Source organism: Triticum aestivum, chromosome 4D, assembly GCF_018294505.1.
Source record: "Triticum aestivum cultivar Chinese Spring chromosome 4D, IWGSC CS RefSeq v2.1, whole genome shotgun sequence".
In the NCBI taxonomy this organism is placed as follows: domain Eukaryota; kingdom Viridiplantae; phylum Streptophyta; class Magnoliopsida; order Poales; family Poaceae; genus Triticum; species Triticum aestivum.
In genome coordinates, this window is record NC_057805.1 from 468,743,630 (window position 1) to 468,814,109 (window position 70,480).

General features: G+C 45.6%; 6 protein-coding genes across 7 annotated transcripts; 4 read left to right on the plus strand and 2 right to left on the minus strand.

Annotated features, from left to right (window-relative positions):
* Positions 1-6,229: 6,229 nt before the first annotated feature.
* LOC123098698 (UDP-glucuronate:xylan alpha-glucuronosyltransferase 2) lies at positions 6,230-12,495 on the plus strand. 2 transcript variants are annotated; one of them, XM_044520758.1, is made up of 3 exons: positions 6,230-6,757; positions 6,911-7,538; positions 11,336-12,495. In XM_044520758.1, the coding sequence occupies exons 1-3, from the start codon at positions 6,536-6,538 to the stop codon at positions 12,271-12,273; spliced, it is 1,788 nt and encodes a 595-aa protein (XP_044376693.1). In that variant the 5' UTR covers positions 6,230-6,535; the 3' UTR covers positions 12,274-12,495. The 2 variants fall into 2 exon arrangements, with proteins under 2 accessions (XP_044376693.1, XP_044376694.1); XM_044520759.1 differs by having other exon boundaries at positions 6,526-6,762.
* Positions 12,496-13,777: 1,282 nt separating this feature from the next.
* On the plus strand, positions 13,778-16,501 carry LOC123098699 (probable leucine-rich repeat receptor-like protein kinase At2g28990). Its single transcript, XM_044520760.1, has 9 exons — positions 13,778-14,028; positions 14,107-14,647; positions 14,763-15,226; positions 15,375-15,510; positions 15,689-15,760; positions 15,841-15,909; positions 15,987-16,058; positions 16,137-16,208; positions 16,300-16,501. Exons 1-9 carry the CDS (start codon positions 13,917-13,919, stop codon positions 16,322-16,324), a joined length of 1,563 nt encoding a protein of 520 aa, XP_044376695.1. The 5' UTR covers positions 13,778-13,916; the 3' UTR covers positions 16,325-16,501.
* A 167-nt stretch (positions 16,502-16,668) lies between these two features.
* LOC123098700 (B3 domain-containing protein Os03g0184500) lies at positions 16,669-19,299 on the minus strand. The gene is made up of 6 exons (XM_044520762.1): positions 19,040-19,299; positions 18,790-18,903; positions 17,657-17,685; positions 17,389-17,572; positions 17,085-17,291; positions 16,669-16,984 (listed from the first exon to the last, which is right to left on the minus strand). Exons 1-6 carry the CDS (start codon positions 19,175-19,177, stop codon positions 16,931-16,933), a joined length of 726 nt encoding a protein of 241 aa, XP_044376697.1. The 5' UTR covers positions 19,178-19,299; the 3' UTR covers positions 16,669-16,930.
* Positions 19,300-19,482: 183 nt separating this feature from the next.
* On the plus strand, positions 19,483-21,911 carry LOC123098702 (putative dihydroflavonol 4-reductase). The gene is made up of 5 exons (XM_044520764.1): positions 19,483-19,827; positions 20,188-20,316; positions 20,901-21,065; positions 21,173-21,478; positions 21,583-21,911. The coding sequence occupies exons 1-5, from the start codon at positions 19,570-19,572 to the stop codon at positions 21,721-21,723; spliced, it is 999 nt and encodes a 332-aa protein (XP_044376699.1). The 5' UTR covers positions 19,483-19,569; the 3' UTR covers positions 21,724-21,911.
* Positions 21,912-22,011: 100 nt separating this feature from the next.
* On the minus strand, positions 22,012-24,492 carry LOC123098701 (origin of replication complex subunit 2). The gene is made up of 6 exons (XM_044520763.1): positions 24,219-24,492; positions 24,008-24,114; positions 23,764-23,896; positions 22,967-23,261; positions 22,652-22,879; positions 22,012-22,535 (listed from the first exon to the last, which is right to left on the minus strand). Exons 1-6 carry the CDS (start codon positions 24,402-24,404, stop codon positions 22,339-22,341), a joined length of 1,146 nt encoding a protein of 381 aa, XP_044376698.1. The 5' UTR covers positions 24,405-24,492; the 3' UTR covers positions 22,012-22,338.
* Positions 24,493-42,764: 18,272 nt separating this feature from the next.
* Positions 42,765-44,212, plus strand: LOC123100357 (uncharacterized). Its single transcript, XM_044522293.1, has 2 exons — positions 42,765-43,214; positions 43,324-44,212. Exons 1-2 carry the CDS (start codon positions 43,072-43,074, stop codon positions 43,703-43,705), a joined length of 525 nt encoding a protein of 174 aa, XP_044378228.1. The 5' UTR covers positions 42,765-43,071; the 3' UTR covers positions 43,706-44,212.
* Positions 44,213-70,480: the final 26,268 nt, after the last annotated feature.

Sequence of the window (70,480 nt, forward strand, 5' to 3'; positions counted from 1 at the left end):
GTAAGCATCTACTAGACTAGCTCGTTAATCAAAGATGGTTAAGTTTCCTAACCATAGACATGTGTTGTCATTTGATGAACGAGATCACATCATTAGGAGAATGATGTGATGGACAAGACCCATCCGTTAGCTTAGCATAATGATCATTAAGTTTTATTGCTATTGCTTTCTTCATGACTTATACATATTCCTTTGACTATGAGATTATGCAACTCCCGAATACCGGAGGAATACCTTGTGTGCTATCAAACGTCACAACGTAACTAGGTGATTATAAAGATGCTCTACAGGTATCTCCGAAGGTGTTTGTTGGGTTGGCATAGATCGAGATTAGGATTTGTCACTCCGAGTATCGGAGAGGTATCTCTGAGCCCTCTCGGTAATGCACATCATAATAAGCCTTGCAAGCAATGTGACTAATGAGTTAGTTGCGGGATGATGCATTACGGAACAAGTAAAGAGACTTGCCGGTAACGAGATTGAACTAGGTATGGAGATACCGACGATCGAATCTCGGGCAAGTAACGTACCGATGACAAAGGGAATAGCGTATGTTGTCATTGCGGTTCCACCGATAAAGATCTTCGTAGAATATGTGGGAGCCAATATGAGCATCCAAGTTCCGCTATTGGTTATTGACCGGAGAGTTGTCTCGGTCATGTCTACATAGTTCTCGAACCCGTAGGGTCCGCACGCTTAACGTTCGATGACGATTTGTATTATATGAGTTATGTGATTTGGTGACCGAATGTTGTTCGGAGTCCCGGATGAGATCAGGACATGACGAGGAGTCTCGAAATGGTCGAGAGGTAAAGATTGATATATTGGATGATAGTATTCGGACACCGGAAGTGTTCCGGAGTGTATCGAGTACATATCGGAGTACCGAGGGGGGGTTACCGGAACCCCCTGGGAGAAGATATGGGCCATATGAGGGAAGCACACCAGCCCACAAAGGGGTGGCGCGCCCCCCACAGGGAAGGAGGCCGAATTGGACTGGGGGAGGGGGCGGCGCCCCCCTTTCCTTCTCCCCCTCTCTCTCTTTCCCCCTTTCCCCCTCCGGTAAAAGGAAAGGGGGGTGAATCCAACTAGGAGGCCAAGTAGGATTCCTCCTACTTGGGCGCGCCTAGGGCCGGCCTCCTCCCCCTCCCTCCTTTATATATGTAGGGAGGGGCGCCTAGAACACACAACAAACATTGTTAACCATGCATGTGCGGCGCCCCCTCCACAGTTTACACCTCCGGTCATATTCACGTAGTGCTTAGGCGAAGCCCTGCGCAGATCACTTTACCATCACCATCACCACACCGTCGTGCTAATGGAACTCTCCCTCGATACTTTGCTGGATCAAGAGTTCGAGGGACGTCATCGCACTGAACGTGTGCAGAACTCGGAGGTGCCGTACGTTCGGTGCTTGATCGGTCGGAACGAGAAGAAGTTCGACTACATCAACCGTGTTGTCTAACGCTTCCACTTTCGGTCTATGAGGTTACGTGGACACACTCTCCCCCTCTCGTTGCTATGCATCTCCTAGATAGATCTTGAGTGAGCGTAGGAAATTTTTTGAAATTGCATGCTACGTTCCCCAACAGTGGCATCCGAGCCAGGTCTATGCGTAGATGATATGCACGAGTAGAACACAAAGAGTTGTGGGCGGTGATCGTCATACTGCTTACCACCAACGTCTTATTTTGATTCGGCGGTATTGTTGGATGAAGCGGCCCAGACCAACCTTACATGACCACGTTCATGAGACCGGTTCCACCGACAGACATGCAACTAGTTTTGGATAAAGGTGGCTGGCGGGTGTCTGTTTCTCCAACTTTAGTTGAATAGAATTTGACTGCGGCCGGTCCTTGTTGAAGGTTAAAACAGCAAACTTGATAAATCACCGTTGTGGTTTTGATGCGTATGTAAGAACAGTTCTTACTAGAAGCCCGTAGCAGCCACGTAAAACTTGCAACAACAAAGTAGAGGACGTCTAACTTGTTTTTACAGGGCATGTTGTGATGTGATATGGTCAAGACATGATGTGATACACATTATTGTATGAGATGATCATGTTTTGTAAAAGTTATCGGCAACTGGCAGGAGCCTTATGGTTGTCGCTTTATTGTATGAAATGCAATCGGCATGTAATTGCTTTACTTTATCACTATGCGTTAGCGATAGTTGTAGAAGCAATAGTTGGCGAGACGACAACGACGCTACGATGGAGATCAAGGTGTCAAGCCGGTGACGATGGAAATCATGACAGTGCTTTGGAGATGGAGATCATAGGCACATGATGATGATGGACATATCATGTCTCATATTTTGATTGCATGTCACATATCATGCCACCCATCCCTCCAACCAACCTCTCCTCCGGACACCCCATGTGTCGTCACCACCAGGGCGGCCGGTTACGAGCCACGCGAGGCCATCAACGAAGGCTCGTCCACCGGTAAGAGGAACCCCAAGGACTGCCATCCCACCGCTAAGAGAGCTCACCGAGGAGACCATCTGCGCCACCGCCGCCGTCCAGCTGCCGAAACACCGAAGGGCGGCCAGCTCGCCCCCCCGACCATCGCCGCTGCGCCTCCACCGCCACCAACCATGGCCATGGTAGGGGCGGACGCCCGCAGCTCACGCCGCCCACAACCCCTGCCGCCTAGGGCCCAGATCCGGCCGCGCCGCCGCCGTCATCCCTGGCGACCAAGGCACACCAGTCCACCTAGCTGCCTACCGCGGAGGAGCAGAAGTGCCGAAGCGCCGCCACCACCTGCCGTGACGCTTGGCCCTGCGCCACACTCCGGCCCGCGCCAGCCCCGCTCGAGCGGGAAGACCCAGAGTCCCTGCTGCCGTCGGCGAGGGCTAGTCTTCGCCCGACCACGCCCTTGGACGACGGTGAGGGAGGAGGAGGAGGAAAGGGGGGCGGCCGGCGGAGTCTAGGGTTGCCTTCCGGCGCCACGCGTGGGCGACTCGGAAGGAGGTCCGCATCTTCGAGATGAAGGGGGGCATATGGAGCTTTGGCGTTCGCCTACGCTGTCCTCATTCTTGCATCACAGCCTGGTTGCCAAATGGGCAGCAACTAGGCTTTCTGTTGGGCATCTGCTGCTCCTTTCTGCGCAGTTGACAATGATGCGGCGCCAAGTTCTTCGACACAAGCGGTTCGTCCCCAGTGACGATAAACTTTCCTAGTTGGATACTTCTATTCATGACCAGATTGCAATATAACTTTGTATTCTTGGGTCCTTTATGTAAAATGTAAGGTCCTGGTTGTGGTTTTTGTTTTTAATTGTGTTCTACTATAAGTTGTATTTGTGTCATGTACTCATGTTACGTCTAATGCAACTTCATGTGTGATGTTTCGGTCCTTTGGGGCCCTTTTTTCTGTTAAAAAGACATAACCCAAAACCACGATGCAATGGTGTGAGGGACGTAATACGATTTCGATAGTGGATGGTCCATTTGCTCTATTTTTGGATTTTATGGACCAAAATAGTGATTCAGCAATAGCTCAGAGAAAAAGGCTTATTTTCAAATTTTAAAAAGTTAAATCAATATATTTTTCACAAAGGCCAACCTCGGGGCTTCTCCATGCACGGATGCACATGGACAAGATTTTACTAGATGCAAGACCACTAACACCAAAGCATCAACAAGTATAATATCTCTACTCTTATAAAAAAAATCAAGTTGATGATGATGATATGCCTGCCATCTTGCAATATAGACCATTCGATCTATATCTTACGGATAGAAAGTAAACTATGGCAATTTTAAAAAAAGATACCCACAGCTCTCTTCAGATTTGCATATAAGGCCTTCCCTCGTTCATCTTTATCTCCCACAACCTCATTGTTGAGCAATTAAAAAAGGAAGCCTCTAGAACAATCTGGCATGGTGGCTGCTGCCGGCGTCGTCCATCCCCATGCCTCCGCTCAGTCCGACCACCAATCACCACCACGCCCCACTCCTCCTCACCTTATCTCTCCTCTTTCTCAAGATATCATTAGTTTTTACACATGAGATTACTCCCGCATGGGTCAATCACAACAGGTGTTTTGTAAAAAAATGCATCTTAATGTTCTGTGCAATACACGGGCATCTTACTGCTATATGAAATAAACAACAATGGCATGACACACAAGATAGAAAAAGAACACCTAAGATTAAGTTATCATTTTATTTGACACGCGGACTCACGCCAACGTCATAAATCTAGGACAACGCTAACGCCCACACGTGTGGTGGGAGCCAAACCCGCCCACGCGCCCTATAGCACACAGACTACGCCATGTCACCGCATGCGTGCATGTGGAAATCTTTTTGGATTTTCTATTTTTAAAATGTTTTATCTCTTAAATGAAAAATCCGATTAAAGATCCGTTTTCACCATTAAATCCCTCGCGACGAGATCTTCGAAACTAGATCTCGTATCAGTAAATTTCAACGAATTCTTTTGTTAAAGGTTGCCGTGTCTATTGCACATGAATTGCCATGATGTTTACACTGAAGTTGTCATGATATGTTTCAGCTATTTTCTTCTACATTTAAAAGTAAATTTTGACATATTATAAAGCAGGGAATTAAGAAACTAGACTTGCCATGCACCATAAATTAAAATTGCCATGATAAATGCACTTAAAATTGCCATGGTTCATACAAAAAAATATTTTCATGGTCAAAGTACTGGAATTGCCATCATCGAAAAACTAAAATTGCCATGATCTACAAACTAAAATTGCCACATGGCAACTTTAGTTTAAGCACTATGGCAACTACAGTGTAAACATCATGGCAACTTTTGGGCAAAAAAAAATTCGTCGAACATATCAACATGGGGTCTAGTTTTGAAGATCTCGTCGAGACGGATTTAATGGTGAAAACGGATTTTTAATTCGCTTTTTTAATTAGGAGATAAAACATTTTTAAACCGAAAACCAAAAACATTTCTGCTGATGTCATCTGTTCATACGTGGCAAATTGAATGGTGATGGAAGCGTGTGGGCGATGTGCAAACGCCCACACGTGTGGGCGTTAGTTTTTTCGTAAATCTATCAATTGGATGACAATTTTCATCCTGGATGATGGGTCCCGCTAGTCAAAAGCCAGAATATCGACAGGAAGACAAACATCTTAAAAAAGGTAACGACACACTTGTGCCATTGAGTCTGGCCAGTAAAGGTTGTATGAATTTTCACCCAGATATGAAGTGGTGTTTCAGTCACTGACACAGTCGTACATGAAATCCCCATCTTCATGGGGGTGTGGCGTCGGCTGGCGAGAGCATGTTCACTACGAGCCAGAGACAGGACGACACGGCCGGTTGCGGGATCGCCGATGGTGGAGAAAGTTCGAGAGTTGCTGGGTGCAGGTGGGGGCGATGCCAGAGAAGGGGGTTTAGGGGTGGTTAGGGTGGCAGCGGCTCGGCCAAGGTGATGGCTTGGGCAGGAAGGGGGCTAGGCGACACAGTAGCCCGGTGGCGACGCAACCGGATCCTCTAACATTGAGAAGGAAAGTTAGAGAAACTACAATACCCTAACTTTCCTTCTTTCTATCTATATGATTATGGCTACAATGAATTAATTTACAAATTGATGATCTATTGTGTGCATTTATAGTAATTACATACAAACAAATTGATGATGACATAAAATTAATTTTAAATTATTTATATTTACAGTAAATACCAACAGTAAATAACCTACTAACTACTTACTAACCGTCCCTAACTTTTCTTCTTCATTTTACAATAGACAAACACTGTAGCACTGTGACTTTTCTTGAGAATGTTAGAGGATCCGGTTTCAGTGGCGACGGGCGGATCGATGGCAATGGCGGGAACACGGAAATTGATTGAGCTTGATTTTTTTTTCAGAAAGTGAGCGGAAATTGATCGATGGAAAATATTACTCCTACTTCTCAATAAAAAAAATATCAACTCCTACACAAGTCATGATTACTCACTGCCTGAGCTGTGAGCTCGTTCGCTGAGAAGTGGCGATCGCGCGCGCGCGAACCAAACCAAACTCGATCGCGGAATGGAGCTCGACGCGTGGCCCCTAAATTCGTTGGGCCCGTCCTTTCATGCGTCCCTCTCCTACCTAGCTCACCGTCCCCAACCACCGCCTATTGGCCGCCGCAGCGCACTGCAGCCCCGCAGTCTTCCCGCTCACTCACACCCCCGACTCCCACAGTGAAGAGCACCGTCCCGCCTATATATCCCGCGCATGCACCGGCGTCTCGGCTTAGGCCGCAGCTCCATCGACCGACCGACAGTGGCGTAGCCAGCCCAATAAATCAGGATGGTCCATCAATAGAAATATTTACATACGTTTATTTATTTTCAAAGAAATATTTTTTTACTACACTATATACAAGCTATGGGGAAATTCCAGGGTGGTCCATGGACCACCCTGGCCACCCCCTAGCTACGCCACTGCCGACCGACACACCGACCTCCTCGCCGCCGCGCGCAGAGACGCACCGGCACGGTGCGGCGTACCTGAGAACGCCGTAGCGTGCGCTTTCACGAGGCCGGGTCACCATGAAGACCGGCGCCGGTGAGGCTGTCAAGTCGCCGATGGCCGGGCTGCGGGCCGGGGCCATCGTCAAGCTCAACGCCGCCTTCCTCGCCTTCTTCTTCCTCGTCTACATGGCCCTCCTGCTCCACCCCAAGTACTCCCACATCCTCGACCGCGGCGCCTCCTCTCTGGTCCGCTGCACCTTCCGCGACGCCTGCCCGTCCACGTCCCACCTCTCACGGAAGGTAAGGTACGTGAGCGTGAGTCCCGACCGCTGCCACCGGTGGGGTTCTTGCCTTGCCGTCCGACATTAATACCGGCCAACCTCGCCTCGCCACCGACACTGCGCGTATGTAGGTTCTCGATTAATTAACACGTTCGTATATGCGTGCGTGCAGCCGGGAGGAAGATCAGTGGCGGCGGCGAACAAGGTGGTGGCGACGGAGCGGATCGTGAACGCGGGGCGCGCGCCGACCATGTTCAACGAGCTGCGCGGCCGGCTGCGGATGGGCCTGGTGAACATCGGCCGCGACGAGCTGCTGGCGCTGGGCGTGGAGGGAGACGCCGTGGGCGTGGACTTCGACCGCGTGTCGGACGTGTTCCGGTGGTCAGACCTGTTCCCGGAGTGGATCGACGAGGAGGAGGAGGACGGCGTCCCCTCCTGCCCGGAGATCCCCATGCCGGACTTCTCCCGGTACGACGACGACGGCGTGGACGTGGTGGTGGCGGCGCTGCCGTGCAACCGGACGGCGGTCCGGGGGTGGAACCGCGACGTGTTCAGGCTGCAGGTGCACCTGGTGGCGGCGCACATGGCGGCGCGGAAGGGGCGGCGCGACGGCGCCGGCCGGGTGCGCGTGGTGCTGCGGAGCGAGTGCGAGCCGATGATGGACCTGTTCCGGTGCGACGAGTCCGTGGGGCGGGAGGGGGACTGGTGGATGTACAGCGTCGACGCGCCGCGCATGGAGGAGAAGCTCCGGCTGCCCATCGGCTCCTGCAACCTCGCGCTGCCGCTCTGGGGGCCAACAGGTACGTACATACTACGTAATTCTTGGACTGGATCACGTACTACGTATAGTAGTGTACGTACGTGCGTGAGCATAATTTGCTCTGCCGTGTCGGTCTTGTTGCGGTTGCACCGCACGCACGCACGCGCGCGCACACACACATATGCATGTAATGTAAGTCAAGCGTGCAGTTGCACCCATGCTAACGACCAATAGTGGTAAGATAAGATAGATATGGAGACGATGATGGTTCTTCTAGAAATCGAAAGAAAACAGCTGAGATAGCAGCAAAGGAAACACACACATATGGGCGAAATGCTAAAAGAATGCCAACTGACATCACAAGAGCTAAAAAGCAAAAAAGAGCAAAGAATGCCTATTGTAGGGATGTAAATGGGAAATAAACGGCTCCTGCAAGTCTCGTTTAATTAGTTTTAGCTAGCTCGCAATAGTTCATTTTCTCCGATTTTTTTATTGAACTGTTAGACCATAAATGATCTTAAACGGACCTGGTTTACATCCCTGGCCCTATTGACATCAAAACTAGAAAATGTCATTTTGGGGGAAATTCTCTCTCCTCCATATATGAAAATCGTGCACGTAGATTTGTCCGAAAAGTACTTTTGTAGTACCCCCTCCAATCCATTAAATTGGCGATAATTAATATGGATCGAGGGAGTACCATAATTTTATAGTGCTATTTTGTCGGAGCTTTGCTAATTTCAGCCAACTGGGATTCTTTTAACAAAAAAAAGGAACACGTAAAACTGCAACCTTCCAAAGTGCGCAATTTTAGTGTTAATTACGTCGATGCAATTTTTAATTCAGTGTTAATTACATCAACGCAACTTTTTAACGCTAAAACTGTACGCATTGGAGAATTATTAGATGTTGATCCATTGTCTTACACTCAAGGCAATCTAGGAATTGACTTTTTTTAATTAATTTACTGGTAATTCAAAAAATAGTATCATCCAGTTCTGAAGCAAGTGTTTGGAGAAAACATGAGATAATACCAAGAAAAGTGTTCCCCACACAAAAAATAAAGATTTCAAGAAATTAGATTAGCATCGGATCCCCTGCACGTACGTGTCGGTGTGTTACGCAGCTGTGTTATAAGGACGTAACACTCCACCTAATACAATTGAGGCGACGATACAGCGCATATAATCAAGCCTGCTTCTTTAATTTTCCCGCCTCTCTTTTTCGCCCTTCGTAATGCGGCATATGATCGTAGGGACCATGTTAATCAACGGGGCATATATATATATGTTTGTGTAGGACAAGCCATCTGGGAGAACATCTATCTATCTACAGGAATCTGGTCGGGAAATGCTGCGTGCGATCGATCAATCGAGCTGATAATGCATCGATTCCTATCACCACTCCACTGTCCTTGGTCCTAAAACAACAATGCTGCGTAGCCCCCATTCGCAACAAACTTAAGAATCTGACCCAATCACTGGCTTAATCAACTTACTCATCACTCAGCTGCGTGATGATTACTCCATTCTCATACTAGTAGTACAAAAGTAATTAATCAGGGTGCATACAAGAACGTACTCCGGTACCATCTGTTTTGGCAACCATATATATGGCCGAACATTCATTTGCGGCCGTTAAATTGGTTTCCAAGTACGTACCATATGCATTCCACGTTAGCCCTACACATTCTAGCTAGCCTTATATCCTAGCTAGTACAGTACCATCAAAAAGCTGGAGTGGTACTGCCTAGCTAGCATTAAGCAGCACGATCGAAAGCATATATCCCACCATTGAAATGGAAACTTGTGTTGGTAATCATGGAGCCATCTATCAGTGTCTTGTCACCGCTCACCAGTGCTGCCCAAAAGTGACCCAAGATCTGTCCTCACAGACACAGCAAGCAGATAGATCGATCTAGGTAGGTGTGGTGTGGCTCCGTCCCAAGCTAGCTATTCCCAAGTCCCAACTGATCACTTTCCTGTGTCCTTCCTTCCTGCTGCTAATTAGACAAGATCGTAGGAAAAGGACGCCACTTCATTCATTGCTTGGATCGGGTCACAACTCCTGATCAGTGAACATGGTAAGAAGAAGAAGAAAGACGTGAAATGTTTGAAGTGAAGCTTGGGAAATGACCCGCAGAGAGGCTGGCCGGCTGGGGCCTCTCCACCTAACGCTTCTGGTTGCGAGTCGATCTCTCGATCGATCGATCGCCTCCCCGGCCGGCCGGCCATGTCGACCTCGATCGCTCGAGGGGAGCACTGTGGCGGCGGGTGTGTGCGTGCGTCGATCGATCGATCGACACGACGCCGTCGACACGTCAGATGAAACTTAGATTCGGTTGGTGTGACAGACAGACACAGGGTAGCTTGTCGGATTAGCTGGCTGGCTAGCTTAGCTTGTGCATGCATCAAGGCCAAGGCCAGGTGATACTTGGATTGCATGCTACTACACTCTAGCTACGCCTACGCGGTGGAGTGGATGGATCGACGGATGGCCAATCCACACCAAACGTACGCAACGTCGAAGAACCAACGCAAAAGTACCGCCTGTGTGGTTATATAATTCGATTCGATCCACTTTTTGTTGTTGTTGTTGGTGGTGGTGGTTTTGACCGCTCCGATATCCAGCGCTAGCTTGCAGTTTGTTTCAAGCTAGCTAGGCTCTGGTTGGGTTGATGGATGGCGTTCAAAACTTGCACGTGTGCATGTTCGGACAAGGACAGGGGCGTGCATTGCGTGGTTAAAACTTTTAAGACAAGATAAATGCGTATCACCTATGTTCCGGACTACAAAACGTTTTGGATATTTCAGTGTGGACTACATGGACTGAAATGAGTAAGCGAACAAACTAAAACCCGTTTATATACATTTGGTGAGCATCTTACAATTCGGAACGGAGGGAGTACATCTTTGGTCCCTCATCTATTACAATAAAGTTGAGATTTTCTCTGTTACCTCTAGAACTATTCTTTTTAGGGGTAGAACTAAATATGAATGTCTCTCAATGTCATCCACTTCCTTCGATCCATATTAATTGACGTTGATTTAGTAAAAAGTTGCACTAACCTTTTGTACTAAACCAACGTACAACCGTGTAGTACAATAATGTCAATTAATATGGATCAGAGGGAGTATTTTTCTTTTTCTATTTGCAACGTTGAAAACGATTTTAGCAATGATGTGATGATGACTTCGCACCCCGAGCAACCCGGTTGGTGTAAAATTGACAGCAAGGATAAGAAAATATAGCAAGTAGGAAAGAGGGAAATGATTTATAAACGACTAATTTACAAGGAAATGGGAAAACACATTTTTTGGGGAATATACGAAAATAAATTAAATTAAATTAATTATCAAACATATTTTAAGCTGAAAATTAGGTGTCGAATATACTACTCCATTTTACATTGTATAAAGGCTGTGTCAATTAACTCAGGTCAGAGGGAGTAGTGTTATTTGTCTGTACTAATAAATGATATACAGACAAATAGTTTGTATTTTATCTGTAAGAGCAGTGATATACAGACGACAACTTCCGTTCCGATTCCTGCACGATGGATCAAAGCATCCATTAGATCGCATCATTTTACAAACCAGCACCATTCAAAGAAGGCATCGTCCAAAAATTATATGTGCATTGTTGTGTGTAAAGTACTTCCTTCGTAAACTAATATAAAAGCGTTTAGAGTTTAGAATACTACGAGGGTGTAGTTTTTATCTGTAAAGCGGGCTATGCCTGTTTCGTGGTTTTACAGTTAGGTTACATTTTTATTTATTTTACTGTTCCTGTCACGTTTCGGAAATCAACTAACCATGCATTGCAACCCGTACACAGGCATCCACGAGGTGTTCAACGCGTCGGACCTAACAGCGGTGGACGCTGGCAGCCAGCGGCGCGAGGCGTACGCGACGGTGCTGCACTCGTCGGACCGGTACCTGTGCGGCGCCATCGTGCTGGCGCAGAGCATCCGGCGGTCGGGCTCCACCCGCGACATGGTCCTCCTCCACGACCACACCGTCTCCAAGCCGGCCCTCCGCGCGCTGGTCGCCGCCGGCTGGATCCCGCGCAGGATCCGGCGCATCCGCAACCCGCGCGCGGAGCGGGGCTCCTACAACGAGTACAACTACAGCAAGTTCCGGCTGTGGCAGCTGACGGAGTACTTCCGCGTCGTCTTCATCGACGCCGACATCCTTGTCCTCCGCTCCCTCGACGCGCTCTTCCGCTTCCCGCAGATCTCCGCCGTGGGCAACGACGGCTCCCTGTTCAACTCCGGGATCATGGTGCTCGAGCCGTCCGCGTGCACGTTCGAGGCGCTCGTCCGCGGGCGGCGCACCATCCGGTCCTACAACGGCGGCGACCAGGGGTACCTGAACGAGGTGTTCGTGTGGTGGCACCGACTGCCGCGCCGGGTGAACTACCTCAAGAACTTCTGGGCCAACACCACCGGGGAGCGGGCGCTCAAGGAGCGGCTGTTCAGGGCGGAGCCGGCGGAGGTGTGGTCCATCCACTACCTCGGGCTCAAGCCCTGGAGGTGCTACAGGGATTACGACTGCAACTGGAACATCGACGACCAGCGCGTGTACGCCAGCGACGAGGCGCACCGGCGGTGGTGGCAGGTGTATGATCAGATGGGGGAGGTGATGCGGGGGCCGTGCGCGCTGTCGGAGCGGAGGAAGATCGAGATCGCGTGGGACAGGCACGTCGCCCAGGAGATCGGGTACGCCGACGAGCACTGGAAGATCAACATCACCGACCCCAGGAAGTGGGAGTAGTGCCACGCCACGGCGGGTCTCCGTGGACACGAACGTGACTAGTCTAACTGGCCTCGCCGGCCGGCCGGAGCGGCGGCAGCAGCTGATCGAGCTCGCCGCATTTTGAGTTATGATTTCTCTATTATTTTTTGTCCATATAATACGTACGTATACACAAGCATGCATGTGGTCATTGCACAAACTTTGGTGCTTGAATAATGAGTAGTCATTCAGTTGAGGAAATCACTAGTTGCAGCAGGGTACATGTCAAAACTTCCCCAGATGTCACGTATTCTAAAAGTGGATCCAATTGTAGGGGTAGGATCGAGCACCCCTGGCGACGGGCGCTGGCCTTTTCGTCTGAGAGGAAGAAAGAACGACTCGATCCTATTTCCTTGCCCCAACTAAAGTAGCTTGTTCTGTTATATAGCATATGCATTCATTCATATGAACGCACATACACATACCTTATTTCTATAAGTACTATCAAGATACCAAAGACACAATATTTTTAAAATGATAAAGCCATCACAGCTTCTTTTACTAAAAAAACATCATCGAAAAGACTGAAATAACTGGCGGGTAGATGAACGTGCGTGCTCCACCGGCGCGGCGTCGCCCGTTTTCCCCGCGACGCGCCGTGTCCGATCGCACCCAAGAGGCCAAGACATGAGGCCCCCAAGCACGCTGCGTTGACCCCTTCAACCTTATACAGTGTTCTTACTATATTTAAGTGGTGACCCTGCATGCATGCACGAACCATGACCAGCCGTCCGTCGCCCCGACCTTAGACTAGCCACAATGGATAGTAACATAGAATAGTAACAATGTCCATGTTACTACTCTATGTTACTATCTCTATAGTGGAGAGTAACATATGTGTGGTAACATACAACATTTTATTTATTAGGCTATAGACTCATCTTGTCTTGATATGTGTGATGTTATTCATACTGGTAGTAACTAGCTATGTTACCACATGCCTCTCTTTCTTCATTTATTGCTTGCCACATCATCTATTTATCTAGATATATGTGATGTTACTACATATGTTACTCCCACTGTGGGTAGTCTTAGTTGCCTGTCACCTGCTTATGGCATCACCACAACAGCCATCAAAGAAAAATAATAACGAATCACCTTCATATCTGAGCTCGACGCGATCCATCACTGATATGTAACTTTGCGGACTTTCAAGATGACTCGCTAAAAGCAAAACCATTACCGTTGAACGAATCAGGCCAGGGCAACACCCCAGACACGTCATCAAAATTTCAGATCTGACACCCGCACATGACTATGATCAAACCACACCTGCCATTCACGTACCACGAACCCGCCGGCATAGACATGAGAACCCCAAGCACGCTGCGTTGACCCCTTCAACCTTATACAGTACAGTTACTATATTTAAGCTGTGACCCTGCATGCATGCATGCATGCATGAACCATGACCAGCCGTACGTCCTCGTCCCTGCGGTCGACCTCCGTTCGTTGGTGCGGCTGGCTGGCTGGCTGTCTGTCCTCCGGCGACGGCGCGCGCGTCCAGACGTACCCATAAACATTTCCCTCCTCCCTCCCGGAGCCCCCTTTCCTGGCCTCTTCTCCTCGGGAGCCTCCCCTTCGCGGGTGCTCCATCCATCCAATCCTATTATGACATTACGATGCCACTCCCCATTGCCTTCCTCCTCCCCCTCTTCTTCCTCCTCGCCGCCACCGTTCCCTCCTCCCGTGCCGACGCCGCCGACGCCGCCCCCGCCGTCCCGCAACCCAGAGGTACCAACGATCCAACCAGCAGCCTCGGATGAATTATCGGCATTGCATTGGTTGATCGATGCGTCCGCCGCGTGACAGGGTTCTACATAAACTGCGGGGCGGACAAGGAGGTGCAGGTGGGGAGCATCAAGTGGGTCCCGGACGCCGGCTTCATCGCCGTCGGCAACGCCTCCGCCGTCAACAAGCCCGCCATCCTGCCCGTGCTCGCCACGCTGCGCCACTTCCCGGACGCCACCGCGCGCAAGTACTGCTACACCGTCCCCGCCGTCAAGGGCTCGCGCTACCTCGTCCGCACCACCTACTTCTACGGCGGCTTCGACGGCGGCGCCGAGCCCCCCGTGTTCGACCAGATCGTCGACGGCACCCTATGGAGCGCCGTCAACACCGCCGACAGCGCCCGCCGCGGCATGTCCACCTACTTCGAGATGGTGGCGCAGGCGCAGGGCAAGTCCATGAGCGTCTGCCTCGCGCGCCGCCCCGACACCAGGTCCAGCCCCTTCATCTCCGCCCTGGAGCTCGTCGACCTCGAGGACTCCATGTACAACACCACCGACTTCGACAAGTACGTCCTCAGCACCGTCACGCGCAGCGCCATGGGCGCCCAGGGCGAGATCATCAGGTACGCACGCTGCACGTCCGTCGGCACCGGCGCAGCGCATGCATGCATGGCAGTGGCATGGCATCCATCCATGGAGACCCTAACGTGACGTGCTGCTTGGCATTACCAATTCTAGCTATCCAGATGACCAGTACAACCGGTACTGGGCGCCGTTCACGGACGGCAACCCCACGACGGAGAGCCACTCGCCGATCGCGCCGGCGGACTTCTGGAACCTGCCGCCGGCCAGGGCGCTCAAGGGCGCGATCACCACCAGCCGGGGGAAGAAGCTGACCGTGCAGTGGCCGCCCCTGGAGCTGCCCTTCGCCAGCTACTACGTGGCGCTCTACTTCCAGGACCCGCGCACGGCCAGCCCCTACAGCTGGCGCGTCTTCGACGTCTCCCTGAACGGCAAGGACTTCTTCCGGGGGCTCAACGCGACGGCCGCCGGCGTCATGGTCTACTCCAACACGATTCAGCTGGCCGGGAAGACGGAGATCCTGCTCACGCCCAACGGGACCTGCCCCGTCGGCCCGCTCATCAACGCCGCCGAGATCTACCAGATCGTGCCCGTCGGCGGCAGGACCGCCACCAGCGATGGTATGTGCTACTCAATTTCAGACCCTTCATATCATATGCCAATATGTAGGTACGTAGTACTAGTAATTAGTGTATTTTCACCTTACGTTTGTGGAATTAGTACGTGATTGGGTGATAAAAAGGTTCAGGCTTCTTCTACATTGTGCAGTGGGTGCAATGGAAGATCTCGCGAGGAGCTTGAAGAACCCGCCGCCGGACTGGGCCGGCGACCCCTGCCTGCCGCGGCAGAACTCGTGGACCGGGGTCGGTTGCTCCGACGACTCACCCGTGCGCGTCTTGTCACTGTAAGCAAACAGATTATATGAACTCTTGTGCTCTTTATCCAGTTGCTAACAGTGCTCAAACTGAAATAATTTCGATAAAATTTGCCCACTGGAATTGTGATACAGTATTATGAAACTTAGATTCAGTAAACTGTGCTGACCATTTCTGCAATAATATGACCTCTGTTCTGTACTACAGGGATCTAAAAAATCGTGGTCTTTCAGGATCGCTTCCAGACAGCATTGGAAATTTGACTGGGATGAATACCATGTAAGATAAGATATATAGAAATCAAATCTTGTAAGGAAAAACACTCCTTCTAATCTTGGCTCTGATTTCCCTCCCTGCAGTTCTCTCAGTGGCAACAAGCTCTCAGGGCCCATACCTGACTTCAGCAGCATGCAGACCTTAACTGCATTGTAAGCTCAATGCATATATTGAATTATTCATCCTAGGATTATTTTCCTTCATGCTAACATTCCACATTTCCAAAAAGGCATCTTGACGGCAACCAGTTCAGCGGACCGATCAACCCGTCGCTGGGAAACCTCACCAATCTTAAGGAACTGTAAGTGCTCAGTTTCTCCTTCTCGAGGTTCTTTCACCGGCTTTCTTCCCCTGATACGTTTGCTCTGCACAACGGCAGGTTCCTGAACAACAACAATCTCTCCGGACTGATACCACCAAGCCTGAAAACCAAGCCTGGACTTGTCATGAGGTATGCCGATTGACGAGTAACGAATCGCTCCGCTTACATTGTTTACTTTTTGAATCATGATGATATGGTTTGCATGAATAACTTCTGACAGGACTGAGGGGAACAAACTTCAATGAGGCTGGCAAGGAGGAAATATCGTGATGCTAATTTGTTAATCTAACGGTACACTTATGTATACAAGAGATACAATTGAAGAAGGGAGAAGAGTGAAAGGCTTCAGAAAGTGTAGGATGATGATATACTGATGTACCATGTGTATTTATGTGAGCTGAAGATTGATGTGATATTTGGCATCCTTTTGAGCCATTGTGTCCTTCTCCTAGTGTAGGACTTTAGGTACATACAATTTTAGGCCAAAGAATCATTTCCTGGTCTATCTAAGGAAAAATGTGTATTATGTTACACTAGAGACTTCATTTAGGAAGATCAATATGTAGTAGCAGACAGACACACAATTAGCTGATTACTTGCCATCTGATCTCATTATCAGTACTGGTGGACACGGAAACATATTACACAGCTGCGCGGGTAATCCTGATACACAAAAGCCTTACACCACGCTCCAAATCCTACTTGCCATCTTGTAAGCAACTGGTGGACATACCAACAAAATGCATAACCGCACAGGCGATCCAGATAGATAAAGCTTAAACCATACCCAACTCCTAACTAGTACCGTCTACCGATAGGTTAGTTCTTAGCAGTGAAGCTGCAAGGTGTGCTCACTCCATTTCCTCGTTGTCATCATCACCAACAGCAGCTCGGATGATATGCACCTGAAAAGAAGTTCAGTCATTCACATTATTCGAGAATAAAACCATCTTGAGTTCGCAGCTGCATATCATTCAGATATTAGTGTCCAGTAGGTTTTCGAACCTTGAAGGTTGTAGGCTTGATCAGCTGAAAGACCGTCGAGTCTCCATCCCGAATCACATGATCCAGAGCAAAACCAGCCCAGCCACCACTTAGCCCCTTCTTGTAGGCAAGGTACTTGGACTCGAACTCTTCATCTTTCTCATCCACCAAAGTGATAGTGCAGTCATTCTTTGGCAGGTACGTGTCACAGAAATGGCTTGGGAGACCCTTTTGATCATGTCATACAACAAAGTTAGGACGCAGGAGAATACAAGATCGATGAGCCATGAATTCACACGACGTGCAATAGTAGTGCAATACTCACCAACCAGAACCCTCGCACCACATGTGAATGTAGCATCCGCTTCATGAAGGATGGAAATTCAGGGTCAAGTTGTGATTCTAACTCCTCAGCTTTGCTTGCTGCCTCCATCCTAGCTTTCATGGAAATTGGTCCACCTCCACCTCCTGCTAAGTAGATGCTGCCACTTCGTCTTCTAGGAGACCACCTGCAGAAGAAATGGATAGATACGATTTAGTTATTTCACACGATGGAAGAGATTACAGGTCTCGAGCTCCTATGATTCACAAACCTTCCCACTCTCTCACTATCTTCTCCCACCTGTCAATTGAAAACAAACCTTACTTGTCAGAGAAGCAAATATGGAATTCAGCTGATTACAGTAGGGACAATACTACAATGGCTCAGTGCCTGAAGCTCTTTCTCACAGGATACGAGATTTTACAGATAAGAATACAAGCTGCCTCTGAACAGAAGCAGTTGGCACGAAAATTTTAGAATGACATGCACTTGTTTTTATTCTTACTAATTCATAATAAATTGGCATAATCTGGGACAGTTCCACAGTAAAAAAAGTGAAGTAAAATCGTCTCCAGTTCTGAAACAGGCTGCACTTGCAATTCAGTATGAGCAGCACTAGGCAGTAAAAACAGCGAGTAAAAAGCAAAATAGTTGCTATCTCACAGCAAAAGGTGGATAAATCAGTTGCCATCTCACATCAAAAGGCAAATAAGCGATGCAAGGACAAGATAGAAAACGTATTTAAAGATCACAGCACAATGGCTCAATGCCTGAGGCCTTTTGTTTTAGGATAGGAGATTTTGCAGAAAAGAATACAAGATGCCTCTGAACAGAAGCAGAGCAGGTCTAGAGCACCTATGTTAATGCTGCCCATACACTTTATTTAACTCTTACTAGTTCATACATTATTCAAATAATCTGGGACAGTTCAACAGATAAAACTGTGGAGCAAATGGCATCTTCAGTTGAGCAACAGGCTGTACGTACCGTACGAGCAGCACAAGGCAGTAAGAGCAGTGAGAACGGTCAAATTAGTTGCCTTTACTTTTACTAATTCGTAATAAAATTGACATAATGTAGGACAGTTCAACAGATACAAATGTAAAGTAAACATCATCTTCATTTCCGCAACAGGATGTATTTGCAGTTACAGTATGAGCAGCACTAGGCAGTAAGAAGAGCGAGCAGAATGCAAAATCAGTTGCCATCTCGCATCAAAAGATGGACAAAATCAGTTGCCATCTCACAGCAAAAGGCGAATTAGCCACGCAAGGGACGACACAGAGACCGTATGGATGCAAAAATCACAGGAAACAGGTGCCTTTATTTAGTATAAGCATTTCCCCCAAAAGCTTGGTACAGATCAGGCAAGGGAGATTGATGGATGGATGGATGGATGGATACCTCCGCGCAGGCGTCGGCGTACTTGACCTCGGGGATGTGGGCGAGCCGGCGGGACCTCCTCGGCGGCGACGGGACGGGGGTCGCGGCCTCGATGATCCTGCGCCGCTTGTGCTTCTGCTCAGGCATGCGCAAACACAAGAAAGAAAACACACGGTTAATGGCAGCGAGCGACCGATTCGGCGAACGGGGCGGCGGCCGCGCGCGGCAGAGGCAGGAAGAGAGAAGGCGGCGAGGAGGGAGGGGTGGTCACCATGGGGGAGGGGGTCTTGGGGGCGACGGCGGCGGAGAGGTGGCGCAGGTTGAGCGCCTCCATCTTGCGCTTGTTCTCCTCCACCGTCCTCTCCCGCTCCGCCTCGTACGCCGACATCCCCTTCTTCTCGATCGCCATCGCCGCCTCGCCTCGATCCCGGAGCAGGAGCAGCAGCAGCAGGTGGTGGGATTGGGTTTCTTGGAGGCAGGCGAAGGTTGGGGGAGGAAGGCGTGGGTTTAAGCCGGGGATTTCGGGGAGTGGAGGGAGGGGGTTGGGGTTTTTCAATGTGCCTCGGGGGCGTAGCGCGGTGGAAGTCGACCGTTGGAGGCTTCCAGAAGAACGTGCGGGCCGGGCCGGGCCGGGCTGGCGACGGCCAAGACATTTCTCTGGACCGGCCCACTAGCTCGCTCAGTGAGAGAGTCGTCGTGGACTCGTGGGTGGTTCACACGAGTTGACCGATCGGGGGAGGGAGAAAGCAGTGGTTGGATCGGCTTCCGAGTGCCGCGGCGTGTCGGCGGCGACCGGCCGACATGAGGGTGGTGGTGACGGGCGCGACGGGGTACCTGGGCGGGCGCCTGTGCGCGGCGCTGGCGGGGGCGGGGCACGACGTGCGGGCGTTCGTGCGCCGCACCGGCGACGCGTCCGGCCTGCCCGACGCCGTCGAGCTCGCCTACGGCGACGTCGGCGACGCGGACTCCCTCGCCGCGGCCTTCGACGGGCGCGACGCCGTCTTCCACGCCGCCGCCTCCGTCGAGCCATGGCTCCCCGACCCCTCCGTCTTCACGGCCGTACGTGCACGCACTAGTACTTGCTGAATCAAGGCGTTTTGCTTTCCGATTTTTCTTCCAGTGGTTAGAGGTTGCTGTTGAAAATTGGTTGATCAGGTTCGTGGATTGGTAGTGACCTGCGTCCCCAGGTCGACGGTGAATCATGATGCATTTGGTGCTTGGTTGTTTGATGCGGTTGTAGTATGATTGTCATATAAATCTATTTATGCTGCTGCTTAGATAAGAACTATGATCAACTATTCATAGTAAAATTCGGAGTAAGAACTATGAAGGCACCAAGCTGGACGAAATTCGCAACACACCAAGTGAAGTTGTATTATTATTATTAAACATGTGTGTGCTGCATGCGGTCATTATCAGGTCAATGTGAGAGGGCTTGAGAATGTGTTAACAGCGGCCAAGAGAACGCCGACAGTAAAGAAGATCATATACACGTCGTCGTTCTTCGCACTTGGCCCAACAGATGGTTATGTCGCAGATGAGACACAGGTGAAATTGTGCTACTATTGAACTGTATTGGCTTTGTCGTTTTTCATCTTGCTAGTTTCTGTGAAATAAATGATGGTACTCCCTCTGGTTTGGTTTATCGGGCACGGATTTTTAGGTCTTCTAATGTAGTATCTAACCGTATAATTTTTGTGGCATATTATACATGTTTTGTTAATCAAATCAAATACCTAAAAGCCCGTGCCCGACTAATATACTGACCCGGAGGGAGTATGTCCTTATGAATGATTTTTGAGCAACAACTTGGTTGGTAGTTCTGTTCTAGGCTAGCACGTTGGTTTGCACAAGAGCATACAGATATTTACTTGGTCTATGTACTTGATTGCATCAAATTGCAAGGGTAAATAGATATTCTACGATGGTCAAATCTGGAAACCTAACTGTTCTGGTCACTGGTGCTATTTCCAAGAACAATTATGCGTGTACAGTAACACCCAGCTAACTAGCAGACTGCTCCTCTGCTATTAAAATTGGGGTATTGAACGATTTGAGTTATCTATATTTAGGCAGAGCTTTTTGCACAAACTGTGCTAGCTGTAACACAACTAAGTTGTTCTAAATTGCAGATGCACAAAGGGAAAACATTTTGCACGGAGTATGAGAAATCAAAGGTTCTTGCAGATAGAATCGCATTGCAGGCAGCAGCAGAGGGGGTGCCAATAACCATTGTCTATCCAGGAGTCATCTATGGTCCTGGAAAACTTACAACTGGAAACCTTGTTTCCCGCATTGTATGAGAACCTTCTTGCCCATAGTTATTTATCACACATTTGTGCATGATGCATAAAACACAGCGCCTTGACAAAACCAGAAACTGAACCTCTGTGACTTTTTGCAGTTAATTGAAAGGTTTAATGGCCGTCTACCTGGCTACATTGGAGATGGGTATGATAGAGAATCATTTTGCCATGTCGACGATGTTGTTAGTGGGCACATAGCAGCTATGGAGAAGGGCAGAGTGGGAGAAAGATATCTGCTCACCGGCGAAAACTTGTCATTCATGCATATTTTCAGTATGGCTGCTAATATCACAAACACAAAGGCCCCGTACTTCCACGTACCGCTCTGGTTGATTGAAATATATGGATGGATTTCAGTTTTCATTTCCCGCATCACTGGAAAGCTCCCTCTTATCAGTTACCCTGTATGTCCCAGTACTTTCTTAAAAATTATATTCTAAGCATTTAACTTGTTTGCATACAGTCCATTCTTTTGTGTTTAATAGTGTCTCCATACTGTGGATTGCAGACAGTGCGTGTTATTAGACATCAATGGGCGTATTCATGTGAGAAAGCAAAAAGGGAACTAGGCTACAATCCAAGAAACTTGACTGAAGGTCTTGCTGAGATGCTTTTATGGCTCAAGAACGAGAAACTGATCAAATTTTAGTGTTCTACTCTGTTATTACTTCCGTTACATTTCTCACTTCATGTAGACCGTCATGTTTTATGTACTGGATCATTGACATGTATATACTGCAGTATGCCACTGTTCTGTTGTATCAAGTTGAGATGTAATAATGTAATACTGAGTCCATATATTCATATAAAGGAAGAGACTGTATTATTTTTCTGATACTAGTTGATTCTATGCATGCTGCAATTGCATGAGTAGTTGCTTTTGGAATATTGAAAGAAAGACAACTTCAAAAGTTGAGAACAAATGCACCCAAAAATATGAAAAATTGCGTCGGACGGATACTTCGGTGCAATCCATGCTTTGATCAAGATAGCAAACATGGGCTTCAGAATACAGTTCCCTATTGAAATTACGCAATGCCATGTTGAAACTCACAACAAAAATGCTGAGACAAAGAAAGATAATAACATGAGTACAACATTCAGCCATCTCATAAATCTAAATGCTGGATAATCGATGTACAACAGCATGGAATACTCAACTGAGTTATTTTCATGGTAACACTACATGTAGCAGATAAATCCTCTCCTCTCAAAGAGTCTTGCTGAATCAAATAATCAACCGAAAAGGTAAAAATTCAGGATATCAGGCCAATTCTTGCAGCAATTTCCCCAGCGCATCAGGAACAAGGGGGATGTGGAGGCAATCTTGGCCATCAGAGTGCTTTTTGATCTTTATAAGATCATGATCTTTAAACTCTGTCAGGTGGGAGTTCAATGTCACTTGACTGCTCACCAGGAAACGCTCACGGCATTTGGTATACAAGCTGCTGACTGGCATACCTGACAAACATTACAAATGTGATTCAGTATGCAAAAAATGGAAACTCATACAGGGAAAATAAGTTGATAAAACAGGCTGCTCTGTTCTTCTCAAGAAGAACCACCACATAACTTACCTTCCTCTTTTTCATTTGCCAACTGATATTCAGCAAGAACTCTAAAGACACTTTGTGCATTTGGTGTCAGACTCTGAAGAACAACAAGGGCAGTTTTTGTGGTCTGTGCATGACCGCCACTAGCAAGTATCAATGGGTAGAACACGCATTCAACTTTGTAAGGTGCAAATGTTGGGACATGGTACCAACTCCACTTGAACTGTGTGTGCACCATCTTCTTGTCCCACACTACAGTAAGTCAGTAATTGCCAGTTTAGGATACCTTGAATAATGAAGGCATTACAAAAGGAGAAGTTAAAGGTGCCAGGAACTTACATAAAGGTGCATTGACATGATCCACTGATGCAACAATGTGGATTTGTGGACAGCAAGAAACTTGTGCTAGACACTGCTGTGATTCAGCATCACGCAATGCAGGTCCATCTATATTGTGAATAAGAAGGCACACGCCATCGACCCCATCTTCTGATGTCTGGTTGTTCAAAAACGAGATAATATCATCCATTGATTGGGATGCAAAATTTTGTGATGGTTGGGACCTTGTTCCTGAGTGACGTTTTCGCTTAAGTTTTGTCTGCTCCCAAAACATTTCAGCTATTGTTGCCAATACCTGAAAAAGAAGAGATTAAGAGAGGCAGAATTGGTACTTCAAATCGCGTTGATGTTACAAATCTAGCAATCAAATGCGGCTGCATTTCCTTTACTCAAGGCGTCAAATTTGGCAATCTGGGTGTGCAAACCAAGATCACACGGAAACTTCCTTTAGGTGTTCCATACAATACAACTATAAGACCAATTTTTTCATAGCAATTGAAGTGGTAGTTGGTGGATTTTAATATGCAAAAGTTCGCCCCTGTTTCATGTGGTTGTTTCATCTACTTTTAATTCCCAAACCTGTTAGCTAACAGAGGTTAAAGCCAATCGATCGCTGTGAGCGTTGTTTGATAGAAACCAAGCTAATTCAGCCATCTTTGGTTTGTTTGTCCACAAAGACTGAAAGTTCAAGACAGCTACACATGATACATGTGCATCAGTTCTCTAAGCATTTAAAGGAGAGTACAGAGGCAAGCAATTATACAGGCAAGAGGTCAGTATTAGGCAGAAGGACATACTTGCTTCAAGTTGATGGACGGAAGATAACCATTGACCACAATGACAGTGAAATCAGTCAAGGTCGTGGAGGCAAAATCCTCCAGCAACAGCTTCTTAGACCCAAAGCCATACATCAACAGGCCGAAACCGCACCTACAGCAGAACAGCGCAACCATTCATTTCGATCAACATATTCACTAGTCCAAGCAGAAATGAAATTTGTGTGGTGCCGTCGCGCTTATTAGCATCGGAAGAAGGCGATACCTCAGCTCGAAAAGCCAGTTGCGGTACTGGTCCTTGTAGCTCCTGGTGAGGGCCTCTACCTCCTTCTCGTGCTTCGGGGGGATCTCCGCGAGGGATGCCCGCAACACCTGCGCAGATCCCAGATCAATCAGCAAATCGTAGCGAGATAGAAAAGGGCGCGAGAAGCGAAGAGATGGGTCGGAGGGTTCCGAGGAGAGGTGGATTGCTAGACCTGCTCGTCGACGAGGTTGAGGTTGGAGAGCTTGCCGACGGCGGCGGCGGCGCGGGCGCGCTTCTTGGCCGAGGAGGGCTCCTTCTCCTTGGCGAGGAAATAGCTCCTGGAGAAGCCCGCCTCCGCCTCCTCCTCCTCGTCCTCGGAGCCGGAGCTTGCCGCCGCGTGTCCGCCTCTCGGGGCCATAGGAACTCGCTTCCTCTTCCCCCGCCGCCGCCGCAAGGATGGAGGACGGGGAAGGGGCACAGGCGGTTAATGCTCAGCGTCAATTGCCTTTCCCGCGCTTCGTTGCCTACTATCGCGGGAAATGGCCTGGCTTTGTGGGCCGGGCTGGCGAGACGGTTTCATTCGGCCTCACCAGTAACCCGCTGGTTGGACTTGGTTTGTACCGGTTTTAGAAGCTTCAGCGAGGGTTTTTATCGAATTTTTTATATTGGGTTTTCTGTGTTTTTTATTGGTTTTTCGGACTTGTTTTACTTTTAAATATTTTTTACATGTCTAATTTTTTCAATACACATTTTACATTTTTCATATACACCTAGAACAAATCTTTGATACACGTTGAACATTTTAAAAAACATTATATATACATATATATATATATAATTATTTATTTATTTATTTCAAATACACGTTGAACATTTCTTTGAATGGTGCACAATGTTTGCTTGAAATTCTGCGAACATTTTTTTACATTGTAGTATTAATATTTTCTTAAAATGTCATGAACATATTTTTGAAACGAGTGAATATTCTTTTATTGTCATGAATATTTTATTGAATGATACAAGCTTTTAAAAAAATGTGTGAACATTGTTTTACATTGTATTAACATTTCCTTAAAATGTCACTAGACGCCCTTGCCCAGATTTGTCAGGTGGCGCTAGCAGAGTGGAAGCCCTGGACATTAGGCGATTGACGGTTGGGGCTTGGATGCTAAAGACAGGCTGGAGGTCCAGTCGGCCGTCGGGTGGAGGATCTTCCGGGATAGTTACCTTTCAGAAAATTTGAACGAAGGCTCTATATCTACCTATGCTTCATTCTTCTGAAGGTGGGAAAAAAGATCAAACTGATTAGTGATAAAAATTATGGTTTGAAACTTAGGTAATTTGTTAGAATAAGAATTCTAATCTTAATTAAAGGAAGGGTTCGAATAGCATCTACTAATATTACCGAAAACTTTGTAAAAATACTTCTACGAGAAGGTTTGATTGAAAACGTTCGAAAAAAAATAAGTCTTTTTCTTCCAAAGTTTTACGAATACACTTTTTTGACATTGAAGTACGTTTTTTGGAACTGCCATTCAAGAAGGAAATTACTTTTTTTAGTTGTATGGGAGATCATCTTTTCTTTCAGATTCTTGCTATTTCTTTTTGGTATCATGACATAAACTATCCTTTTCTTGTGCTCTTTATACATATTATTATTTGCACTCTTCTTTTCGTGGTGAAACATATTTCAAAGAAAATCAAAAGTATCCCTACAGTAGATATTATCCCGTTCTATTTAACTAACCCTAACTGAAGCTAACCGGAAGCTTTCTTCTCATGTGACTCTTGGATCGAAAAGAGGCTGCTGGACTGGACCATGGCTGAAACTGCCAGGCACGGACTAAAACCTTTAATCAGGGATTCCCAAGTGAAGGAAATATGCCCTAGAGGCAATAATAAAGTTATTATTTATTTTCTTACATCATGATAAATGTTTATTATTCATGCTAGAATTGTATTAACCGGAAACTTAGTACATGTGTGAATACATAGACAAAACAGTGTGTCCCTAGTATGCCTCTACTTGACTAGCTTGTTTATCAAAGATGGTCATCTTTCCTGACTATAGACATGTGTTGTCATTTGATGAACGGGATCACATCATTAAGAGAATGATGTGATGGACAAGACCCATCCATTAGCTTGGCATAAATGAGTGTTTAGTTTTATTGCTACTGCTTTCTTCATGACTTATACATGTTCCTCTGACCATGAGATCATGCAACTCCCGAATACTGGAGGAACACCTTGTGTGCTATCAAACGTCACAACGTAACTGGGTGGTTATAAAGATGCTCTACAAGTGTCTCCGAAGGTGTTTGTTGGGTTGGCATAGATCGAGATTAGGATTTGTCACTCCGTGTTTCGGAGAGGTATCTCTGGGCCCTCTCGGTAATGCACATCACTATAAGCCTTGCAAGCAATGTGACTAATGAGTTAGTTGCGGGATGATGCATTTCGGAACGAGTAAAGAGACTTGCCGGTAACAAGATTGAACTAGGTATGATGATACCGACGATCGAATCTCGGGAAAGTAACATACCGATGACAAAGGGAACAACGTATGCTGTTATGCGGTTTGACCGATAAAGATCTTCATAGAATATGTAGGAGCCAATATGAGCATCCAGGTTCCGCTATTGGTTATTGACCGGAGATGTGTCTCGGTCATGTCTACATAGTTCTCGAACCCGTAGGGTCCGCACGCTTAACGTTCGATGACGATTTGTATTATGAGTTATGTGATTAGATGACCGAAGTTTGTTCGGAGTCCCGAATGAGATCACGGACATAACGAGGAGTCTCGAAATGTTCGAGAGGTAAAGATCGATATATTGGAAGGCTATATTCGGACATCGGAAAGGTTCCGAGTGATTCGGGTATTTTTCGGAGTACCGGAGAGTTACGGGAATTAGCCAGGGGAAGTAGTGGGCCTTAATGGGCCATACGGGAAAGGAGAGAAGGGCCTCAAGGGGTGGCCGCGCGCCCCCCATGGCAAGTCTGAATTGGACTAGGGAGGGAGCGGCGCCCCCCTCTCTTTCCTTCTCCCTCTCCTACTCCTTCCCTCTCTCCCCTCTTGGAAAAGGAAGGGGACTCCAACTAGGATTGGGAATCCTAGTTGGACTCCCCCTATAGGCGCGCCCCACCTAGGCCGGCCTCCTCCTCCTCCCTCCTTTATATACGTGGCCAAGGGAGCACCCCAAAACACAACAGACAATCTCTTAGCCTGTGCGGTGCCCCCCTCCACAGTTACACACCTCGGTCATATCGTCGTAGTGCTTAGGCGAAGCCATGCGCCGGTAACTTCCTCATCACCGTCGCCACGCTGTCGTGCTGACGAAACTCTCCCTCGGCCTCAACTGGATCAAGAGCTTGAGGGACATCATCGTGCGGAACATGTGCAGAACATGGAGGTGCCGTACGTTCGGTACTTGGATCGGTCGGATCATGAAGACGTACGACTACATCAACCATGTTGATAAAACGCTTCCGCTTTCGGTCTACGAGGGTACGTGGACACACTCTCCCCGCTCGTTGCTATGCTTCTCCTAGATAGATCTTGTGTGATCGTAGGAAATTTTTTGAAGTTACTGCGTTCCCCAACAGTGGCATCCGAGCCAGGTCTATGCGTAGATGTTATATGCACGAGTAGAACACAAAGAGTTGTGGGCGATAATAGTCATACTGCTTACCAGCATGTCATACTTTGATTTAGCGGTATTGTTGGATGCAGGGCTTGCTGTGATGTGATATGGTCAAGACATGATGTGATATAATTTGTTGTATGAGATGATCATGTTTTGTAACAGAGTTATCGGCAACTGGCAGGAGCCATATGGTTGTTGCTTTATTGTATGCAATGCAATTGCCATGTAATTGCTTTACTTTATCACTAAGCGGTAGCGATAGTCGTAGAAGCAATAGTTGGCGAGACGACAACGATGCTTCGATGGAGATCAAGGTGTCAAGCCGGTGACGATGGTGATCATGACGGTGCTTTGAAGATGGAGATCAAAGGCACAAGATGATGATGGCCATATCATATCACTTATATTGATTGCATGTGATGTTTATCCTTTATGCATCTTACTTTTCTTAGTACGGCGGTAGCATTATAAGATGATCTCTCACTAAATTTCAAGGTATAAGTGTTCTCCCTGAGTATGCACCGTTGCTACAGTTCGTCGTGCCGAGACACCACGTGATGATCGGGTGTGATAAGCTCTACGTTCACATACAACGGGTGCAAGCCAGTTTTGCACACGCAGAATACTCGGCTTAAACTTGACGAGCCTAGCATATGCAGATATGGCCTCGGAACACTGGAGATCGAAAGGTCGAGCGTGAATCATATAGAAGATATGATCAACATAATGACGTTCACCATTGAAAACTACTCCATCTCACGTGATGATCGGACATGGTTTAGTTGATTTGGATCACGTGATCATTTAGATGACTAGAGGGATGTCTATCTAAGTGGGAGTTCTTAAGTAATTTGATTAATTGAACCTTAATTTATCATGGACTTAGTCATGATAGTATTTGCATATCTATGTTGTAGATCAATAGCTCGCGTAAAGCTCCCCTGTTTTATTTTTTGATATGTTCCTAGAGAAAACTAAGTTGAAAGATGATAGTAGCAATGATGCGGACTAGGGAGGATTATCCTCATTGCTGCACAGAAGAATTATGTCCTTGATGCACCGCTAGGTGACAGACCTATTGCATGAGTATATGCAAATGTTATGAACGTTTGGCAAGCTCGATATGATGGCTACATGATAGTTTAGTGCACCATGCTTTACGGCTTAAAACCGGGACTTCAAAAATGTTTTGAATGTCATGGAGCATATAAGATGTTCCAAGAGTTGAAATTAATATTTCAGACTCATGCCCGTGTCGAGAGGTATGAGACCTCTGACAGTACTTTGCCTACATGATGGAGGAGAATAGCTCAACCAGTGAGCATGTGCTCAGATTGTCTGGGTACTACATGAAGGAAATATGCCCTAGAGGCAATAATAAAGTTATTATTTATTTCCTTATATCATGATAAATGTTTATTATTCATGCTAGAATTGTATTAACCGGAAACTTGATACATGTGTGAATACATAGACAAACAGAGTGTCACTAGTATGCCTCTACTTGACTAGCTCGTTGATCAAAGATGGTTATGTTTCCTAGCCATAGACATGAGTTGTCATTTGATTAACGGGATCACATCATTAGGAGAATGATGTGATTGACTTGACCCATTCCGTTAGCTTAGCACTCGATCGTTTAGTAAGTTGCTATTGCTTTCTTCATGACTTATACATGTTCCTATGACTATGAGATTATGCAATTCCCGTTTACCGGAGGAACACTTTGTGTGCTACTAAACGTCACAACGTTACTGGGTGATTATAAAGGTGCTCTACAGGTGTCTCCAAAGGCACTTGTTGGGTTGGCGTATTTCGAGATTAGGATTTGTCACTCCGATTGTCGGAGAGGTATCTCTGGGCCCACTCGGTAATGCACATCACTATAAGCCTTGCAAGCATTGCAACTAATGAGCTAGTTGCGGGGTGATGTATTACGGAACGAGTAAAGAGACTTGCCGGTAACGAGATTGAACTAGGTATTGAGATACCGACGATCGAATCTCGGACAAGTAACATACCGATGACAAAGGGAACAACATATGTTGTTATGCGTTTTGACCGATAAAGATCTTCGTAGAATATGTGGGAGCCAATATGGGCATCCAGGTCCCGCTATTGGTTATTGACCGGAGACGTGTCTCGGTCATGTCTACATAGTTCTCGAACCCGTAGGGTCCGCACGCTTAAGGTTACGATGACAGTTTTATTATGAGTTTATGAGTTTTGATGTACCGAAGGAGTTCAGAGTCCCGGATGAGATCGGGGACATGACGAGGAGTCTCGAAATGGTCGAGACGTAAAGATCGATATATTGGACGACTATATTCGGACATCGGAAAGGTTCCGAGTGATTCGGGTATTTTTCGGAGTACCGGAGAGTTACGGGAATTCGTATTGGGCCTTAATGGGCCATACGGGAAAGGAGAGAAAAGCCCCAAAGGGTGGCCGCACCCCTCCCCATGGACTAGTCCGAATTGGACTAGGGAGGGGGGGCGCCCCCTTCCTTCTTTCTCCTTCTCCCTTCCCTTTTCCTACTCCAACAAGGAAAGGAGTCCTACTCCCGGTGGGAGTAGGACTCCCCCCTTGGCGCGCCCTCCTCCTTGGCCGGCAGCCTCCCCCTTGCTCCTTTATATACGGGGGCAGGGGGCACCCCAGAGACACAACAATTGATCTATTGATCTCTTAGCCGTGTGCGGTGCCCCCCTCCACCATATTACACCTCGATAATATCGTAGCGGTGCTTAGGCGAAGCCCTGCGTCGGTAGAACATCATCATTGTCACCACGCCGTCGTGCTGATGAAACTTTCCCTCAACACTCGGCTGGATCGGAGTTCGAGGGACGTCATCGAGCTGAACGTGTGCTGAACTCGGAGGTGCCGTACGTTCGGTACTTGATCGGTCGGATCGTGAAGACGTACGACTACATCAACAGCGTTGTGTTAACGCTTCCGCTTTCGGTCTACGAGGGTACGTGGACAACACTCTCCCCTCTCGTTGCTATGCATCACCATGATCTTGCATGTGCGTAGGAATTTTTTTGAAATTACTACGTTCCCCAACACTACAATCACTTGAATCAAGTGGAAGTTAATCTTCCAGATAATATAGTGATTGATAGTGTTCTCTAGTCACTATCACCAAGCTACTAGAACTTCGTGATGAACTATAATATGCAAGGGATGACGAAATCAATTCCCGAGCTCTTCGCAATGCTGAAATCGGCGAAGCTGGAAATCAAGAAAAAGCATCAAGTGTTGATGGCAAGACCACTAGTTTCAAGTAAAAGGGCAAAGGAATAGAAAAGGAACTTCAAGAAGAATGGCAAGCAAGTTGCCACTCCCATGAATAAGCCAAAAGCTAGACCCAAGCCTGAAACTAAGTGCTTCTACTGCAAAGGAAATGGTCACTGGAAGTGGAACTGCCCTAGATACTTGGCGGCTAAGAAGGATGGCATAGTGAACAAAGGTATATTTGATATACATGTTATTGATGTATACTTTGCTAGTGTTTATAGCAACCCCTCAGTATTTGATACTCGTTCAGTTGCTAAGAGTAGTAACTCGAAACGGGAGTTGCAAAAATAAACAAAGACTAGTTAAGGGCGAGGTGATGATGTGAGTTGGAAGTGATTCCAAGGTTGATAAGATCACCATCGCACACTCCCTTTACCTCTGGGATTAGCGTTGAACCTAAAATAAATGTTATTTCATGTTTGCGTTGAGCATGAATATGATTGGATCATGTTCATTGCAATACAGTTATTCATTTATCAAAGAATAATTGTTGTTCTGTTTACATGAATAAAACCTTCTATGGTCATACACTTAATATAAAAGGTTTATTGAATCTCGATCGTAGTGATACACATATTCATACTATTGAAGCCAAAAGATGCAAAGTTAATAATGATAGTGCAACTTATTTGTGGCACTGCCATTTAGGTCATATTGGTGTAAAGCGCATGAAGAAACTCCATGCTGATGGGCTTTTGGAATCACTTGATGCTTGCGAACCATGCCTCATGGGCAAGATGACTAAGACTCCGTTCTCCGGAACTATGGAGCGAGCAACAGACTTGTTGGAAATAATACATACCGATATATGCGGTCCGATGAGTGTTGAGGCTCGCGGCGGGTATCGTTATTTCTGACCTTCACTGATGATTTAAGCAGATATGGCTATATCTAATTAATGAAACATAAGTCTGAAACATTTGAAAAGTTCAAAGAATTTCAGAGTGAAGTGGAAAATCATCGTAACAAGAAAATAAAGTTTCTATGATCTGAGATCGTGGATGAGAATATTTGAGTTATGAGTTTGGTCTTCATTTGAAACAATGTGGAATAGTTTCGCAACTCACGCCACCTGGAACACCACAGCGTAATGGTGTGTTCGAACGTCATAACCGTACTTTATTAGATATGGTGCGATTTATGATGTCTCTTATTGATTTACCGCTATCATTTTTGGGGTTATGCATTAGAAACAGCTGCATTCACGTTAAATAGGGCACCATCTAAATCCGTTGAGACGAGACCTTATGAACTATGGTTTGGCAAGAAACCCAAGTTGTCGTTTCTTAAAGTTTGGGGTTGCGATGCTTATGTGAAAAAGCTTCAACCTGATAAGCTCGAACCCAAATCGGAGAAATGTGTCTTCATAGGATACCCAAAGGAGACTGTTGGGTACACCTTCTATCACAGATCCGAAGGCAAGATATTCGTTGCTAAGAATGGATCCTTTCTAGAGAAGGAGTTTCTCTCGAAAGAAGTGAGTGGGAGGAAAGTAGAACTTGATGAGGTAATTGTACCTTCTTCCAAATTGGAAAGTAGTTCATCACAGAAATCAGTTCCAGTGATGCCTACACCAATTAGTGACGAAGTTAATGATGATGATCATGAAACTTCAGATCAAGTTGTTACCGAACCTCGTAGGTTAACCAGAGCACGTTCCGCACCAAAGTGGTATAGTAATCCTGTTCTGGAATTCATGTTACTAGACCATGACGAACCTACAAACTATGTGGAAGCGATGATGAGCCCAGATTCCACAAAATGGTTTGAGGCCATGAAATCTGAGATGGGATCCATGTATGAGAAACAAAGTATGGACTTTGGTTGACTTGCTCGATGATCAGCAAGCCATTTGAGAATAAATGGATCTTCAAGAGGAAGACGGACGCTGATAGTAGTGTTACTATCTACAAGTTCAAGGTGTTGATTACGATGAGATTTTCTCACTCATATCGATGCTTAAGTCTGTCCGAATCATGTTAGCAATTGCCACATTTTATGAAATCTGGCAAATGGAATCAAAAACTGCATTCCTTAATGGAATTCTTAAAGAAGAGTTGTATATGATGCAACCAGAAGTTTTTTCAATCCTAAAGATGCTAACAAAAATGTGCAAGCGCCAGCGATCCATCTATGGACTGGTGCAAGCATCTCGGAGTTGGAATATACGCGTTGATGAGTTGATCAAAGCATATAGTTTTATACAGACTTGCGTTGAAGCCTGTATTTACAAGAAAGTGAGTGGGAGCACTACAGCCTTTCTGATAAGTATATGTCAGTGACATATTGTTGATCGGAAATGATGTAGAATTTTCTAGAAAGCATAAAGGAGTCTTTGAAAGGAGTTTTTCAAAGAAAGACCTTGGTGAAGCTTCTTACACATTGAGCATCAAGATCTATAGAGATAGATCAAGACGCTTGATAAGATTTTTCAATGAGTACATACCTTGACAAGATTTTGAAGTAGTTCAAAATGGAACATTCAAAGAAGGAGTTCTTACCTGTGTTGCAAGGTGTGAAGTTGAGTAAGACTCAAAACCCGACCACGGCAGAAAATAGAAAGAGAATGAAAGTCATTCTCTATGCCTTAGTCATAGGTTCCATAAAGTATGATATGCTGTGTACCAGACCTATTGTGTACCTCACCATGAGTTTGGCAAGAGGGTACAATAGTGATCCAGGAGTGGATCACTGGACAACGGTCAAAATTACCCTTAGAAGACTAAGGGAATATTTCTCGGTTATGGAGGTAACTAAAAGTTTGTCGTAAAGAGTTACGTCGATGCAAGCTTTTACACTGATCCAGATGACTCTGCGTCTCAATTTGGATACATATTGAAAGTGGGAGCGATTAGCTAGAGTAGCTCCGTGCAGAGCATTGTAGACATAGAAATTTGCAAAATACTTACGGAACTGAATGTGGCAGACCCGTAGACTAAAACTTCTCTCACAAGCAAAACATGATCACACCTTATTACTCTTGGGTGTTAATCATATTAACGATGTGAACTAGATTATTGAATATAGTAAACCCTTTGAGTGTTGGTCACATGGCGATGTGAACTATGGGTGTTAATCACATAATGATGTGAACTATTGGTGTTAAATCACATGGCAATGTGAACTAGATTATTGACTCTAGTGCAAGTGTGAGACTGAAGGAAATATGCCCTAGAGGCAATAATAAAGTTATTATTTATTTCCTTACATCATGATAAATGTTTATTATTCATGCTAGAATTGTATTAACCGGAAACTTAGTACATGTGTGAATACATAGACAAAACAGAGTGTCCCTAGTATGCCTCTACTTGACTTGCTTGTTTACCAAAGATGGTCATGTTTCCTGACTATAGACATGTGTTGTCATTTGATGAACGGGATCACATCATTAAGAGAATGATGTGATGGACAAGACCCATCCGTTAGCTTGGCATAAATGATCGTTTAATTTTATTGCTACTGCTTTCTTCATGACTTATACATGTTCCTCTAACTATGAGATCATGCAACTCCCGAATACCGGAGGAACACCTTGTGTGCTATCAAACGTCACAACGTAACTGGGTGATTATAAAGATGCTCTACAGGTGTCTCCGAAGGTGTTTGTTGGGTTGGCATAGATCGAGATTAGGATTTGTCACTCCGTGTTTCGGAGAGGTATCTCTGGGCCCTCTCGGTAATGCACATCACTATAAGCCTTGCAAGCAATGTGACTAATGAGTTAGTTGCGGGATGATGCATTTCGGAACGAATAAAGAGACTTGCCGGTAACAAGATTGAACTAGGTATGATGATACCGACGATCAAATCTCGGGCAAGTAACATACCGATGACAAAGGGAACAACGTATGTTGTTATGCGGTTTGACCGATAAAGATCTTCGTAGAATATGTAGGAGCCAATATGAGCATCCAGGTTCCGCTATTGGTTATTGACCGGAGATGTGTCTCGGTCATGTCTACATAGTTCTCGAACCCGTAGGGTCCGCACGCTTAACGTTCAATGACGATTATGATTTATGTGATTAGATGAACGAAGTTTGTTCGGAGTCCCGAATGAGATCACGGACATGACGAGGAGTCTCGAAATGGTCGAGTGGTAAAGATCGATATATTGGAAGGCTATATTCGGACATCGGAAAGGTTCCGAGTGATTCGGGTATTTTTCGGAGTACCGGAGAGTTACGGGAATTCGCCGGGGGAAGTAGTGGGCCTTAATGGGCCATACGGGAAAGGAGAGAAGGGCCTCAAGGGGTGGCCGCGCGCCCCCCATGGCAAGTCTGAATTGGACTAGGGAGGGGGTGGCGTCCCCCTCTCTTTCCTTCTCCCTCTCCTACTCCTTCCCTCTCTCCCCTCTTGGAAAAGGAAGGGGACTCCAACTAGGATTGGGAATCCTAGTTGGACTCCCCCTATAGGCACGCCCCTCCTAGGCCGGCCTCCTTCTCCTCCCTCCTTTATATATGTGGCCAAGGGGGCACCCCAAAACACAACAGACAATCTCTTAGCCGTGTGCGGTGCCCCCCTCCACAGTTACACACCTCGGTCATATCGTCGTAGTGCTTAGGCGAAGCCTTGCGCCGGTAACTTCATCATCACCGTCGCCACGTCGTCGCGCTGACGAAACTCTCCCTCGGCCTCAACTGGATCAAGAGTACGAGGGACGTCATTGAGCTGAACGTGTGCTGAACACGGAGGTGCCGTACGTTCGGTGCTAAGATCGGTCGGATCGTGAAGACGTACGACTACATCAACCGCGTTGATAAAACGCTTCCGCTTTTGGTCTATGAGGGTACGTGGACACACTCTCCCCGCTTGTTGCTATGCTTCTCCTAGATAGATCTTGCGTGATCGTAGGATTTTTTTTAAATTACTGCGTTCCCCAACATCAAGTCATTCATAAATTTTAGGACATATTTTTGTCATTATGAATACTTAGTGATGCCATTTGGACTCACTAATGCACCTGCTACCTTCCAATCTTTAATGAATCACGTTTTTTCTCCGGAAATACCTTTTGGTATTCTTTGATGATAAAGCATAACGAGACGCTAGCTCACATTGGCATCTTTCAACCTTTCGGATAACTTCTCTCCATACTAACCAAGAAGAGCAGGGCGGTTTTACTACCATTAGCAAGTAGTTCCCTCTCCATTTTGCAATACAAACACCATGTTTAGTAGCTTTTCAATGTCTTCTCTTGCCTTACCAGGAATGAGTGGTTTTGTCGCAAAATTAGTAGTATTTTTTGGACTAATTAATAGTCCAAAATCCTGTATCTTCCATATCCATACGACCAAGTCCTTAGGTTTCCGAAATAGTGTAATGGAAAAAGAAGTGCTTCGAATAATTGCTATTTGAGCTTCAACTCTCCGCTGCGTTCTGGATCCATTGCACTTCTTGTATATGAGCAACAGCGAATAAAGAAGAAGAAAGTGCTAGGATTCCCACCATATCATAGGATTCGCGTTCTTGAAAATCAGCACTTCTCCAAATCCAGAAGACAGACGGTCTCCTTTTTTTTCTTTAGAGGTTTCTATATGCACAATTTCTTAAGAAGAAAATATGGCAGAGGACAAATTTCTTGTGATTGTGAGCAAATGGAATTGCTTGGCTTGTTTAATTAAGTTCAACTTCAAATTTACAGAAAATTTGCCAAAAAAAGTAAACTCTTCCATTGAAGGTTTTTTTATCACTTTATCATGAGTTATTTTCCTTGGTTAACAATACTTGTTGTTTTGCCGATATTTGTAGGTTCATTAATTTTCTTTTACTAACTGCAAAGATAAGCCGGGTCATCCGATCTGCATGGCATATTTCCTATCATTTCACAGCCTACTTTTTTCTTTGCTTTTTCACCTAGTAGGTGATGCACTATCTGCAATTCTGGATAGAGCTAAGGAAGCAGGTGTGATTAGAGAGCTTCTCTCTGCTACGGTGACGGCTTATAACACGTCGATCCAGCTTTTCTTCCTGGCAAAGTTTCCCCCTGTAATATGAGTTACCACCCCTTGGTCACTTATAGTACCCCAAACATCCGACTGCATTTTCCTACCGAAATGGAAAATGAAGAAAACATCTTCCATAATTTATTTTTTGTTCAATTCCGGATAAAAAAAGAAAAGGAAAAAAAGGAATTTATGGGGACAGTGTTACCCCCTATATCCCCTAGTTTATATTGCAGGAATAATAGCCAGGGAGTTTTTAATGGTCTACCTTAGCTTGCCGACAGATTTGACACTTGTTGACAAAAGATTCCACTGATTGAAAGATTCCTGTCCAAGCACAAAATTCTTTCTAATATTTTAAATAGAAGAAATGTTTCTTCTATCTAAAACATTAGGAAGAATGTACCCTTCTATCCAAATCCAATTTGCATCGATAAAATAATTCTTGCTCTTGCTACAGTTAAACGATCCTCTTCCGATAATTCATCCAAGCCAAGAATTGCGATAATGTCCTGAAGTTCTTTGTAACATTGTAAAGTTTCCTCGTGCTCAGCCTTTTCGAGACTTGCCCTGCTCTTGGGGATTTCTTCCCACCGGATCCTCTGTTCCACTTCCAGGCACCTCCTTGCGAAGAAATGGCCTTTATTATTTCTTTTTATGGGGTTAATAAATATTAACCAAATTTAATTTAAGAACCTTTCCGCAGTGTTTAAGTGGTGCTAGAAGGAATCAAGAGGGGAGGAGGAAAGTTGTACCGGGTCACTTTAGTGACTCATGTCTTCCATGGCTTAAACCTGTTTATTATACTAAAAACAATGTAAAATGGACCAGCTTCGTATCAACGAATCTTCTCCGTTCTTATTTTGACCTGTTGTATTATTTCCCTTGATAAAAAAATCTATCCTCTCGAGCTCCATCGTGTACTATGTTACTTAAACCCAGCGCAAATTTGGTTTGGAATGAATAGAACAGGCTATGTCAAGCCAAGAGCATTTTCATTACTTTGGAAGAAGCTCCAAATAGAAAAAAAATCAGAGCGCGGGCTCCATAGCAAGAAATTATATATTATGTCAAAGAAAGTCCCGCGCGTAAATTGCTTTGAATAGGTAAATCAATCATTTGTCCTTGAGAACCATTGAATCCTTGGGGTTCCAGAATCCGCCTATTTTACTAGTCTTCGAAAACGGAAGACCCTGAACCAAGAAGAGTTGGATATGTTATGTAGGGTATGTTTTTTTATTAATTTTATTTTAAGGGTAACGACAAAGGGGATAGCCTTGCTTTTGAACATTCATTTGCATATATTTTCATTAGATGTGCAATCGAAATCAGTAGGAGAGAAACTTTCATCCCTATATTTCCACTGAAATGGAATTAGGGAATAACAAGGGCTTCCCTGAATACCCAAAGTTTCATATCTGAAGCAAGTTTTCAAGAAACTGCTCGAGTTTTAGCAAAATCTGCCCTACGAGGTCGCGGACTCGGTCAAGATCCGAACAACGATCGAGCACTCAACTACATGTTTAATAAGTAGTTGTCTTTTTCTATTTGGATTTTAGTGAACAGGTTTCTTTTGAGATCTCTTCTCTCACTTGCGGAGCACAGTTGGTCCTCAATTTGAAAACCTACAATTTCTAGAATAAGTATGCTCTGGAGTAAGGAGTCGAAAATTCCTATCGAATTCCTATAGTGGAATTCCAATATGATAGAACATACACAGGTTGTACGCATTATATATGAATGAAACATATTCATTAACCTAAGCATGCCCTCAAAATTCTTTAATGAGTTGATACTTTCCCAGTTTCATACCTATAGTAGGCGATCCCTTGTTTTTTGACCCGGTAGAGCAATCCGAATTAGATTAGACTGATATAGAGTAGTAGGGTTTCAATTCAAAGTAGTTTTTGCCATTCTACTAGTCTATCAAAGTATCCTACGAAGTCAGGTACCTTTGTCGTTTTATATTATGCATAATACCAATTTTCAATCTTTTTAGTTCATGCTTCGTCGGCTCCTCCTTTCTAATCACTCCTGCAAAAGTGATAGCGGCTGTAGCATCCGTGTGGAAGACGGTAAGCTTTCGGAAACACCTTTTTCAAATTGGGAAGGATGAATACTTGTGTTGGGTCCCGGTAGAGAGCTGAACTGACAGAAAAGAACGGTCATGCAACCGTCGAAATAAATCATTTTATCTCTCAGATACAACTTTTCCACTTAATCATAACGTTTTTTTATTCTTAGGGAATTTGTTCGGTGTCTCGGAGTTGTCATATTCCTATTAATGACTGTGACAGATTTTATAGGATACGTACCACCTTGGGACGTTGCGACCAATATTCAAACTGTTACGGAGAAGTCATTTACTGATTAGCTGCTTGAACGTGGAAATATTTCGGCATATATGCTCTTAGGTTAGTACAAGAACTCGACTCTACTCGTGCTATAGTCGAGGATGTACTTATACTACTCTAACGAGGGGTCAATTAATGGGTTGCATTTTTCTTAGGCGGGTCCTGGAGTGCCCGTCAAGGGAGCATACCCCGGGGGTATGCCGACCACGATATTTGCAGTTTGCAATAGGTGATCATGCTTGACCCTCTTTTATTCCCTAACTATACTATATTATTATTATTTATCCTCTATTTTTTCTTTTTAACAATGGGTTTAAGATTCATTAGCTTTCTCATTCTACTCTTTCACGACCGTACTTGTGATGGTTCCCCAGGATCCAATAAATCCACTTAGGTTGCACCTCTCGTGCCCGGTGTCTTCCGACGGGTTTGGTGGCTCAGTCTGTAAACATGTGGATAAGATTTTGAATTCTTGATCTTCATTGCTATATTCTATTGATCATATGAATTACCGGAATGCCGAGCAAAGGTGTGTTAAATTTTGGTTCTAAAAATTGACAAAAAATGTTTAAGGTACCCAAGTAGAATTGTATACAATATCCACAAAAAAGTTCAAAGAGTTAACCCCTTGCTATGAATAGCCATGTGTGTAATTTTGACCTCATTTAAAAATCAAAGAAAATGAAGAAAAAAAAATCCAAAAATTGCAATCCTTTCGCATGTAGTCATTTTTTGTGTAATGCTTGCGAGGAAAAAGGATAAACTAGGAACACAATGATTTTTCTAAAAATATGTTCACAAAATGGACTATCATGCATGAGGAATCATAGCTTTCAAAAAATTATGTTCACACACACACATGTGGCTTGGCATGCCAAATAAGAATGGCAAAGAGAGTTTCCAACTTTTATGGGAAGACATTGATTTTTCGTTTGTGAAATGCCACAGATGTTTTTTTGTGAGTCAAGTAACACAAATTAAAATGAAGAAAATTGCAATCTTTCACATGGAGTCCTATGTGTACTGGATGTCAGGAAAATAATAAACTATGAACACGGCAATTTCTTAAAAAGGTGTTCACAAAATGGAATACCATGTATGAAGATTCATGGCTTCCAAGACAAATGATCAAGCTCATGGCCATATCCATGGCATATTTGATGATAAGGTGACCATATTTGGCAGACACATGTGGGTTGGCATGCCAAACAAGAATGACAAAAGGAGTTTCCAACTTGTTATGGGAAAAAATTGATTTTCGATTTTTGAAGTTCCAAAATGGGGGGTTTTAGGAATCAGCTACCACAAATAAGATTGAAATTTTGACTTATGTTGTTTTTCACACAAATTAGACCATATTGGATGCCTACTATCAAAAGATTTTGTGTTTTTGAGCTTCTTTGCTATACTCCATTTACTATAAATTCTGGACATTTACGAAAAGTGTTACAAAATTGAACTACAAGTGTGTTATAGTTTGATCCTAAAATTGGCAAAAATTACTTGAAGGTACTTAAATAGAATTGTATGCAAATGACCAAAGTGCACCATAAATAAATTTAAATGAATTTGAAATGATGATGAACAAGCCTCAAAATAACTAGTAAAGTGGCGAAACCCTGAATTTCCTTCAATGTATCCAAAATACCTTTCTAAACCCTAGAGATGTTGGCAAGAGCTCATCCTATATATACCTAAGAGACCCATCCCCGCTATCATATTTATCTTAACATGCAGGTTGTCCACATCAACAATCCAACCACACAAGCAATTGCAGGAGGGTCCACCACATGTTGACAACAAATCGTGTGATCAATTACATTTTACATGTACCCATTCCCTGAAACCTTGTCACCAAAGAGACTATTGTTTCCTTTTCAATTTAATTACAACTACAGAACATGCACACCGCAAGATGACCAGCGTACAACACAACCTTCTCTCTCCCAGGATTGATCCCTCTCTCCTGTATTTTCCCTACCATCGAGTCCTCCTTTCCTACACAAATATTTTCCCATGGCCACAATAGGGCGCGGCCTCTGATCCCATCTCTGTGTGAAGGCACTCCTCCGGCACAACCGTCGGTCCGACTCGCCTCCACGGTTCTTCCTAAATCTCTCACACTATGTTCCCCTCCGGTGTGGTGATTGTGTTATCGAGATGGTGTTCGTGATGCGTTGGTCCTCCTCTCCCTTATTTCTCTCCGTTCCAACCAAGGTACCTCGGCGCTCTAGCGTTGTTCGGGAGGTTAATTCCATTCAGTTCCATCAGATCATACCGACCGCTGGGGTTCCGAAGTTGGCTTTCTTACGGATCTGGTGACGACGTCGACCTCAGCCATGGATTGGACACGCCGCTGGGGAGGGCCATATCCATAGGGTGGAGTGCTTTTCCTTTTGGCCTTGAAGGAACGGGATGGTGGCGACGCCGGGCTGGACCATATTCATAGGGTGGAGTGCTTTCTTTTTGGCCTTGAAGGACCATGATGGTGGCAACACCGGGCTGGGCATCCATTGTCAGTGAGAACATGGAGGGGTGTTGGATCTAGCTCTTTCCGCGGGTGTCGTCCGAGTTGATTCATAGACGAGCTCCTACTGCGGCAATGGTAGCTTTTCTTGGTAAGCCGACCTCCAGTATGATCTTTGATCTCTAATTATCTATACATGGAGGAGGGTTGGATCCAACTCCTTCCGCAGGTGTCGTCTCGGCTGACTCATAGACGAGCTTCTATTGCGGAAATGGTAGTTTTTTTTACAAACTCCATGGCTCCGGCGGGTACCCTCCCACGGTGATCTCATGTGCATCCATCATGGTAACCATCAATATTGGGCTCCCAACAAGAAACCTTCCCCGGTAGCGGCGTGAGAAGTAGCGATCGGCAAAGGAGTGGATCTACGAGGCGAGACTGGTATGGAGCAAAAGGAGTGGATCTTAGAGATTTCAATATGAACTATATATGGAGCAAAATGAGTGAATCTACGCTCCAAAATATGTCTATATACATCGGTATGTAGTGCATATAGAAATCTCTAAGAAGACTTATATTATTATTTAGAAATAGGAACTACATATAGAAATCTCTAAGAAGATTATTATTATTTAGAGACGGAAGGAGTAAAACAAAAAACATACGCAGACGCTGGAAAGTGTATCTGCTGCTGCTTAATAGACACGCATGGCGTTTGGAGTGTATCTGCTGCTGCTTAATAGACACACATGGCGCTATTCACGCCTCGCCGACAAAAACCGCATGGCAGCTGAAAACGGGACGCCGGAAGAGGCGTGCGCGGCTGGGATGCGTTTCGAACAAAGTCTCCAGCCAATCGCTTGTTTAACCCGACCGTCCCGGCGGAGATTCGTCGGTCGCGTTCATGCGCCATTTGTCGACGGCAACCTGCCACCGCGATTCCGTCCGTGCTCACTCCTGTCCGTCGTGTGTCGCGCACTCGGCAGATAATCTATGCCGGAAACGCCGGGTCCGTCCCTGCAAGTTGCGAAGCGCGATATATATACTTTACTTCCTCAAAGACGCAGAGACCGACCGTCGAGACGAGCCCAAGGGTGGGCCGAACCGAAAAGCACGCACGCCAGGTTTCGGAAGCAGCGTCACGACGACGACGTCGTCCGCCACTCCTCGTCTCGGCACTTGGACAAGCCAAGCCTCACGCGAAACGGGTTCCTCCGTGCGGCGGCAACCCACTGCCCCGCGCGGTTTCTTCCCAGCGGAAGCCTACTCCCAGCAACCGCTCCCCCATCTACCTCCTTCCTTCCTCTGCACCAAACCCCACGCCCCCTCACCAAACCAGACCCGGCCCCGGCGCTTCAGCCGAGGAAGGGATGCTGCTGATGGCCGCGCCCGGCGCCGACGACCACCAGAGGCGCCGCCGGGGACGGCCGCCGTCCGCCGATCTGCTCCTCAACTGCGACCTGCCCCCTCCGGCCAAGCTCTTCGGCCCGCTCCCGGCTTTGCACCTGCCGAGGTAAGGCAAGGCGCCGTGCTCTTTTTACTGTCGCGCCATGCGTTCGCCTCGACGGATTTGCGTTGCTCGGACTGAGTGGCCTCTCTCTCCCTCTCCTCTTTTTGCGCAGGGAAAGGTTGGGGAGCACGGGCGGAGCCGACGAGAAGGGTAACGGCGACGGTAAGGACAGCCTGCTGCGGGCGCTGCGCCTGTCGCAGTCGCGGGCGCGGGAGGCCGAGGAGAAGCTGGCCGCCGCGGCCGCCAGCAGCGGAGGCCTCGCGGCGCTGCTCGTGCGGGACTCGGTGGCGCTCTCGGCGCACCGCCGGTGGGTGATGATGCTCGAGGCCGAGAACTCCGCGCTCAGAGCAGGAGGAGTAGGAGCCGCCCGTGCGGAGACCGAGGAGCCCGAGGAGGAGGATGGCGCGGGGGCCGCCCGGCACCCGGTGGCCGCCGCGTGGTGGGTCGCGCTGGCGGTGTGCGTCGGCCTCGCGCTCGGCAACCTCCTGCTCTGATCTGGAACTAATCATCCTTGATTTGATTTGACTTTTCGTAAATCACCCGACGATCCAGTGCAGTGCTCCAGCGCTTGTTTGTTTGTGTGAAAATGTTACTGACATCTACTCCAGTTGATGCTTAGCATGGGAAACCTCGTGCTGTTGGTAGATAGATAAGATAAATGGACGAAATCAAGAGGGGAAACCTCGGAGGATTGGTAGGTTGAACATGACGCTGCCGTATCCGTCTCTGCACGCTATCAGCAGATTCGTGCCAGTGACTTGTAGGTTAGTGAGTACTGCAATTTAGCCTCGTTTGGGTGTCGGGATGCCTTCAAGTCGTGGGTGTGCATGTGTGCATTCATAGAGATTAGTGTATGCGCGTGTATATGAGCGCTTGTGTCTGTATTGTGTTAAAATAGAGATTAGTGTATGCGCGTGTATATGAGCGCTTGTGTCTGTATTGTGTTAAAAAAAAGTCGTGTTCAATATGGGAGCTTGCCTGGTCTTGGGCTCCTGGCACAACGCTCCACGAGCGATGCCCGCGGCATTTCAGGTGACTGCGCCGGTTAGTTTTTGGACGACGCTAAGCGTTCGGCCGCTGATAGATTGAAAAGATTTGTCCGGTTGCGAGTCGTTGGATACATAGCAGGATGGTCTTGATGAGGTTTGCCACATGACTATGTCGTGTTCAGTCCAATCCACTTGACGATGGATGTTTGCAACATGGGTCATGTTATGCTCGGAGATTTGCATGAAGAGTGTTTTGCAACACGGCTGATGATGCGGTTGTCGTTGATGTCGATCCGTCCCGCGCTTCGACAGAGATTGCAACATGGTTGACGTTAGGATGGTAGACGGCAGCTGACGGTGTCCTGGACTAGGGGGTCCCGGCCTAGCCGGCCTAGTCCATGGGCCGGCCTGACGATCCGCTAAAGAGGAGGAACTACAAAGGCCTCTAATATGTGGCGTGAGTGTATCGGACTTCACCGAGGACTTGGCGTGTACTCCAAGTATGTCTATTTAGGTTTGGCATGTAACCCCTGGATGGCAACCGACCATGTGTAACCTTAGATACCCCTGGTGCCTATATAAGCCAGAGGGTTTAGTCCGCAGAGGCAGTCATTCATTTATTCATCATTATCACCATTACCCCTAGGGTTTAGACCACAGTTTACGATATCGAGGTAGATCAACTATGTACTTTGATACATCCATAATATAAGCAAGAGCAGGACGTAGGGTTTTACCTCCTTAAAGAGGGCCCGAACTTGGGTAAAAGCATCATGTCTCTTGTCTCTTGTTACCCATCGATCTGATCTCACAGCTCGGGCCCCCTACCCGAGGTCTGCCGGTATTAACCCCGACATTGGTGCTTTCATTGAGAGGTCGCTGTGTGATCGCCTTGGGACGATGGCTTCACCAATTGGCAATCCGAGTCCCCTCAGTACTTCTGGCGTATCGACAATTCTCACCAACAGGCCATCTGAGGGCCCGATGGATCCCTAGTCGCACTCCCCCTTCGAGGTGGCAGAGCGCGATCGGGAACCCTGTTCGGAGCTTTATGCTCCTTTGATTAGCTCGGCCGGCGGAATCCAACTTAAGGAAACCTCGGACCTGAGCCCCCGTTCGAGGGACGAGTACGAGATCGATCGACCAGAAAAGGTGTGCGTTTCGGATGTTAAGCCGAAACCGGATCTCTCTCCCTCCATGCACTTTCTGAAGGAAGTATGCCCTAGAGGCAATAATAAAGTTATTATTTATTTCCTTATTTCATGATAAATGTTTATTATTCATGCTAGAATTGTATTAACCAGAAACTTAGTACATGTGTGAATACATAGAAAAAACAGTGTGTCCCTAGTATGCCTCTACTTGACTAGCTCGTTAATCAAAGATGGTTAAGTTTCCTAGCCATAGACATGTGTTGTCATTTGATGAACGGGATCACATCATTGGAGAATCATGTGATGGACAAGACCCATTCGTTAGCTTAGCATTATGATCGTTTCAGTTTCATTGCTACTGCTTTCTTCATGACTTATACATGTTCCTCAGACTATGAGATTATGCAACTCCCAAATACCGGAGGAACACCTTGTGTGCTATCAAACGTCGCAACGTAACTGGGTGATCATAAAGATGCTTTGCAGGTGTCTCCAAAGGTGTTTGTTGGGTTGGCATAGATCAAGATTAGGATTTGTCACTCCGTGTATCGGAGTGGTATCTCTGGGCCCTCTCGGTAATGCACATCACTATAAGCCTTGCAAGCAATGCGACTAACGAGTTAGTTGCGGGATGATGCATTACGGAACGAGTAAAGAGACTTGCCGGTAACGAGATTGAACTAGGTATTGAGATACCAACGGTCGAATCTCGGGCAAGTAACATACCGATGACAAAGGGAACAACGTATGTTGTTATGCGGTTTGACCGATAAAGATCTTCGTAGAATATGTAGGAACCAATATGAGCATCAAGGTTCCGCTATTGGTTATTGACCGGAGATGAGTCTTGGTCATGTCTACATAGTTCTCGAACCCGTAGGGTCCGCACGCTTAACGTTCGGTGACGATCGGTATTATGAGTTTATGTGTTTGGATGTACCGAAGGTAGTTCGGAGTCCCGGATGTGATCACGGCCATGACGAGGAGTCTCGAAATGGTCGAGACATAAAGATCGATATATTGGAATGCTATGTTTGGACATCGGAAGGGTTCCGGGTGAGTTCGGGCATTTACCGGAGTACCGGGGGGTTACCGGAACCCCCCGGGGAGTGTATGGGCCTTAATGGGCCTTAGTGGGAGAGAGATAAGGAGGCGGCCATGTGGAGGGCGCCCCCCAAGCCCAATCCGAATTGGGTGGGGGCCGGCCCGCCCTTTCCTTCTCCCTCTCTCCTCCTTCCTTCCTCTCCTACTCCAACTAGGGAAAGGGGAATCCTACTCCCACCGGGAGTAGGACTCCCCCCTTGGGCGCGCCATGAGAGGGCCGGCCCTCCCCTCCTCCACTCCTTTATATACGGGGGAGGGGGCACCCCATAGACACACAAGTTGATTGTTTAGCCGTGTGCGGTGCCCCCCTCCACAGATTTCCACCTCAGTCATGTCGTTGCAGTGCTTAGGCAAAGCCCTACTCCGGTAGCTTCATCATCACCGTCATCACGCCGTCATGCTGACAAAACTCTCCCTCGACCTCAACTGGATCTAGAGTTCATGGGACGTCACCGAGCTGAACGTGTGCAGATCGCGGAGGTGGCGTACCTTCGGTGCTAGGATCAGTCGGATCGTGAAGACGTACGACTACATCAACCGCATTGTCATAACGCTTCCGCTTTCGGTCTACGAGGATACGTGGACTACACTCTCCCCTCTCGTTGCTATGCATCACCTAGATGGACACTGCTAGGGAAAACCCTAGTAGTAGTGCGGGTTTAATGCCCACTAGTAGCGCGTGCTGCCGCGTTACTAATAAGGCGCTACAGCTATTACTTAGCAGTAGCGTGAGACACATAGCCGCAGCGCTTGTTCTCTCCCGCACTGCTGCTAATCTAGCTAGTAGCAGCGTGTTTACTATCCATCGCTACTAGTATTCTTTTTTTCATTTTTTTTATTTTTAGTGTATTTATACGCCGTTATACAAATTTTGGTACAATACCAATTATGAGGTTTATATTATTATGTCCATAACAGTGTGTCAAATGAAGGTGGATTAGGTTCAAGTGGAGGCAATATGTGGTGCATGTCAAAAGTATACTACTAATCCAAACTTGATCTAGTTTGGACTAGTAGTACTTTCGATGTGCACCACATGTTGTCTCCACTTGAATCTAATCCGCCAGCAGAAGCTATTTAATCATCATCATAGTCATTACCACCAACAATATTTATTTAATCACCATAGTCATAGTGTAGCACATCATCATCTTCAAACTCATTCTAGCTAGCTAATCACCACCAACACTAGCTGCGGTAGCTATCTAATCACCACCAACACTAGCTAATAATAATCATCATAGTCATTACCACCAACACTAGCTATTTAATCATCATAGTCATAGTGTAGCACATCATCATCTTCAAACTCATTTCTAGCTAGCTAATCACTCATGCTGCTCTCTCTCAGGTAAAATAACATAAAACATGTGTAGCACTCCTTCATCAAGTTGGAGCATGCAGATGAACCTGTCTCCTAATCATGGGATGCGCTTCTGATTGCTGCCCCCTAGTACTTCTCTGCACTCCTCCTTCACAATTTTGCTCCAGTCTTTCACTATTAAGCATTCCTCGCTATTAGAAATCCTGAATGCACTAAAGTGCATTGTAGGATATCTTGGCCGTAAGCTAACAATACTCATGGTACCTTTAGTCTCGATCCCATGAGGCACAACATTCATGGGGAGTCCCTGTTGAAGAACATCGTATAGTAACATACTTAGCAATGAAGTTTAGCTTAAAAAATAATGTATGCAAAAGATGCACTGAGGACAAATAGTAAAAATCTTAACATCTTTCCTAAATAGATGTGACCATAGTTCAGTACGAACACTATTGGTCGCACATTTTAAGTACTAACATTTCTAAGTGCGGGAAGAAAATTTGTCTTGACAGTATGAAGATCCTCAAGCCATGAAACATAATGACTTATCTCCTCGCAGTTTAGTTCAGCCCCGGGGTAGTAGTAGGTCCTGTCTACCAAGCGTTGGACATGTTTGCTTGAACGGAAATAAGCTGACAATAGAAATTAGTTGTCAACTATTTTTGAATAAACAATATCAAAGACATAAATATGGTTGAGAAACTCACATAATGGTATAACTGGAGGCGTCTGCACATCGACCCAGATGTCGATATTACCTTCAATATCATCTTCCGGACGAATATCAAAGGTGATAACCATATCAGGCTCAAATGCATAAGTCTTGCATAGTGCTCGCCAAGTTTTGCATCCAAAATAGGTGTAGTCGTCTGCGTTGTATAATTTTGCGTGGAAAATACAACCATGCTCGGTCTTCAAGTAAACATTCTTTACCTCCATAGTACGACTGAAACCTATCTTATCCAAGACAAAAACTCTTGCATGGCAGGGGATACGCTAGTAGAATAGTAAAAAATATTATAAGTTGAAGCAAATGAAGCAGATGTCATGCTTAATTACGAAAAAAGACTTGTCGTTGTGACTTACTGTATCCACTTCGAAGTTCTCGTCCAGCTTGATGCTGAAGCACCTATCATCATCTAGGAAGATTCCGTCGCACAGGCCGCACTCGTCTTCGCAGTATTTGCAAATACCGAAATCTTTTTCGTTGTCAGACATTTCCTGTGTTCATAGTTGAATCATTAATTGAAAATCGATCGAAGACAACTACCAGGATACTCAACACACAAATCCGGGGCACTCGATATTTTCTACATATTCTGGCACAAGTCATGCCAAAATTCACGAAAAAATCCGGCATGACCTTTGCTAAAATAGGACATATCGAGCGCCTGAAATTTGCCGGAACAGAAATGAATCAACACTCCGGCAAAACATAGGCCACTCGGAGGTGTAACCTGCAAACATGGCCGGCCACTTGGGCAAGCACATATCCTATTTGAGCAACACAAGATATACATTTCAAAATATCTTATAGGACTCATATTGACATGAGCATTCAATAAGCAAAACCAAATCGTAAAATAAATAAGTATTCAAATTAGCATGCATTCAATAAGCAAAAGTAAATCATCTCATGCGTCCGTACATTGTCGAATATTATCACTAATACATCCCGAATAGTATCATACATATAACATCACTAATACAACTAAAACCCTAGCGCACGACGGGTATCGGCGCGGGCGGTGGACACCCAAAGAGAAGGAACCATCACATGATCATAGCTCCAGTGAGATCCCTCGAGAACCTGCCAGGTATTGGAGAACCTGTGCTCCAACGCAAACAAGTAGCGACGGACGTGCACGTCCTCCTCGCTGACACGGTGACGTACCACCTCCGTGGGGTCCTCAAGCCTCTGCACCGTCACTGGCCCACGCGACCGCCACCAAAGAAGGTTCGGTTCAACGATGGGCTGGCTTCTCACCAAGCTGCGCCCCCGGTAGGTAGCGCCTCCCAATACCAGCCCGGCGGAGCCCAGTCCCGGACATGGCCCATCTGGTCAAGCAGGTGTCCTCCACCGAGTCGACGACGAGGATGCGGGATAGGCATCGTCGACGTCGATGCGGGAAAAATTGCTTTAACTAGAAAAATAACAAGTTATTACTAACTAGTTCTATTAATTCAACTAGTTCTTACTAAAAATAAACTTACTATAAATAAAAATAAACTAGTACCTAATTAGTACCTAGTTCTTACTAACTAATTAGTACCTAGGAACTACTGTCCTAATTACCATCTAATTTGATGAACCTAGGGGTGGAAAGTGGTAGCGGATATTCCAATTATCCAACTTAAAAGTGAAATAAGTGGTCAAATTTTACTTGTTTTATTATGCATTACAATAGTGTTTATTCACCATCTAAGAAAACATCCGAGCCGCATCTATATCCGATTCATTTCCACCCATAGATGAACCCTAACTAATTTGATGCAACTAAAATTTGAAGAACCCTAGCTAGGCAGAGGTAGGGGAGGGGGAGGAGCAGGCGTGCTCACCTCGGGTGCCTGCGGCGAGGGAGGGGCAGGCGCCGTCGAGGTCGGGGTCGGGGCTCGGGCGTGCGGCGGAGGGCGGCGTCGAGGTCGGGGTCGGGGGCGGCGTCGAGGGTGCGCGGTGAGTGACGGGAGAGCGCGCGGCGGCCGACGGGCGACGGCGGTGGCGACAGCGGAGGAGTTGGATTTGGGGGAAGTGGCCGTGGGGAAGAACGACCGCGTGGTTAAGTCAGAACTAGCAGTAGCGCGTTCCAGGAAGTGCGCTACTGCTAAGCTAGCTACAACGTTTTCCTCGATACGCGCTACTGCTATTCCTTTATCTTTTTTCCCCTTTTTCATTTATTTTTCTTCACATTTTATTTTTTCCTTTCACCTTTTTCTATTTCTTTCATTTTCATTTACTTTTCTATTTGCTTTCCATTTAATTTTATTTCCTTTAGCATTAGCGCATTTCATCGTAAACGCGCTGCTACAAAGCAAGTAGCGGTAGCGCGGTTCTACGTAGATCGCTACTACTATGTGTAGCCTATCGGCTAAGTCGTGGGAATTTTAGTAGTAGCGCTTTTATCTTCAGGCGCGCTACTGCTACAATTGTATCTGTAGCGCCGTTTACACCAGCGCACTACTGCTACTTAGCACCAGCGTGCTTTTGAAACACGCGCTACAACTAAAGTTCTGTGTATAAGGTTTTCCCCAGTAGTGGGATCTTGCGTGTGCGTAGGAATTTTTTTTAAATTATTGCGTTCCCCAACAGTGGCATCCAAGCCAGGTCTATGCGTAGATGTTATATGCACGAGTAGAACACAAAGAGTTGTGGGCGATAATAGTCATACTGCTTACCAGCATGTCATACTTTGATTCGGCGATATTGGTGGATGAAGCGGCCCAGACCGACATTACGTGTACGCATACGCGAGACTGGTTCTACCGACGTGCTTCACACACAGGTGGCTAGTGGGTGTCTGTTTCTCCAACATTAGTTGAATCGAGTTTGACTACGCCCGGTCCTTGTTGAAGGTTAAAACAACACACTTGACAAAAAATCGTTGTGGTTTTGATGCGTAGGTAAGAACGGTTCTTGCTAGAAGCCCGTAGCAGCCACGTAAAACTTGCAACAACAAAGTAGAGGACGTCTAACTTGTTTTTGCAGGGCATGTTGTGATGTGATATGGTCAAGACGTGGTGATATATAATTTGTTGTATGAGATGATCATGTTTTGTAAAAGTTATCGGCAACTGGCAGGAGCCTTATGGTTGTTGCTTTATTGTATGAAATGCAATCGCCATGTAATTGCTTTACTTTATCACTAAGCGGTAGCGATAGTTGTAGAAGCAATAGTTGGCGAGACGACAACGATGCTTCGATGGAGATCAAGGTGTCAAGCCGGTGTCGATGGTGATCATGACGGTGTTTTGGAGATGGAGATCAAAGGCACAAGATGATGATGGCCATATCATATCACTTATATTGATTGCATGTGATGTTTATCCTTTATGCATCTTATTTTTCTTAGTACGGCGGTAGCATTATAAGATGATCCCTTACTAACTTTCAAGGTACAAGTGTTCTCCCTGAGTATGCACCGTTGCGACAGTTCGTCGTGCCGAGACACCACGTGATGATCGGGTGTGATAAGCTCTACGTTCACATACAATGGGTGCAAGCCAGTTTTGCACACGCAGAATACTCGGGTTAAACTTGACGAGCCTAGCATATGCAGATATGGCCTCGGAACAGTGGAGATCGAAAGGTCGAGCGTGAATCATATAGAAGATATGATCAACATAGTGATGTTCACCATTGAAAACTACTCCATCTCACGTGATGATCGGACATGGTTTAGTTGATTTGGATCACGTGATCATTTAGATGACTAGAGGGATGTCTATCTAAGTGGGAGTTCTTAAGTAATATGATTAATTGAACTTTAATTTATCATGAACTTAGTCCTGGTAATATTAGCACATCTATGTTGTAGATCAATAGCTCGCGATGTAGCTCCCCATTTATTTTTTATATGTTCCTAGAGAAATATAAGTTGAAAGATGATAGTAGCAATGATGCGGACTTGGTCCGTGATATGAGGATTTTCCTCATTGTTGCACAGATGAATTATGTCCTTGATGCACCGCTAGGTGACGGACCTATTACAGGAGCAGATGCAGACGTTATGAACATTTGGCAAAGCTCGGTATGATGACTACTTGATAGTTTAGTGCACCATGCTTTACGGCTTAGAACCGGGACTTCAAAAACGTTTTGAACGCCACATAACATATAAGATGTTCCAAGAGTTGAAATTAGTATTTCAGACTCATGCCCGTGTGGAGAGGTATGAGACCTCTGACAGTATTTTGCCTACAAGATGGAGGAGAATAGCTCAACCAGTGAGCATGTGCTCAGATTGTCTGGGTACTACAATTGCTTGAATCAAGTGGGAGCTAATCTTCCAAATAAGATAGTAATTGACAAAGTTCTCTAGTCACTATCACCAAGTTACTAGAACTTCGTGATGAAGTATAATATGCAAGGGATGACGAAAACAATTTCCAAGCTCTTCGCGATGCTAAAATCAGCGAAGCTAGAAATCAAGAAAAGCATCAAGTGTTGATGGTTGACAAGACCACTAGTTTCAAGAAAAAGGGCAAAGGGAAGAAGGGGAACTTCAAGAAGAATCGCAAGCAAGTTGCTGCTCAAGTGAAGAAGCCCAAGTCTGGACCTAAGCCGGAGACTAAATTGCTTCTACTGCAAATGGACTGTTCACTGTAAGCGGAACTACCCCAAGTATATGGCGGATAAGAAGGATGACAAAGTAAACAAAGGTATATTTGATATACATGTTATTGATGTGTACTTTACTAGTGTTTATAGCAACCCCTCAGTATTTGATACTAGTTCAGTTGCTAAGATTAGTAACTCGAAACGGGAGTTGCAGAATGAACAGAGACTAGTTATGGGTGAAGTGACGATGTGTGTTGGAAATGGTTCCAAGATTGATATGATCATCATCGCACATCCCTATACTTTCGGAATTAGTGTTGAACCTAAATAAATGTTATTTGGTGTTTGCGTTGAGCATGAATATGATTTGATCATGTTTATTGCAATACGGTTATTCATTTAAAATCAGAGAATAATTGTTGTTCTGTTTACATGAATAAAACCTTCGATGGTCATACACCCAATGAAAATAGTTTGTTGGATCTCGATCGTAGTGATACACATATTCATAATATTGAAGCCAAAAGATGCAAAGTTAATAATGATAGTGCAACTTATTTGTGACTCTGCCGTTTAAGTCATATTAGTGTAAAAGCATGAAGAAACTCCATGCTGATGGGCTTATGGAATCACTTGATTATGAATCATTTGATGCTTGCGAACCATGCCTCATGGGCAAAATGACTAAAACTCCGTTCTCCGGAACAATGGAGCGAGCTACTGACTTATTGGAAATAATACATACGGATGTATGCGGTCCAATGAGTGTTAAGGCTCGCGGCGGGTATCGTCATTTTCTGACCTTCACAGATGATTTGAGCAGATATGGTATGTCTACTTAATGAAACACAAATCTAAAACAGTTGAAAAGTTCAAAGAATTTCAGAGTGAAGTGGAGAATCATCGTAACAAGAAAATAAAGTTTCTACGATCTGATCGCGGAGGCAAATATTTTAGTTACAAGTTTGGTCTTCATTTAAAAACAATGTGGAATAGTTTCACAACTCACGCCACCTGGAACACCACAGCGTAATGGTGTGTCCGAACGTCGTAACCGTACTTTATTGGATATGGTGCGATCTATGATGCCTCTTACCGATTTACCAATATTGTTTTGGGGTTATGCATTAGAGACAGCTGCATTCACGCTAAATAGGGCACCATCTAAATCTGTTGAGATGACACCATATGAACTGTGGTTTGGCAAGAAACCTAAGTCGTCGTTTCTTAAAGTTTGGGCCCGCGATGCTCATGTGAAAAAGTTTCAACCTGATAAGATCGAACCCAAATCGGAGAAATGCATCTTCATAGGATACGCAAAGGAGACTGTTGGGTACACCTTCTATCACAGATCCGAAGGCAAGATATTTGTTGCTAAGAATGGATCCTTTCTAGAGAAGGAGTTTCTCTCGAAAGAAGTGAGTGGGAGGAAAGTATAAACTTGATGAGGTAATTGTACCTTCTCCCGAATTGGAAAGTAGTTCATCACAGAAATCAGTTCCAGTGATTCCTACACCAATTAGTGAGGAAGCTAATGATGATGATCATGAAACTTCAGATCAAGTTACTACCGAACCTTGTAGGTCAATCAGAGTACGGTCCGCACCAAAGTGGTACGGTAATCCTGTTATGGAAGTCATGTTACTAGACCATGATAAACCTACGAACTATGAGGAAGCGATGATGAGCCCAGATTCCGCCAAATGGCTTGAGGCCATGAAATCTGAGATGGGATCCATATATAAGAACAAATTATGGACTTTGGTTGACTTGCCCGATGGTCGGCACGCAATAGAGAATAAATGGATCTTCAAGAGGAAGACGGACGCTGATAGTAGTGTTACTATCTACAAAGCTCGAATTGTCGCAAAAATGTTTTTGACAAGTTCAAGGCGTTGACTACGATGAGATTTTCTCACTTGTATCGAAGCTTAAAAGTCTGTCCGAATCATGTTAACAATTGCCGCATTTTATGAAATTTGGCAAATGGATGTCAAACCTGCATTCCTTAATGGATTTCTTAAAGATGAGTTGTATGTGATGCAACCAGAAGGTTTTATCGATCCTAAAGGTGCTAACAAAGTGTGCAAAGCTCCAGCGATCCACCTATGGACTGGTGCAAGCATCTCGGAGTTGGAATATACGTTTTGATAGTGTGATCAAAGTATATAGTTTTATACAGACTTGTGGTGAAGCCTGTATTTACAAGAAAATGAGTGGGAGCACTACAGCCTTTCTGATAAGTATATGTGAGTGACATGTTGTTGATCAGAAATGATGTAGAATTTTCTGGAAAGCATAAAGAAGTGTTTGGAAGGAGCTTTTCAAAGAAAGACCTCAGTGAAGCTGCTTTCACATTGAGTATAAAGATCTGTAGAGATAGATCAAGACGCTTGATAAGAATTTTCAATGAGTACATACCTTGACAAGATTTTGAAGTAGTTCAAAATGGAACAGTCAAAGAAGGAGTTCTTGCCTGTGTTGCAAGGTGTGAAGTTGAGTAAGACTCAAAACCCGACCACGGCAGAAAATAGAAAGAGAATGAAAAGTCATTCCCTATGCCTCAGTCATAAGTTCTATAAAGTATGCTATGCTGTGTACCAAACCTATTGTGCACTGATACGTCTCCAACGTATCTATAATTTTTTATTGCTTCATACTATATTATATTTTGTTTTGGATGATTAATGGGCTTTGTTATACACTTTTATATTATTTTTGGGACTAACCTATTAACCGAAGGCCCAGCCCAAATTGCTGTTTTTTTTGCCTATTTCAGAGTTTCGCAGAAAAAGAATATCAAACGGAGTCCAAACGGAATGAAACCTTCGGGAACGTGATTTTCGGAACAAACGTGATCCACAGGACTTGGAGTCTACGTCAAGAAATCAACCAGGAGAGCACGAGGCAGGGGGGCGCGCCTACCCCCCCTAGGCGCGCCCTCCACCCTCGTGGGGCCCATGTTGCTCCACCGACGTACTTCTTCCTCCTATATATACCTATGTACCCCCAAACCAACAGAAGCATCCACGAAAACCTATTTCCACCGCCGCAACCTTCTGTACCCGTGAGATCCCATCTTGGGGCCTTTTCCGGCGTCCTGCCGGAGGGGGCATTGATCACGGAGGGCTTCTACATCAACACCATAGCCTCTCTGATGATGTGTGAGTAGTTTACCTCAGACCTTCGGGTCCATAGTTATTAGCTAGATGGCTTCTTCTCTCTCTTTGGATCTCAATACAAAGTTCTCCATGATTCTCGTGGAGATCTATTCGATGTAATCTTCTTTTGTGGTGTGTTTGTTGAGACCGATGAATTGTGGGTTTATGATCAAGTTTATCTATGAACAATATTTGAATCTTCTTTGAATTCTTTTATGTATGATTGGTTATCTTTGCAAGTCTCTTCGAATTATCAGTTTGGTTTGGCCTACTAGATTGATCTTTCTTGCAATGGGAGAAGTGCTTAGCTTTGGGTTCAATCTTGCGGTGTCCTTTCCCAGTGACAGCAGGGGCAGCAGGGCACGTATTGTATTGTTGCCATCGAGGATAACAAGATGGGGTTTATTTCATATTGCATGAGTTTATCCATCTACATCATGTCATCTTACTTAAAGCATTACTCTGTTCCTTTGAACTTAATACTCTACATGCATGCTGGAGAGCGGTCGATGTGTGGAGTAATAGTAGTAGATGCAGGCAGGAGTCGGTCTACTTGTCACAGACGTGATGCCTATATACATGATCATACCTAGATATTCTCATAACTATGCTCAAATCTATCAATTGCTCAACAGTAATTTGTTCACCCACCGTAATACTTATGCTCTCGAGAGAAGCCACTAGTGAAACCTATGGCCCCCGGGTCTATTTTCCATCATATTAATCTTCCAACACTTAAGCTATTTTTATTGCCTTTTATTTTACTTTGCATCTTTATTATAAAAATACCAAAAATATTATCTTATCATATCTATCAGATCTCACTTTCGTAAGTGACCGTGAAGGGATTGACAACCCCTTTATTGCGTTGGTTGCGAGGTTTTTATTTGTTTGTGTAGGTGCGAGGGACTTGAGCGTGGCCTCCTACTAGATTGATACCTTGGTTCTCAAAAACTGAGGAAAATAATTACGCTACTTTACTGCATCACCCTTTCCTCTTCGAGGGAAAACCAACGCAGTGCTCAAGAGGTAGCAAGAAGGATTTCTAGCGCCGTTGCCGGGGAGATTCGCGCCAAGTCAAGTCAAGTCAAGACATACCAAGTACCCATCACAAACTCTTATCCCTCGCATTACATTATTTGCCATTTGCCTCTCGTTTTCCTCTCCCCCACTTCACCCTTGCCGTTTTATTCGCCCACTCTTTTCCGTTCGCCTCTTTTTCGCTTGTTTCTTGTTTGCTTGTGTTACCATGTGCCTTCTATTTGCTTGCATCTTTGCCTGCTAAAAATCTATTGTTATGAATCCACTTAAAGTGTTCTACTTGGATCATCTTCGATCCTTATACGCTCGTGCTGAAACCCCAACTAGCCTAGTTGATGGGAAATATTTAGATGAGCATGCTCATTTTGTGCGTCACCGTTTATCTGAAAAAGGGAGACTCTTATGGAATCAAATAAAAAAATTGTTGTGTTATTCTTGGAATCTTTGTGAAATTTGTGATCTTACTTGTTGCTCTAAGAACCCTAAAAAACACCTCCCCTACCTATGTGAGTTTAATGAGAATGAAATCTTATCTTCTTATGCAAAGGGTGTTTATAGTTACTACGATATCGAACAAATTAAAGAATTTGTTGCTTTTAAGGGTCCTTATGAAGTTGCTTCTTTGTTTGAAAAGTATGATATTACTCTCTACGAATCTGAAAATCTTGACATACTTAAATATTGCTATGAAAACTATGCTCATAATGTCTATGTCAAGGAATTTATTGAAAGAATGACCGTTGCTTCGGAAGAAAATAATGATATGCATGTATCTATAGATAATTATGATTCCGATGATTTGATTGAAATATCCCTTGATGAACATGATGCTTGCTATTCTTGTGGCCATGATGCCAATATTTATGAAGATGAATTTGCTATAGTTCCGTATGTTAAACATGAGATCGTTGCTATTGCACCCATACTTGATAGTTCCTTCGATGAAAAGCATGATTGCAATGATGTTATTATAAGTCTTAATGTCAATTGTGTCAATGATATGCAAAACCCTAAGCTTGGGGATGCTAGTTTTGCTATGTCTACTACTTGTTGCAATGATCATGATTGGGGTGATTCTTTTTATGATCTTGAAAATTTAGTTAAGCCCCATGATGAATATGAGATTGATAATAATGTTTGTAATAATATTGAAAGTGGGTTTGGAAGAGTGTCAACTTTAGATCCCACATATTTGGAGTATGTTCAATCTTATGATATTTTTTATAAAAGTGGGTTTGGAGAGGTCATGACTTTAGTTAATGTTAATCCCACTATCTTGGAAGAGTGTCAACTTTGCTTGCATGCGGATCGTGTTGAGAATATGTTTTGTGATAGCTATATTGTTGAATTTTCTTATGATCCTAGATATAATTATTATGAAAGAGGAAAATATGGTTGTAGAAATTTTCATGTTACTAAATTACCTCTCGTTATGTTGAGATTGCTATTGTTTCTTTCCGCTTCCTTGCATATGCTAGTTTTTGCTTGCCTTGATAATTTGTTTGCCTATAAGATGCCTATGCATAGGAAGTATGTTAGACTTAGATGTGTTTGTCACGTGTTTTATGATGCTCTCTTTGTGCTTCAATTCTTGTCTTTCTTGTGAGCATCATTGAAATCTCAATGCCTAGCTAAAAAGGCTTTAAAGAAAAGCGCTTGTTGGGAGAGAACCCAATATTTTTGCTTCTGTTTAGGAATAAATATTTGATCTAGCCTCTGGTTAGACTTGTTTTTATGTTTTAATTAGTGTTTGTGCCAAGTTAAACCTATAGGATCTTCTTGGATGATAGTTATTTGATCTTGCTGAAAATTCCAGAAACTTTCTGTCCACGAAAACAATTGTTAAAAATCACCAGAACGTGATAAAATATTTATTCCAATTGCTTCTGATCAATAAACAAATTGTCTAGGTCGTCCTATTTTGGCTGAATTTTTTGAGTTCCAGAAGTTTGCGCTAGTTACAGATTACTACAGACTGTTCTGTTTTTGACAGATTCTGTTTTTTGTGTGTTGTTTGGTTATTTTGATGAATCTATGGCTAATAAAATAGTTTATAAACCATAGAGAAGTTGGAATACAGTAGGTTTAACACCAATATAAATAAATAATGAGTTCATTACAGTACCTTGAAGTGGTGTTTTGTTTTCTTTCGCTAACAAAGCTCACGAGATTTTCTGTTAAGTTTTGTGTTGTGAAGTTTTCAAGTTTTGGGTAAAAGATTTGATGGATTATGGAACAAGGAGTGGCAAGAGCCTAAGCTTGGGGATGCCCATGGCACCCCAAGATAATCTAAGGACACCAAAAAGCCAAAGCTTGGGGATGCCCCGGAAGGCATCCCCTCTTTCGTCTACTTCCATCGGTAACTCTACTTGGACCTATACTTTTATTCACCACATGATATGTGTTTTGCTTGGAGCGTCTTGTATGATTTGAGTCTTTGATTTTTAGTTTACCACAATCATCTTTGCTGTACACACCTTTTGAGAGAGACACACATGATTCGGAATTTATTAGAATACTCTATGCGCTTCGCTTATATCTTTTGAGCTATATAGTTTTTGCTCTAGTGCTTCACTTATATCTTTAGAGCACGGCGGTGGTTTTGTTTTATAGAAACTATTATTCTCTCATGCTTCACTTATATTATTTTGGGAGTCTTAAACAGCATGGTAATTTGCTTAAATTGGGAAATTAATCCTAATATGTTAGGTATTCAAGACTAGTAAAAAACTTTCTTATGAGTGTGTTGAATACTAAGAGAAGTTTGATGCTTGATGATTGTTTTGAGATATGGAGGTAGTGATATTAAAGCTGTGGTAGTTGAGTAGTTGTGAAATTGAGAAATTCTTGTGTTGAAGTTTGCAAGTGCCGTAGCATGCACGTATGTTAAACGTTATGTAACAAATTTGAAACATGAGGTGTTCTTTGATTGTCTTCCTTATGAGTGGCGGTCGGGGACGAGCGATGGTCTTTTCCTACCAATTATCCCCCTAGGAGCATGCGCGTAGTGCTTGGTTTTTGATGACTTGTAGATTTTTGCAATAAGTATGTGAGTTCTTTATGACTAATGTTGAGTCCATGGATTATACACACTCTTATCCTTCCATCATTGCTAGCCTCTTCGGTACCGTGCATTGCCCTTTCTCACATTGAGAGTTGGTGCAAACTTCGCCGGTGCATCCAAACCCCGTGATATGATACGCTCTGCCACACATAAACCTCCTTATATCTTCCTCAAAACAGCCACCATACCTACCTATTGTGGCATTTCCATAGCCATTCCGACATATATTGCCATGCAACTTTCCACCGTTCCGTTTATCATGACACGTTCATCATTGTCATATTGCTTTGCATGATCACGTAGTTGACATCGTATTTGTGGCAAAGCCACCGTTCATAATTTTGCATACATGTCACTCTTGATTCATTGCCTATCCCGGTATACCGCCGGAGGCATTCATATAGAGTCATACTTTGTTCTAGTATCGAGTTGTAATCCTTGAGTTGTAAATAAATAGAAGTGTGATGATCATCATTCATAGAGCATTGTCCCAATAAAAAAAGAGGTAAAGGCCAAATAAAAAAAGGAGGCCCAAAAAAAGAGAGAGAAAATAAAAAGGGACGATGCTACTATCCTTTTTTCCACACTTGTGCTTCAAAGTAGCACCATGATCTTCATGATAGAGAGTCTCTTGTTTTGTCACTTTCATGCACTAGTGGGGATTTTTCATTATAGAACTTGGCTTGTATATTCCAACAATGGGCTTCCTCAAATTCCCTAGGTCTTCGTGAGCAAGCAAGTTGGATGCACACCCACTTAGTTTCTTTTGTTGAGCTTTCATGCATTTATAGCTCTAGTGCATCCGTTGCATGGCAATCCCTACTCCTTGCATTAACATCAATCGATGGGCATCTCCATAGCCCGTTGATTAGCCGCGTTGATGTGAGACTTTCTCCTTTTTTGTCTTCTCCACATAACCCCCATCATTATATTCTATTCCACCCATAGTGCTATATCCATGGCTCACGCTCATGTATTGCGTGAAGGTTGAAAAAGTTTGAGATTACTAAAGTATGAAACAATTGTTTGGCTTGTCATCGGGGTTGTGCATGATGAGAGCATTCTTGTGTGACGAAAATGGCGCATGACTAAACTATATGATTTTGTAGGGATGAACTTTCTTTGGCCATGTTATTTTGAGAAGACATAATTGCTTAGTTAGTATGCTTGAAGTATTATTACTTTTATGTCAATATTAAACTTTTATCTTGAATCTTTCGGATCTGAATATTCATACCAAATTAAGAGGGTTACATTAAAAAATTATGCCAAGTAGCATTCCGCATCAAAAATTCTGTTTTTATCATTTACCTACTCGAGGACGAACATGAATTAAGCTTGGGGATGCTTGATACGTCTCCAAAATATCTATAATTTTTGATTGCTTCATGCTATATTATATTCTGTTTTGGATGATTAATGGGCTTTGTTATACACTTTTATATTATTTTTGGGACTAACCTATTAACCGGAGGCCCAGCCCAAATTGTTTTTTTTGCCTATTTCAGAGTTCCGCAAAAAAGAATATCAAACGGAGTCCAAACGGAATGAAACCTTCGGGAACGTGATTTCCGGAACAAACGTGATCCCGGGGACTTGGAGTCTACGTCAAGAAATCAACCAGGAGAGCACGAGGCAGGGGGGCGCGCCTACCCCCCTGGGCGCGCCCTCCACCCTCGTGTGGCCCATGTTGCTCCACCGACGTACTTCTTCCTCCTATATATACCTACGTACCCCCAAACCAATAGAAGCATCCACGAAAACCTAATTCCACCGCCGCAACCTTCTGTACCCGTGAGATCCCATCTTGGGGCCTTTTCCGGCGTCCTGCCGGAGGGGGCATTGATCACGGAGGGCTTCATCAACACCATAGCCTCTCCAATGATGTGTGAGTAGTTTACCTCAGACCTTCAGGTCCATAGTTATTAGCTAGATGGCTTCTTCTCTCTCTTTGGATCTCAATACAAAGTTCTCCACGATTCTCGTGGAGATCTATTCAATGTAATCTTCTTTTGCGGTGTGTTTGTTGAGACCGATGAATTGTGGGTTTATGATCAAGTTTATCTATGAACAATATTTGAATCTTCTCTGAATTCTTTTATGTATGATTGGTTATCTTTGCAAGTCTCTTCGAATTATCAGTTTGGTTTGGCCTACTAGATTGATCTTTCTTGCAATGGGAGAAGTGCTTAGCTTTGGGTTCAATCTTGCGGTGTCCTTTCTCAGTGACAGCAGGGGCAGCAAGGCACGTATTGTATTGTTGCCATCGAGGATAACAAGATGGGGTTTATTTCATATTGCATGAGTTTATCCCTCTACATCATGTCATCTTACTTAAAGCATTACTCTGTTCCTTTGAACTTAATACTCTAGATGCATGCTGGATAGCAGTTGATGTGTGGAGTAATAGTAGTAGATGCAGGCAGGAGTCGGTCTACTTGTCACGGACGTGATGCCTATATACATGATCATACCTAGATATTCTCATAACTATGCTCAATTCTATCAATTGCTCAACAGTAATTTGTTCACCCACCGTAATACTTATGCTCTCGAGAGAAGCCACTAGTGAAACCTATGGCCCCCGGGTCTATTTTCCATCATATTAATCTTCCAACACTTAAGCTATTTTTATTGCCTTTTATTTTACTTTGCATATTTATTATAAAAATACCAAAAATATTATCTTATCATATCTATCAGATCTCACTTTCGTAAGTGACCGTGAAGGGATTGACAACCCCTTTATTGCGTTGGTTGCGAGGTTTTTATTTGTTTGTGTAGGTGCGAGGGACTTGAGCGTGGCCTCCTACTGGATTGATACCTTGGTTCTCAAAAACTGAGGGAAATAATTACGCTACTTTACTGCATCACCCTTTCCTCTCCAAGGGAAAACCAACGCAGTGCTCAAGGCATGCACCTCGCCATGAGTTTGGCAAGGGGGTACAATAGTGATCCAGGAATGGATCACAGGACAACGGTCAAAATTATCCGTAGTGGAATAAGGAAATGTTTCTCGGTTATGGAGTTGACAAAGAGTTCGTCGTAAAGAGTTACGTCGATGCAATCTTTGACACTGATCTGGATGACTCTAAGTCTCGATCTAGATACATATTGAAAGTAGGAGCAATTAGCTAGAGTAGCTCCGTGTAGAATATTGCAGACATAGAATATTTGCAAAATGCATACGGCTCTGAATGTGGCAGATCCGTTGACTAAACTTCTCTCACAAGCAAAACATGATCACACCTTAGTACTCTTTGGGTGTTAATCACATAGGGATGTGAACTAGATTATTGACTCTAGTAAACCCTTTGGGTGTTGATCACATGAAAATGTGAACTATGGGTGTTAATCACATGGTAATGTGAACTATTGGTGTTAAATCACATGGCGATGTGAACTAGATTATTGACTCTAGAGCAAGTGGGAGACTGAAGGAAATATGCCCTGGAGGCAATAATAAAGTTATTATTTATTTCCTTACTTCATGATAGATGTTTATTATTCATGCTAGAATTGTATTAACCAGAAACTTAGTACATGTGTGAATACATAGACAAACAGAGTGTCCCTAGCTAGTATGCCTCTACTTGACTAGCTCGTTAATCAAAGATGGTTAAGTTTCCTAGCCATAGACATGTGTTGTCATTTGATGAATGGGATCACATCATTAGAGAATGATGTGATGGACAAGACCCATTCGTTAGGTTAGCATTATGATCGTTTCAGTTTCATTGCTACTGCTTTCTTCATGACTTATACATGTTCCTTAGACTATGAGATTATGCAACTCCCAAATACCGGAGGAACACCTTGTGTGCTATCAAACATCACAACGTAACTGGGTGATCATAAAGATGCTTTGCAGGTGTCTCCAAAGGTGTTTGTTGGGTTGGCATAGATCAAGATTAGGATTTGTCACTCCGTGTATTGGAGAGGTATCTCTGGGCCCTCTCGGTAATGCACATCACTATAAGCCTTGCAAGCAATGTGACTAATGAGTTAGTTGCGGGATGATGCATTATGGAATGAGTAAAGAGACTTGCCGGTAACGATATTGAACTAGGTATTGAGATACCGACGATCGAATCTCGGGCAAGTAACATACCGATGACAAAGGGAACAACGTATGTTGTTATGCGGTTTGACCGATAAAGATCTTCGTGGAATATGTAGGAACCAATATGAGCATCCAGGTTCCGCTATTGGTTATTTACCGGAGATGAGTCTCGGTCATGTCTACATAGTTCTCGAACTCGTAGGGTCCGCACGCTTAACGTTCGGTGACGATCGGTATTATGAGTTTATGTGTTTTGATGTACCGAAGGTAGTTCGGAGTCCCGGATGTGATTACGGACATGACGAGGAGTCTCGAAATGGTCGAGACATAAAGATCGATATATTGGAATGCTATGTTTGGACATCGGAAGGGTTCCTGGTGAGTTCGGGCATTTGAGTACTGGGGGGTTACCGGAACCCCCCGGGGAGTGTATGGGCCTTAATGGGCCTTAGTGGGAGAGAGGAGGAGGCAGCCAGGTGGAGGGCGCGCGCCCCCAAGCCCAATCCTAATTGGGTGGGGGCCGCCCCCCCCCCCCCTTTCCTTCTCCCTCTCTCCTCCTTCCTTCCTCTCCTACTCCAACTAGGGAAGGGGGAATCCTACTCCCACCGAGAGTAGGACTCCCCCCTTGGGCGCGCCATGAGAGGGCCGGCCCTCCCCCTCCCCCACTCCTTTATATATGGGTGAGGGGGGCACCCCTTAGACACACAAGTTGATTGTTTAGCCTTGTGTGGTGCCCCCTCCACAGATTTCCACCTCGGTCATATCGTTGCAGTGCTTAGGCGAAGCCCTGCTCCGGTAGCTTCATCATCACCATCATCACGCCGTCGTGCTGATGAAACTCTCCCTCGACCTCAGCTGGATCTAGAGTTCGTGGGACGTCACCGAGATGAACGTGTGCAGATCGCGGAGGTGCCGTACCTTCGGTGCTAGGATCGGTCGGATCGTGAAGACGTACGACTACATCAACCGCATTGTCATAACGCTTCCGCTTTCGGTCTACGAGGGTACGTGGACTACACTCTCCCCTCTCGGTTCTATGCATCACCTAGATGGATCTTGCGTGTACGTAGGAATTTTTTTGAAATTACTGCGTTCCCCAACACTTTCCCCGCGAGGAATACGGGGGCACGTTGGAGCCCCCCCCCCCCCGCGCGATCGGATTGAAAGTTTTGATCCCACCCACCCCCACGTCGAGTATTGCCCAGGTAATTTGGGGCCTCCCGACGTCTGGGACCTAATCTTTATAAAACAACGAGCCGGGGAGACAGTCCGGCAATTTTGGTCGAGATTCTTATTCGTCGAGAACAATATAACCAACTGCCCCGACGCAGAAGCACTAGCCGCCTTCCATCATAATTGTGATGACGAGGGGGTGTTAAACGCCCTCGCTCGGCGCCGAGTTCAAACTTTCTCCGAGCTCTCCGAACTGGTATTGAATTTTTGCGCCATTGAAGATGCCTGGCTAGCTCAAGATGAATATTCTGAACCCATCCGGTCAAGAAATTCGAAAGACTCCGACCTCGCACGATGAAGAGATCCATCTAGGCGCCCCGTGCTAGTGGAACCATCACGAAAAATAAAAAAAGATGGGATCCCAGACCACCCTAGACGGACTGCTGGACCAACCGTGCCCTATACACTCTATTTTGCTCAACACCAATCCAACCCACAGCCTTTGAGCCTGTTGGGTTGTGAAACAAGTGGCTAAGGGTGGAGAAGCCCTCCTCGCAGATAGGCACGCTATTAGTCATTCAACAAAGTCCTCAAACGAAGCCGAGGTCCAGATGATTTACCAAACATACAAATCAGGGAATCAGAGAAAACGAGCTCTACAGGAGCTCGGCCACGCCCAGATACGCACACCTCCGGCCACGTGGATGGACACATCGATCACGTTCGAGCAACATGATCAGCCGGTGGTCGATCTAAGCCGATGCCCAGCCGCTCTGGTCCTCGACCCCATAGTGGACGGATGCCGACTGCATAAAGTGCTAATGGATGGTGTTAGCAGCTTGAACCTCATCTATGAGAGCACGCTGAAAAAATGCAACTTGATACAACTTGCATCCAACATAGCTTCATTACGTTCAAAGGAATTATCCCCCGCATAGAAGCGCGATGCAAGGGAAAGATCACCCTTGATGTGGTCTTCGGCACTCCCGAGAACTATCGGTCCGAGGAGTTTACCTTCCACGCCCTACCTCTCCGAAGTTGCTACCACGCCCTTCTTGAGCGAGAAGTGTTCATAAAATTTCATGTTGTACCCCATTACGGATACATGAAGCTCAAAATGCCAGGTCCCAATGGGGTGATAACTATCGGCATCAACCCGGATAGGGCACTTAGGGCCGAGAACAAAACGACCTCACTCACTCTTGAGTCCCTGCCCGAGGCCTTCGCAGCCGAAGAGTTAATGGCACTCTGGGCCTTGGTCGATAAGGATGATGTCATTCTGGACAAGAGATCTAAGTCAACCTCATTCAAACCAACAAATGAGATCGCCAAATTTCAAGTACACCCAACGGACCCAAATAAAACGGCGTCCATTGGTGCCCATCTGGATCCAGAGATTGACGAAGACCTACGGGATTTCCTTCGGGAATATTGGGATATATTCACCTGGCACCCATCGGATATGCCAGGAATCCCAAGGAATCTGGCTGAACATAGTTTGAACATCATCAAAGGATTTAAACCAGTCAACCAAGCACTTCGGCGGTTCTCCCAACCCAAATGTCAAGCCATGGGTGAAGAACTGGCCAAATTATTAGAGGCCAGGTTCATTCGAGATATAAATCACCCCGAATGGTGGCTAACCTGGTCATGGTACCAAAGAAGGACAAATCTTGGCGGCTTTGCGTGGATTTTAAAGACGTTAACAAAGCCTGCCCCAAAGATCCTTTGCCTCCACCGCGCATCGACCAAATCATTGACGCCAGCGCAGGACATGACTCTCTATGCTTCCTCGACGCATATTTGGGGTACCATCAAATCAAAATGAAGGAATCCGATCAGGAAGCAACAACCTTCATAACGCCATATGGGCCGTTCTGTTTCAATACAATGTCGTTCCAATTAAAAAACATTGGTGCATCATATCATCGTATGATTCAGACATGTCTAGAGAAACATATCAGCAAAACAACCGAAGCCTACGTAGACAACGTGGTTGTCAAAACCAAAGATGTTTGGCAGCTAGTCAAGGACCTTGGTGACATATTCACTAGTCTCCGGGTATATCACATTAAGCTCAATCCAAAGAAATGTGTCTTTGGGGTACCGATAGGTAAACTGCTCGGATTCATCGTTTCCCATAGAGGAATCTAAGCCAATCCGACCAAGATCCGAGCCCTAGCTGCGTTGGCAGCACTTACCAAACTGAAGCACGTTCAAAAACTTGCCGGCTGCATGGCCGCCCTCCATGGATTCATATCCCGACTAGGAGAAAAGGCATTGCCGTTGTATAAACTTCTGAAGCAGACTAAGAATTTCAAGTGGACCAGCGAGGCATGAGAGGCTCTAGAGGAAATCAAAAGGCTCCTCGCTACCAATCCTATACTCGCGGCGCCCGGAATAGGCGAGCTGATGTTACTATACATCTCGGCCACTAACCAAAAGTCGTCAACCCGGTCCTTATGGTCGAACATGATGCTGAAAGTCACGAATTCTAGGTGCAAAGGACTGTATACGATGTTTTCAAGGTATTAACCCTGTGTAAAACAAGGTATCCTCACTACCAGAAAATTGCCTATGCAGTATTCATGGCATCTCAGAAGCTACGACACTACTTTCAGGAGTGTCCTATCACCGTGGCATTCGAGGTCCCTCTAGGCGACATCATAAACAATAGAGACGCGACTGGTCGCGTCGCCAAGTGGACAATTGAACTCCTCCCTTTTGAAACCGTGTTTCGGCCACGCCAAGCTATTAAATTCAGGTGTTGGCAGATTTCGTAGCCGAGTGGACAAAGGCCAAACTCCCTAGGGAGTACAATACATATTCACATTGGACAATGTACTTCGATGGCTCCAAGATGCTGGCCGGGCTTGGGGCTGGAGTAGTTCTCACCTCTCCCACCGGTGACAGTATACGGTACATATTACAAATCATGTACACCGACTCAAATAATGCGGCCGAATATGTAGGCCCTGCTACACGGACTACGAATAGCGGTGTTGTCGGAGTTCGGGTTCCGCAGACCCTTGAAAGGTTCAAACTCTGGGGTGCGCACGAAGAACTCTCTCTCTCCAGCGCGCTCGCTCAACCACCCACGACCTAGCTCGATGAACCCAAAGAACAAGAGACACGGGGGTTTATACTGGTTTAGGCCACCGCTGTGGTGTAATACCCTACTCCGGTGTGTGGTGGTGGATTGCCTCGAGGGCTAGGGATGAACTAGTACAGTGGATGAACGGCCTCAGGAGGAGAGGTGTTCTTGGGCTTGATGAGCTGGTGATGTGGGGATGGAATGGATCCAGTCCAAGATGATCCGGTCCTTTGCTACGGTGGTGGCTAGGTCCTATTTATAGAGGCCTTGGTCCTCTTCCCAAATGTAGGCGGGAAGGGATCCCACAATGGCCAAGTTTGAAGGGGGACAACTAGTACAAGCTATCCTGACAAAAGTAGTCTTCGCCTGCCAAAGGCTCTGGTGGTGACGCGGCTGTGGGCTCCGTGGTGACCTCCGTCCTGCCGTCCTGCTGGTCTCGGTCTTGTTGCACCGATATGGAGACCTTTGCCTGATGCCTCGGGACTCCTCGCCTGCGCTTGCCTCTTTAGCACCAAAGAGGAAACTGGTACACTGCGCCCGCTAGCGCCCGCCTGGCCTTGGTCGTCATGGCTCACGTCACGTGAGCCTCTTGATGTTCCCCTTGCATAGATATCTCCGCCCCTTGGGAGCCAGGCTAGCGAGGCCACCCCCAGGGAGGTCTTGGTGTCGTCCGCCTCACGAGGCTTGGCCCCTCGCAAGGGTCTTGAGTCCTTGTTGCCGAAGTTGGGCCGTACCGGGCCGTTGGTGGAGCCACGTCGCGGGCCGCAGGCAGGAAAGTCTGGGTAATCCCGTTCCCAGGACGCCGACAGTAGCCCCCGGGCCCAAGGCGCGCTCGGACTTGGCTTCGAGGCGAAGCCAAAGGGCAAGTGCGGAACGCCGCGGGCCCCAACCGCGTGCGGCCTTGGTCGACGCGTGGCGATTGATGGGACATGGGCGCCTCTGCTTCCCCATGCTGCCTCGGCAACCGTCCTCGACTTGACGAGACCCTGCTGCATGCAGAAGAAAAACCATCATTGCGTGCGATCGTGGAGGCCGACGGTTGGCCTCCGGCTGGCTATAAATGAAGAGGGGAGCGGAGCCCTCGTTGCTCATCCTCTTCATCTCGCTGCCCGCTCCTTTTTCTTCCTCCTCACTTCGCCGTCTTGCCGCGGCATCCATGGCACCGATAAGGAGGTTCTCCGCTGCTTAGAAGGGCAAGGCCCCCCGCGAGGATCAAGGGCCGCTTCCTCCAAACAAGAGGTTTGGCGGCTCTCGCGACGCCGGCGCGAGGCTAGAGGTGACAAGGCCTTGGTACGAGCGGCCTCCTCCTAGCTACTCGCTGCCCTTGTACGCCCAAGCGCCAGGCTCCGGAGGGGGAGGTGGCGCCCCGCGCCGCTCGCGTCTCGGCCGTGGTGGCCAAGCTGCGGTTGCTCGAGCCGCCGACCCATGAACCCACGCCGAGGGCTCCTCGCGCAAGTTCGTGGTGTGGGCGGCGATGCCACCGCGTTCATGGATCAAGCCTTCGTGGTTCTTCGCTGAAGAGATGCTGCCGAGAGGGCCTCTCGAGCTGTGGCTGCAACACGCCGAGTGCAGCACTCCGGCAACAGGGCGGAGGTCGAGGTCGTCGCCCCGGGCAAGATCTTCATGACCCGAGGATGGGGCGAGGTTGCCCGCACCTGCCACGCGGAGGGGGCCCTCGCCATCCACTTCGAGTACGACGGTGCCACTACGCTGTTTTTCAAGGTTTTCGACGAGGAAGGCCGCCGGCTGGAGTGCTGCCCCGGAGGGGGCCGCCAGGACGGCGCAACGGCAGGCGCTGGGCCCGCCCTTGGTCCTGCTGACAGCTCC

Coding starts and splice junctions, on each gene's coding strand:
- LOC123098701 (XM_044520763.1), bottom strand. CDS start 24,404: ATGGCCCCGAGAGGCGGACACGCGGCGGCAAGCTCCGGCTCCGAGGAC. Junction 24,115..24,218: donor TCAACCTCGTCGACGAGCAG/GTCTAGCAATCC, acceptor GGATCTGCGCAG/GTGTTGCGGGCATCCCTCGC. Junction 23,262..23,763: donor CGTCCATCAACTTGAAGCAA/GTATGTCCTTCT, acceptor CTTCTTTTTCAG/GTATTGGCAACAATAGCTGA.
- LOC123098700 (XM_044520762.1), bottom strand. CDS start 19,177: ATGGCGATCGAGAAGAAGGGGATGTCGGCGTACGAGGCGGAGCGGGAG. Junction 17,573..17,656: donor GATAGTGAGAGAGTGGGAAG/GTTTGTGAATCA, acceptor TTTCTTCTGCAG/GTGGTCTCCTAGAAGACGAA. Junction 17,292..17,388: donor TGGTGCGAGGGTTCTGGTTG/GTGAGTATTGCA, acceptor CATGATCAAAAG/GGTCTCCCAAGCCATTTCTG.
- LOC123098698 (XM_044520758.1), top strand. CDS start 6,536: ATGAAGACCGGCGCCGGTGAGGCTGTCAAGTCGCCGATGGCCGGGCTG. Junction 6,758..6,910: donor CGTCCCACCTCTCACGGAAG/GTAAGGTACGTG, acceptor GCGTGCGTGCAG/CCGGGAGGAAGATCAGTGGC. Junction 7,539..11,335: donor GCCGCTCTGGGGGCCAACAG/GTACGTACATAC, acceptor ACCCGTACACAG/GCATCCACGAGGTGTTCAAC.
- LOC123098702 (XM_044520764.1), top strand. CDS start 19,570: ATGAGGGTGGTGGTGACGGGCGCGACGGGGTACCTGGGCGGGCGCCTG. Junction 20,317..20,900: donor ATGTCGCAGATGAGACACAG/GTGAAATTGTGC, acceptor TCTAAATTGCAG/ATGCACAAAGGGAAAACATT. Junction 21,066..21,172: donor GAAACCTTGTTTCCCGCATT/GTATGAGAACCT, acceptor GACTTTTTGCAG/TTAATTGAAAGGTTTAATGG.
- LOC123098699 (XM_044520760.1), top strand. CDS start 13,917: ATGCCACTCCCCATTGCCTTCCTCCTCCCCCTCTTCTTCCTCCTCGCC. Junction 16,059..16,136: donor CTCACCAATCTTAAGGAACT/GTAAGTGCTCAG, acceptor GCACAACGGCAG/GTTCCTGAACAACAACAATC. Junction 16,209..16,299: donor AAGCCTGGACTTGTCATGAG/GTATGCCGATTG, acceptor AACTTCTGACAG/GACTGAGGGGAACAAACTTC.
- LOC123100357 (XM_044522293.1), top strand. CDS start 43,072: ATGCTGCTGATGGCCGCGCCCGGCGCCGACGACCACCAGAGGCGCCGC. Junction 43,215..43,323: donor CCGGCTTTGCACCTGCCGAG/GTAAGGCAAGGC, acceptor CTTTTTGCGCAG/GGAAAGGTTGGGGAGCACGG.